The sequence below is a fragment of the Schistocerca gregaria genome, chromosome 7 (assembly GCF_023897955.1).
Source record: "Schistocerca gregaria isolate iqSchGreg1 chromosome 7, iqSchGreg1.2, whole genome shotgun sequence".
Taxonomy (NCBI): domain Eukaryota; kingdom Metazoa; phylum Arthropoda; class Insecta; order Orthoptera; family Acrididae; genus Schistocerca; species Schistocerca gregaria.
Window position 1 is genome coordinate 515,882,001 of NC_064926.1, and position 72,089 is coordinate 515,954,089.

The 72,089-nt window shown below is 41.6% G+C and overlaps 1 protein-coding gene across 1 annotated transcript; it reads right to left on the reverse strand.

Moving 5' to 3' along the window:
• Positions 1 to 19,621: 19,621 nt before the first annotated feature.
• LOC126281467 (uncharacterized) lies at positions 19,622 to 41,180 on the reverse strand. Its single transcript, XM_049980460.1, has 6 exons — positions 41,095 to 41,180; positions 32,524 to 32,659; positions 27,668 to 27,804; positions 25,630 to 25,694; positions 25,345 to 25,428; positions 19,622 to 19,835 (listed from the first exon to the last, which is right to left on the reverse strand). The coding sequence occupies exons 2-6, from the start codon at positions 32,629 to 32,631 to the stop codon at positions 19,714 to 19,716; spliced, it is 516 nt and encodes a 171-aa protein (XP_049836417.1). The 5' UTR covers positions 32,632 to 32,659; positions 41,095 to 41,180; the 3' UTR covers positions 19,622 to 19,713.
• Positions 41,181 to 72,089: the final 30,909 nt, after the last annotated feature.

Consider the following 72,089-nt stretch of genomic DNA (forward strand, 5'->3'; position numbering starts at 1 on the left):
TTATAACATCTTCGTTATCGTTTCTTAGAATATGAAGCCCAATGCATTTCATCCTGAATTGTCTTCGCGAGGTATGTCGAACTTTGATTAATTTCTTCAGTAAATTTGTATTTGTTTGTCTTCAAGTATTGTGGGTCCAGTCTCACAATTTTTTCTGTGTTGTCTTTCTGTTTCTTGGAATTGGCCGAACTTTTACTTGTAGAAGGGCTCGAAGACTCTTTTGGGTTTCCTCAGAATAACAAATTTTCTTGTATTTTTTTTTGTTATCGCTACGTGACGTGTTTGACATGCTCCCCATATGATTTTGGGAATTTTCCATGTTGTGAGTTTTCGTTTTGGCTTTTTAAATCGTGTTGACATAATTTTCAAGTTAAAATTTATATGGTAAAGTATCAGATGTTCCCCATTCTTGTTGGTGCGTTTGTGTGCAGTGTATGGGTGTGTGATTTTCTTGTACTTTTTCTCCTTGTCTAGTTGTGTAGCGAGGCTTCCTAATACAATTGTAATATAACTTTCTTGTATTTTATTTGTATTTCTTTCCAAAAGGTTTGAACTTCTATTCGTTTTTTTCTGTTGTGATCGTTTGTCGGTTGATGTGCATTAATGACTGTCTACCTTTCGTTTTCTGATTTGAAATTTATTGTAGACATTCTTTTTGACACTGAACAGAAATCTAGGAAGTTAGCTCATCTGTGAACCGCAAATCCTGTGTCAAACATTGTCGATGTTCCTCTTTTGACAGTAGATATTGCTATATATATCCTCAGTTTCTGTGTTGAAGAGGTTGTGAAACATGTCTCTTCTAATGCGAGGACATTTATGTGCAATTTTTCCAGTACATCCGTAAACGGTTTGCATTTCCCTATCTTGATCAGTGTATTTGTGTTGAGCGCGCTATTATAGCGTTTGCAGCGAGTTTTCGAGAAGCCCCGCCTCTCTTTCTCATCACGTTGCTGGTCCACCAGAACCCCATGACCAGGAAACTCCAGTATATTTATTGGGATCTGCGGTAGTTAACATTTTTCCTGTGGTTTCATCGTTATTTTTTTAAGCTGAAGGTAATTGTGGTTATCTCTGTTGGAGAACATGAATTTTACAAATTTGAGAGATCAAAACACGTTTGTAACAGTTGCGCCAACTTGACGAACAGCCGCTGACCACTAGCTGCTGGAAGCTAAAACATTCACTAATGGGTATAGGCCTGTCTTATTATTTGTTCCACCTTGGGTATTTAGTTTTCCCAGTACCACGCTTGTCAGAGAGAGTTTCCCCTAGCCACCATCTGGGGAGGCGCGAGATGTGGGATCTAACAAATCTGCACAATTATGTCTGTTTCCATTAAACATTAGTTTTGTCTTGCAACAATACATAGATTGGTAGCGATATATGGTGGATTTTAGACTGAATATTCATTCTTCTTTCACTGATACTTGACGGAATACACGTGTTATTTTCTTGAAAATTTATGTTCTAAGACAGAGATTTTGCTCTTATTTTCCTGCGTTTTTACTGAGCCTTGTGCTTTTTCTGAGGTTAGCTTAACGATTTCTCGGGTATATTTTCATTTTCTGTCTTCATTTGTATCTACTTGTATTTCTTTTCTTGCCAATATAGGTAAGACGGATGAGCTACAGACTGAAAGCATTCAGCCTGTACATAGTGTTTCGAAATGTACCGGAAGAATATATTAGACGAAGAGCCAAGATAGTTGTATAACTTTAACTGCAACTGAAATATTGTTAATATGAGAGGGAAGATGTGGGATCAGAAGAAGAGTTAAGGAAAGACACTGCCAGCTTGAGGCGGATGCTTAGTCTACTCTATAAGGATATCATTAAAGTAGGTCTATCAGGCAAGTCAGATGAACTGAATAGGATGTTTAGTGCAATACATGCGAGGGTAGTTATTTATAAAAGGTGGGTTAAGAAGAATAATCGAAATCAGGATTCGGAACTCAAAAAATAAGAAGAAAATAATATTAGTTAGCAGGAAGAAAAAATGTAAAAATTGTAATAGTTTGTAATGAGAAGCTTGGGAATAGAAAAATGTCTTTAAATTAGTGAAACAAAGCCTACTGACGAATCAGTTTCTGAGAACCCCGAGTATAGTCATGTCAGATAGTAAATATAGAGAAAATAGAAAGGAATTCAGTTGAGACAGATATTATTGATGCTCTGGCAGGTCAAGATGTAGCATGTAATGAAGACATTGAGAATAATTATCAACTGTTGAACAGAAATATGTCGGAAACTTCTCCCATAGAAAATAAATAGGTTTACTTAGTAATAGGTCAGGAGATAGTGTAATGGCAAACAAGTTAATAACTACTCGAGCAGTAAGCGAAGGTGTTAATCTAGTAGTGGAACCAAATGTAGGGTACAGTGAAATATCTAATGAGGAAACAAACCCAATGCAAAACGAAGTCTTATCCAAAACAGAAATAACAGTAGTTCACAACTGTCAAGATCTGCTATTGTTCCTCTGCATGTAATCGATCTTCCATCTAACGTACAGCCTGCAGACTTAATTACTCTTGCAGATGACATCAGTTTTGTAATCAGTACAGACCTACATACAGTACGTGACATCGTAAACAACGTTCTTAGTATCATTTACAGTTTGAGCGCCCTTAAGTCCCCCCCCTTCATTTACAGATTTTCTGAGAATTGCCACAGTCAGAATCAAAATGACTAAACATATTCAGTTTTGTATCTATAGAGGTATTACATCTACGATAAGTGTATCTCATGGTGAGAAAATAATAAGGTGGAAATGTTAAACATCTTATGGATCCATAATGATGAGATTTTAAAGTGGAAAAATTAGGTTTTTGGGATTCGTGAAATAACTTAGTCAGCCTCATTTGCACTTCATTTTAATTCATGGGGAGAGACAAGTCAAAACGTTTTTGGCATATATTCATTCAATGATCTCATATGGAAGATATCCTGAGGTAACTAATCTCTGAGAAAGTAAGTATTCACTGATCAAAAACGTGTTCTAAGAATGATGTGTTCACCTACGATCATCCTGCAGACACTTTTTGAAAGAGTTTAGGACTCTTACTACTTCTTTACAGTATACATGCATTGACGATCATCTTTGGAACGCAGTACGTCAGCGATCTTGCGTTTGATGGATTCTACAGTTTGTTGGTAGGTTTGTGGAGGTATGTCGCACCAGATGTTCACAACAAGTCACGTGATTTCCTTACACAGTGGGCTGCTCATTTGTGTACACGGTGATGGTGCCCGATAGTGACACAATTTTTTTTCCATTGGATTCACATCAAGCGAGTTTCAAAGCCCAGACATCAACTTGAGTTCACTACCATGCTTCTCAAACCACTCAGCACGGTACTGGCTTTGAGACGTGGACAGTTACCCTGCTGGAACATGACATCCCCGGCGGGGAAGGCATCAAGCAAGAAGGGGAGCAGGTGGTCCACAGCTGTCACCATGTCTTCAGTTACCACCACAGGTCCCACGCGAGAGCAGCAGAGTGTCTCCCACGGCATAAGACATACTGCTCTCACGAGCCTGCGTCCTCGGCGCGGTGCACATTTCCGACCACCGTTCACATGGATGCCCATTGGCGTGGTGTAGCCAAAAATTGATTCACCCGACGAGGTGACATGTTTCCATTAAGCCACGGTCCAGTCTCGACATCCCGTCGGTCTTGAAATCGTGACTAAGCATGTCGTTCGGCCTACATGCGAACACGTAGGGGTCGTGTGTGGAGCCCCTTGTTCAACAATCTACGATGTACAGTGTGCTTTGAAACATTTATGCGTGCACCAGCGTAGTGCTCTTTCGACAGGAAAGCCGCAGATCACCGCACATCCTGATTTACGCAAAGGTCCAACTTCCACGTTCTGTGAAGAGTAGTAGCTGTCCTACGACATATCACTCACTGGTAGTTTCACTGCAGTTCTATCACTTTCCATAGATGCTCACTACAATAGCACGTAAAAATTCAATCAGCTGCGCCGTTTTCGAGATCCTTGTTTACAGTCTCTGGATAATAATAATATCACCTTTGCCGAAGTCGCTTATGTCAGTAGATTTCCCCAACTGCGGCCCGTGTCACCGCTAGAATGATTCCCAATCCGTCTGCGATCTAGTTACATACTTTTCCTACCGTGATACATTCCCGCAATGTCACCAGCCAACATCACACATCATGGTGGGCAGTAGTCATAATGTTTTGGATTACCGTTGTATTCATTCTATTGTGAATCTTGCTGTTAGCCCAAAGAGGGCTGCACAATGCTGCAGCCAATATTATCCACTGACATAAAATGTCTGACAGGCGCCAAACCAATATTTCAAGACACGCTGAAAAAGTTTTGTGGTTGGCAGAAGTTACTAACTCGTGATGAAACTTTTATTTATTAAGATAAATAGCAATTTTCTTTGGAATGTTTGCCATTATGAGCGTCTTAGGATGACTGAGCACATGATTGATACGTTACTCTTTGGCTACCAGAGGTTGTATTAGGAGTAAGGAAAAGCGTGAGAGAGTCCGCTGGGAGAGCAGCATGTGGTCGGTGACTGACGAGCTTCGATGGCGTAATAGAGACTGAATTTTATTTGAAGTGCTCCACATTGTCATTGGTGAAAGAGGATGATTTGCATTTGATTTCATAGAATGAGCACGCATGTGGAAAAAAGTAACATAAAAAGTTCTTATTTGCTGCAAGCGCTGACTGTGTAACTGTCTTAATGTTGTTGTTGTAGTGGTCTTCAGCCCTGAGACTGGTTTGATGCAGGTCTCCATGCTACTCTATCCTGTGCAAGCCTCTTCATCTCCCAGTACCCACTGCAACCTACATCCTTCTGAATCTGCGTAGTGTAGTCATCTCTTGGTCGCCTTCTACGATTTTACCCTCCACGCTGCCCACCAATACTAAATTGGTGATCCCTTGATGCCTCAGAACATGTCCTACCAACCGATCCCTTCTTCTGGTCAAGCTGTGCCACAAACGTCTCTTCTCCCCTATCCTATTCAATACTTCCTCATTAGTTATGTGATCTACCCATCTAGTCTTCAGCATTCTTCTGTAACACCACATGTCGAAAGCTTCTATTCTCTTCTTGTCCAAACTATTTATTGTCCATGTTTCACTTCCATACATGGCTACACTGCATAGAAATACTTTCAGAAATGTATTCCTGACACTTAAATCTATACTCGATGTTAACAAATTTCTCTTCTTCAGAAACGCTTTCCATGCCATTGGCAGTCTACATTTTATATTCTCTCTACGTCGACCATCATCAGTTATTTTGCTCCCCAAATAGCAAAACTCCTTCACTACTTTAAGTGTCTCATTTCCTAATCTAATACCCTCAACATCACCCGTATGTAATGTTTCATTTTGTTCAACAGTACTAACGATTTGGTATGCAGGGGAAGTTATTAATCATGTGTTCAGAATTCAAATTATTTTTCACCCTCCTCTTTTCGTTATAAGTATTTAATAATGAAAACAGAGAGTAACTTTTTTATGTCAAACACCGTCTGAAGAAACTGACTTCACACATTCCTATAATTGATTCGCCTCGATGGGCAATTAATCCACCACTTTCCGTAGGAATTCACAATTTCTTTCGACCTGCAGGAATCTCAAGGTAGTGAGACAGCGACTGCAGATAGACGACGCTAGGTGGGAATGTGGATCGGTCGAGAGGCGTGCTGAGACAATCCACGAAATTGCGATGAACGCTGCATCAAGGTGGCGCAATGGTTAACACAACTACCTGGTAAGCCGAAGATCTCGGGTCGAATCCCTGTCTGGCACATATTATCGATGGTCACCGCTGATTCTACACAAAATCCCAATGTAGCTGACATAAATACACTCCTGGAAATGGAAAAAAGAACACATTGACACCGGTGTGTCAGAGCCACCATACTTGCTCCGGACACTGCGAGAAGGCTGTACAAGCAATGATCACACGCACGGCACAGCGGACACACCAGGAACCGCGGTGTTGGCCGTCGAATGGCGCTAGCTGCGCAGCATTTGTGCACCGCCGCCGTCAGTGTCAGCCAGTTTGCCGTGGCATACGGATCTCCATCGCCGTCTTTAACACTGGTAGCATGCCGCGACAGCGTGGACGTGAACCGTATGTGCAGTTGATGGACTTTGAGCGAGGGTGTATAGTGGGTATGCGGGAGGCCGGGTTGACGTACCGCCGAATTGCTCAACACGTGGGGCGTGAGGTCTCCACAGTACATCGATGTTGTCGCCAGTGGTCGGCGGAAGGTGCACGTGCCCGTCGACCTGGGACCGGACCGCAGCGACGCACGGAGGCACGCCAAGACCGTAGGATCCTACGCAGAGCCGTAGGGGTCCGCACCGCCACTTCCCAGCAAATTAGGGACACTGTTGCTCCTGGGGTATCGGCGAGGACCATTCGCAACCGTCTTCATGAAGCTGGGCTACGGTCCCGCACACCGTTAGGCCGTCTTCCGCTCACGCCCCAACATCATGCAGCCCGCCTCCAGTGGTGTCGCGACAGGCGTGAATGGAGGGACGAATGGAGACGTGTCGTCTTCAGCGATGAGAGTCGCTTCTGCCTTGGTGCCAATGATGGTCGTATGCGTGTTTGGCGCCGTGCAGGTGAGCGCCACAATCAGGACTGCATATGACCGAGGCACACAGGGCCAACTCCCGGCATCATGGTGTGGGGAGCGATCTCCTACACTGGCCGTACACCTCTGGTGATCGTCGAGGGGACACTGAATAGTGCACGGTACATCCAAACCGTCATCGAACCCATCGTTCTACCATTCCTAGACCGACAAGGGAACTTGCTGTTCCAACAGGACAATGCACGTCCGCATGTATCCCGTGCCACCCAACGTGCTCTATAAGGTGTAAGTCAACTACCCTGGCCAGTAAGATCTCCGGATCTGTCCCCCATTGAGCATGTTTGGGACTGGATGAAGCGTCGTCTCACGCGGTCTGCACGTCCAGCACGAACGCTGGTCCAACTGAGGCGCCAGCTGGAAATGGCATGGCAAGGCGTTCCACAGGACTACATCCAGCATCTCTACGATCGTCTCCATGGGAGAATAGCAGCCTGCATTGCTGCGAAAGGTGGATATACACTGTACTAGTGCCGACATTGTGCATGCTCTGTTGCCTGTGTCTATGTGCCTGTGGTTCTGTCAGTGTGATCATGTGATGTATCTGATCCCAGGAATGTGTCAATAAAGTTTCCCCTTCCTTGGACAATGAATTCACGGTGTTCTTATTTCAATTTCCAAGAGTGTATTTCGTTTCCTTTTCTCCCCTACACCTTCAATTTACACAACATGTCTCACAGCCGCAGTTTCTGCGTGGTACTGTTCTTAGAGACATGACCAAAAGAACAGGCACCACTCATTAATGTAACTAAAGAACAAAGATGTAGAATGTAAATAATGTTTATTCAATGTAACAAGCCTTAAGGGGCTCCGGAAAGCCCTATCTTTCCAATGTCAAAATATTCCTTATTAATTACGTGTTTTCTAAGAAAGCTTTTCAGCTAGAAAATTGGAATTTTTACAGGTTATATATTGGAGTATTGGCTATAACTTAACTCAGGGACTTTGAAAATTTTGAATTCTTTTTTTAAAGATTAATTTTTTTCTGTTGTAATGAAAATTCACTACTTCCTTGTGCCATATTTGTTGATAAATGCAACAGTATACAGGTTTTCGGAAAACAGCTGTGTTAAGTTACGCAGATGGGACTGTGTAACATTTCCTGTAAATTTGAAGCAAATTGGTTTCGTTGATCCTGGGAAAACATGTGAACTGCATGAAAAAATAAAACTTTATGGAATAGTCGACAAAGTTTTGATTACCTTGTTAGTGAATTCCAGGTCCATAAGTTGGATTATCTTCATCTGCTGGAAACTCCACATCTAGTTTCCTCTTTGACCTCCTCCTCTTTACTCTGGATTGAATATCTAGGTTATTTACAACTCTGTCTGCAACCCGATGATGTTCCTTGTCTAAAGCAAGCATCGTTGGTACCATCTTGAAACGTATTTTCATTCCCTTATTTCGAAATACTTACCACCTTACAAAGTTGCCGACAGTTGTGGCCGAGAGGTTCTAGGCGCTTAAGTCCGGAACCGCGCCACTGCTACGGTCGCACGTTCGATTCCTGCCTCGGGCATGGATGTATGTGACGTCCTTAGGTTAGTTAGGTTTAAGTAGTTCTACGTCTAGGGGACTGATGACCTCTGATGTTAACTCACATAGTGCTCAGAGCCATGTGAACAAAGTTGTCATCACTGAAAGTAACAAGAGCCTCATACACGGCAAACTGAAGTGTTTCCATTAGAGCAAACACAATTTTTGGGATTCTGGACCATACAACAGTATTTACACTCTCATTGTGGTTTTGATTTTTTCCATGAACACACTTTTCAACAGTTCAGGTGCTGCTAAGTCTGTGACAATATGTCATTATCGTGTGAGGCAGACTATGTTTGTGTCTGTACACTTCAGCAATTAGCAATCCCTCACTGTACCCACACCATCTGTTTTCTCCTTTGGAACACAAGTAATGATGGGCCCTTTCAGCAGTTGAAAAAGTATGAAAAAAAAGAGCCCAACAACCCACTGCATTTAATCGGCACTGTGTGCGTTTTGCCTAATAGCCATTCCATAATAGTTCTGTATTTTGCCACTTACACTGTCAGTTAACCTTCACTTGCCATCCAACCCTTTAGCATCACTGACTTTTTTGTGTGAAGCTTGCAGTCCCTGAAATCTTGATCCCATTAGTTTCTATATGTCTCTAAAACACTCAGATACCTGCCCTACAGTATCCTCACCATGGGGCTTCAGTTCCTGAATATGTTGTAAACAGCACTGTCCACTTCCATTCCTCAACTTCTGCCACTATAGTTAGCTGTGCAGTTGTTTTCGTGTGTACCTTTATGTTTTGTGGACACATACAATATTCAGATATTACTGCTACATCTACAACTTTCCCTGTGTACATACTGAAGAGAGCTATGTTCCCTTTTATACCTGGTACCATCGAAAGCGGCAGTCAAGTCTCTATTACCACTGTTTCCTATAACTACGATTTAAACAACTTTCTTCACAGATTCTATACAAAGATCTTCTACTTTAGACGCTATAAATCTATTGAAGTTCGTAACTTGGATGGGATATCTGGAAGATTCATCATGCCACAGAAAACTCAACCTGCAGTAGCATTCTTACCAACTGTATGTAAGGCATAAGCAAATCGAATGTTGTGTTCATAGACTCAGCAATCAATTTCTTCATTCTGAGTATGAACATTTACCGTACTCCATTTCCAGTTCACTGGCTAGTCCTACGTGATTTTTTCAGAGTGTTCGAGTCCGACTTCACTACACTACATACAGCTTACAAATTACATTGAAAACTGATATATCAAATACTTCACTCACATACGATTCGCCAGTAAAACATTCATACTTTTCACTAACTGAACAAAGTTTCCCCCTGAGGTACTTTCTTTCTCACTTTCATTGCAATGGGCACGTATGCCAACAAAGTTAGGTTCACACACCTCGTTATCGTCTTTATTATTTACAGTGGCAACACCTACCTTTGACCTTCCAACGTTTTTCCTTTCCTTAAATGCCTTCAGAGGATTTCTAGTCACTTTACGTTTAACCGAAATTATTCTTCAATGAAACAGAGACGTCAATAAACAGAATTATATACGAATATTTTCAGGATTACAAAAGAATAAATTAACATCAAACACACGACAATCGAGCAAGAGAAATGTATCAAACTATCACAGGTAAATATAACACTTCTTTTCTCTCACATTACAAAAATGCGCATGATGAGCATGTAGATTCATGAGTGCAACATTTGACAGTACATTAACAGCACCATAGTGGGTCAAACCCATGCAGAACGTATTTCAAAAATATTTTAAAAGTAATGAAGTCTTCAGAACTAAATACCAGTTGAACACTATATTAGTTGAATTGAATATCAGTTTAACTGTACAGGGTATCCCATTTATCCTGACCACCTTAAATAACTGTTTGTCCAGATGCAAACTGCCAAATTTTTCTAGGGACATCAATCAGTATGATCGCCTTCGTTATAGCTTTGTTTCTGACAAAGATATGAACAGCGATATGACTTTTTTAAATAGCACCCTGTATTTTTTTCGGTAATTCATATCCTCTGTTAAAGAGCTATTCAAAAATGTATCACAGTGTACCATTCACAGAAACACAACATTACTAATTACATAACACAACATTGGCGTTGACGCTCCCAGCGCTTAGTGCAGATCCTCGGGGTAATGGAACCATCCACGTGCTGACGTTGACAGAGGACAAATGTAAACATAAGTAGAATGCACACCAGTCATTCAGGCAACCATCGTCAGTTGAAGAGTTGTGTGAGCAGTATGTACACCAACGAAGAGAAGTTAGGAATGCTATTCATCTATGGGGAATATAAGTTAGCAGAACAGTAATTGCAATATTGTTTTCTGATACGAGTACATTTAGTACAGTAGTTTAGTCATTTTAAATACTGTTGTGTAGAGTAGGCATACAGTAAAGGCAGTCCTTCCTACAAACTGCTTCGATACAACGTTTCTTTCATTGTTGTTGTTATCGTTGTTGTTGAAGGTAGGCGAAATGCTACACAGTCAGCGAAACTGTACAGAGAGCGGATTCCTGACAAGAACCCACCTTCGCGACGCATGTTTTCCCGTCTTGTTCCGACGGCTCAGGAAAAGGGAAGTTTCAACCCACGACTTGGCAATCGTCGTATCACTCGGAGAGACGGAAGTGCCCAAGTCACTGTACTCGCTTCCGTTGCTATGAATCCACATGTGAGCACACGACAGCTTGAACACGAGAATGGCATTCATAAAATCAGTGTACACCGTATTCTTACACATCACCGGTTCTGTCCATGCCTTGTACACCTACATCAAGAAATGCATGGGAATGATTTCCAGAATCGTGTACAGTTCTGTCAGTGGGCACAGCAGCAAATCCTCGACAAGCCGAACTTCTTCTCCAATGTTCTATTTACCAATGAATGTTCCTTCTCAAACAAAGGACAGGTGCAATATTGGTCCAGCGACAACTCAAGATGGCTTAGACAGGTGGAACATCAGCGTCAATGGAGATTTAACGTCTGGTGTGGGATGCTTGGTACCTCAATTACTGGTGCTTATTTCATCAATGGTAGTCTAAACGGCACAGGGTATGTCAACCTCCTCAGACGAATTCTTCCTTCTCTTCTGGATGAAGTGCCGCTAAGAACCAGAATGCTTATGTGGTATCAACCCGAAGGTTATCCAGCACACAATGCCTTAGCTGCAAGTCGTGTTCTGAACCGAAGGTATCGTGGCAGATGGATTGGTCGAGTTACTCGGCCTGCTGGGCCTTCTTATTTAAATCCTCTACATTTTTTTCTTTGGGGATGCATGCAAGACGTTGTCTATCGCGATATTACAACAACACCAGAGGAGATGCAGGAATGTATCGTGCTTGCTTGTAACTCTTTTCCAGCAGGCAACACTGGAAGCAGTAAATAATTCTTTCATTCAACGAATGCACCAGTGTATCGGTGTCCAGGATCACCACTTTGAGCACCTTTGAATGTGCTACTCCTCGGCAATGGTACATGAGAGTGAAAGCCAAAATATGTGTTATGTTTGTACTTGGTTTTCATTTGTTTTCAGACCACTCCAAGAAGTGGACGAGTTTGTGATCCCAAGCTCAAAGTTATTGTTGTGTTATGTAATTAATAACTTTGCCTTTCAGTGAATGGTACTGTGATACATTTTTGAATAGGTCTTTAGGAGAGGATATGTATTACCGACTAAAAAGGTCACAGCGCTGTTCGTATCTTTGTAAGAAAAAAAAAACAACAACAACAAAGCTACAACGAAGGCAATCATGCTGATTGATGTGCCCTTACGGCTAAAGAACATTTGATTGAAAAATTTTGTAATTTGCATCTGGACGAACAGTTAATTAGGATGGTCAAGATAAATGGGACACCTTGTGTATAAATTGAACTATGTATCAATTGAAAGTGAACGTCTGTAGATTTTAAAATGCAAAAAAGTAAAATGTGAGCATTTCATGATTTTGAACTTTTCCGGAGCCCCTCAACAATTTTCGCATTATAAATTTATTTCGATCATTACTTTTCAGCACATCCTCATATTACATACAGCGATATGTGCGTGTGCAAAAGCGATGTATTTGTTTGTTGGTTCAAAATGGCTCTGACCACTATGGGACTCAACTTCTGAGGTCATCAGTCCCCTACAACTTAGAACTATTTAAACCTAACTAACCTAAGGACATCACACACATCCATGCCCGAGGCAGCATTCGAACCTGCTACCGTAGCGGTCACGCGGATCCGTACTGTAGCGCCTAGAACCGCTCGGCCATTCTGGCCGGCATTTGTTTGTTGACTTTGGAATTATTTTAATATAATGCCAGAGATGTATATGTACATAAATGACGTGTAACTTTGACAAAGTGATTAGTTGGATAGAAAAGTGGGTAGGGAGTATAAAGCACACAATTTGTCTCTTTGTATCATCTTGTGTTTTTAGATTGGTTTTAGATGACGACGGGAAGTGAGTGAAGGGGTATGACTTAATGTGTATAACGGAAATAATGTGATTCAACAACGCTTTTACACGTCATTTTAATAGTACACTCCGACTGGTTGCATAAAAGGGCTGTTAAAAATTTTCAGATGCTGAGTGATCAGCGCGATGGGATGCCATGCAAAAGGGGGCCGGGTTCAGTTCCCGATTGGGTTCTCCGCTCAGGAACTGGGTGTTGTGTTTTTCTTATCATCACCTCATCCCCATCGACACCCAAGTCGCCGAAGTGCCATCGTTTAAAAATACCTGCACCAGGCGACCGGTCTACCTGACAGGAGGCCCTAGCTACACATTTCATTTCACTGACTCAAGTGAACTATTTCCCTGGTCTTGGAATTTTAATACTGCATTTTTATTGTCTGGAGACAACAAGGGTGCGTCGACTGATAGAAATAATGGTATGATTGATAAGCATGATGACATCATGAATTCGAGGTCACTAACGACGACAAGCATCACATCACTGGTAAGAATGATGATATCAGTTCTCAAGTTCGGGAAGGTGGCATAAGGGCAAAGAGTGCCAGAGTCGGCATAACACTGTTACCGTTAAAGCCTATATTCATCGTGCTACATGTTATAAACTTATGAAGCCAGCAATTGAGATGTGATACTTTTCTTTTCCATCTTCGGTAAGTCATATAAAATACAGTATGTATCTGCTGTTTCTTCAGTGCAGTTCTGGCTGCCCACAGAATCAGCTCCGAATTCATGAATATTTTTGTTCAGTAATTTGCAAACCTACACTACTGTTACTGAATGGTTAAGTGTCGCCAATACAATGTACAACGTAACAGCCGCAATCATTCGGTAGTGGGCCGGAGGGATCCAAACATAAGTTCATAGACTGTCACATTGACATCTACTTTTTCCATACATGATTTTCTTCATATACTACTTCACTAAAGCGCACATAATGTCACTGATGTTATAAAAGAACTTGGAGTTAGATGACGATTATCTTGACATTACGCACCTAGTTGGCTAAGGAAGATATTGACAGCGGTTTAATAAATCTGGACTCTTATAGAATTTTTGGACGCGTGTAATTTGTATAAGTTTCTGGCTCCTGGACACTAGCCATCAACATTCTCAACACAAAACCACTAACTATTTACAAAACTATAAATTACGTTGAATGAATCTGTAAAATATCTCAGTTGCTTCCATTTTATTTTTGTATCTTATTTGAGCAGTTAATAATTTACGTTTCTGAGAATTGTATAGTCGCTCAGGGGAGGCCGCCTTTTAGAATATTTATTTCGCAGATCTTTCTTGTTAGAAACTTCACCAACCCTCCAAAAATTGTGTTGTGTTCTTTTAGTGTTTTATACTTTCATCATGTGATAGTGAATCTGTAGAGAATCATGTGTGGAACTATGCGATGCATGACCATAATCATAAATACTCTGAGAGCGAAATTTACGAGTGGGCTCATGAATTTTTCAAAAATAATATGTTAGTATCAGTAATGCATGTTACATGTTAACTAAAATGTACGATGCAAATTTTGTACTTAAAGTATACCAGTCCGTCTTCAGGTTGCTGAGAATCGATAAATTTCTTTTAATGTCACATAAAAATACATATAACCTGAGACAGCATTTTACCTATTCAACAAAGCAGACGATTTTGTTGAGATGGTTCACAATCCGCCTTCTAATTATTTCACACCTTCCTCAGACATTCGCGACACGGACTAAGTTCTATGTATTCAATTTATGTAAACGATGGGGGACGAACACACCGGTGAGCAAAGATGTTGCTGACCTTGGATTAGTAACTGCCTGGATTAAGGAGTTTAAAATGTAGGGATACGTCCTTGCTCCGAAAAGGTGAAGCCATATCGATGATTCTTCGTGTAGTGCTTGTATTGCAGTTCTTTGATTTCACTTAAAACAGGAATAAAGCGTTCGGCTGTCTTACCGTGAAGAACGCCCTGCGATACGAGCGATAATTAGAACTAAAAATTTATGTTTTAAACGGTTTGGTGATGAGTATTAATTCACGAAAGTATGTTACTTCAATGTACATACTCAAAACTGACCGCCAATTCAGTGCATTAATTCGAAGAGGATAGATTTAACAAGAGCTTTAACCAAGTAACAGACTTCTAAGGCTAACCACTACAGAGATCAGGCTTCGACTGACGTGTATGCTCGGCATAAAGGACGCCATACTCCCTTTCATTCAAACTTCGTTGTCCTGGATATTGCTTCTTTCCTTTGGTTAAATGTGCAGGGTAGCTTTTTCATAAGAGCTGTTACACTCCTGGAAATTGAAATAAGAACACCGAGAATTCATTGTCCCAGGAAGGGGAAACTTTATTGAGACATTCCTGGGTCAGATACATCACATGATCACACTGACAGAACCACAGGCACATAGACACAGGCAACAGAACATGCACAATGTCGGCAGTAGTACAGTGTATATCCACCTTTCGCAGCAATGCAGGCTGCTATTCTCCCATGGAGACGATCGTAGAGATGCTGGATGTAGTCCTGTGCAACAGCTTGCCATGCCATTTCCACCTGGCGCCTCAGTTGGACCAGCGTTCGTACTGGACGTGCAGACCGCGTGAGACGACGCTTCATCCAGTCCCAAACATGCTCAATGGGGGACAGATCCGGAGATCTTGCTGGCCAGGGTAGTTGACTTACACCTTCTAGAGCACGTTGGGTGGCACGGGATACATGCGGACGTGCATTGTCCTGTTGGAACAGCAAGTTCCCTTGCCGGTCTAGGAATGGTAGAACGATGGGTTCGATGACGGTTTGGATGTACCGTGCACTATTCAGTGTCCCCTCGACGATCACCAGAGGTGTACGGCCAGTGTAGGAGATCGCTCCCCACACCATGATGCCGGGTGTTGGTCCTGTGTGCCTCGATCGTATGCAGTCCTGATTGTGGCGCTCACCTGCACGGCGCCAAACACGCATACGACCATCATTGGCACCAAGGCAGAAGCGACTCTCATCGCTGAAGACGACACGTCTCCATTTGTCCCTCCATTCACGCCTGTCGCGACACCACTGGAGGCGGGCTGCACGATGTTGGGGCGTGAGCGGAAGACGGCCTAACGGTGTGCGGGACCGTAGCCCAGCTTCATGGAGACGGTTGCGAATGGTCCTCGCCGATACCCCAGGAGCAACAGTGTTCCTAATTTGCTGGGAAGTGGCGGTGCGGTCCCCTAAGGCACTGCGTGGGATCCTACGGTCTTGGCGTGTATCCGTGTGTCGCTGCGGTCCGGTCCCAGGTCGACGGGCACGTGCACCTTCCGCCGACCACTGGCGACAACATCGATGTACTGTGGAGACCTCACGCCCCACGTGTTGAGCAATTCGGCGGTACGTCCACCCGGTCTCCAGCATGCCCACTATATGCCCTCGCTCAAAGTCCGTCAACTGCACATACGGTTCACGTCCACGCTGTCGCGGCATGCTACCAGTGTTAAAGACTGCGATGGAGCTCCGTATGCCACGGCAAACTGGCTGACACTGACGGCGGCGGTGCACAAATGCTGCGCAGCTAGCGCCATTCGACGGCCAACACAGCGGTTCCTGGTGTGTCCGCTGTGCCGTGCGTGTGATCATTGCTTGTACAGCCCTCTCGCAGTGTCCGGAGCAAGTATGGTGGGTCTGACACACTGGTGTCATTGTGTTCTTTTTTCCATTTCCAGGAGTGTAAATCTCATGTATTCCTTGGTAATAAGCCTAAAAATAAAAGGTGAGAGCACTATGTCTATGTTTCTAGAACTCCTACTAAATCGGAAAATATATCGGTGACAACACAGCAAAAATACACCAGCAATTAGAGGAGAAGGCAACTGAAACCGTGACCGAAACGTTCGTCCATCCAGTATAGTATTGTTTTACGTTATGCTGCAGTAGTATACTCAGAAAACCTTTAAGTAAACTGAATCTGGCCACGGAAGCCAGCGCATTTATATTATTTAATACTATACATTATGATAGTTAACCAATCATTGGGCGTGAATTGAATATACGTATTGATACAGAAAACTGTAACCCCTCACTTTTCTGAAATATTCGTTTTCTCCATTAAGTAGTTTTGGAACGCCTTCATGCTAATCTTCAAAAGATACACGTGGAAATTAGACGTTGCTTGCCTATACAGTACATGAGGCATGCTAGCAGAATCCTCTTAATGATTGGTAAGTATTTATACGCATTATGAAATGTAAGAGAACTGTGGTCAACTAGTGTTCATAATAGATGCGGGCAGGTGGAAACAAATTACCAAACCGTTGATAACGTCTCTAGCCAGCATCATGCTACGAAAGTAAACACGTTAGTTCCATGTGGACTACCTGAAGGTGAGCCTGAAAACGCTCGAAAATTACTTAATTAAATAAACAAATTTTTAAGAAAGGTGACTGATTGCAGATTTTTAATTTGAACTCCCTTTACTTAACACAAGGAAACATTGTCGGAAATAATGTAACTTCAAACAGTTTTACATTAGGAAGTTAGAATATCTCCTTCCATAGAAAATCTTCTGATAACTTACGGAAATGCTACAGGTTAACTTCTTCGACAGCAGCCGATACTTCGACAGGTACACAACCTATCATTTTTGAGGCGTAAATGAATCTAAGGACATCACACAACACCCAGTCATCACGAGGCAGTGAAAATCCCTGACCCCGCCTGGAATCAACCCGGGAACTAAGGCGCGGGAAGCGAGAACGCTACCGCACGACCACGAGCTGCAGACTCCAAATAATAATATGATATTTTTGATGTCCTGTGAAATTGTGTAATGTCAAAAACGTAAGGTGTAATAAAGTCAACCGGCAGTAGTGTCCGTGGGGTTCTAGGCGCTTCAGTCTGGAACCGCGCGAGTGCTACGGTCACAGGTTCGAATCCTGCCTAGGGCATGGATGTGTGTGATGTCCTTAGGTTAGTTAGGTTTAAGGAGTTCTACGTTCTAGAGGACTGATGACCTCAGATGTTGAGTCCCATAGTGCTCAGAGCCATTTTTTTTATAAAGTCAATAAAATTCTGCGGTCCAGACACACAGTGCCATTATGACTCGCAGATGTGTTAGTCACCTCGCAGTCACGTTTCGTCAGAATGGTTATAGTGAAAAACGTATCAGACTACAATTGTGTTATCGACTAACCGTGAATCGGCTGGGTGATGATAATAACGAGATGCCACCAAAGTTTACAGCTCATATTCCCTACGTGGGTAGCATTTTCAAGAGGACAGGTCGTATTCTGCGGAAAAATGATGTGAAATGTGGTTTTCCACCCCTAAGATTAGGTCCCTTGATTTGAGTGTCTGATGTCCCTCATGCTCCTTGTAATGTGGCAAATCGGCCAGGCGATCACGACATCGAGGAATGGTGTACTGAGCACAAACGTCTCACACGCTTATAACAGCTGAGCAAGTCTGCTTTTAGTGACCAAGACCTTTTCTTACGCTATGCTTGGAATTCAACTTTTTCTCTGTTCAAAAACTGAGGTACAGAATGAATGCCATACCGCCCTTTATTATCAAGTACCTCACTACATTGGGTTCCCGTAAGTTATTAGGAATATTTTGTTACATATAATTATGGGTGAGTGTGTTCTTGGATGTCCGTAATCATCCTGTGAAACCAGAGTTTAGACATTTGCGCACCCGAAAGCACCCTGTATTAACCTAAGTCACATTTCCCCTTTACCTCCAATTTACTCTTCAATATCGACCTACGTTTCAACTTTAAATATCTGTCTCTGTTCCTTTAACAAGCAAATAAAAGAAGTTTGGAAGTCTATTATACATTCAGAAAACTGACGACCATTTACGAAAGCAAAACCGAAAGATGTTTTAGAATGACTACTTCTAATGTTCCAGTTCCACGTATGACGAAAACAAAAGATCATCAAACAGTAATTTTCCGCTGTTTCAACGTTTTCGTGGAGGTAATTACTGAACTTTTTACGTATTTGATGTATTTTAGAAGATAACACGCGTTTGAAGTAAGAAAAGAAGAATAGCAGAGCGAAATGTCCTTTGTTAGGGGTGATTAACAGATTTACAAAGTATTTGTGGAAGTGTGAGGCTCTGACACGTCCTCTGAGACAATATGAGCAGAATTCAACACGTTTCTTATTATCCTGCTGTGTCTGATAGTGGTAACAGAAACACAGAAATCTGAAAACTTTTAAAAAATCAGATAAAGACAGTCTCAATCGCGTTTTCAGATTGTTTATTTGTTTGCAGCCGGTTTCGGCCGTTTCCTAAGATCATCTTCAGGATTTTGACTACGATTGCCGTTGCTGGTAGTGGCAGACGGAGCACGATACTTAAGGATAAGATCTTCACTTTGAAGGATCTTGCTCCGTCTACCGCAACCGGCAGGCAGAATGGCGGTCAAAAGTCTGGGAATGATCTGAGGAATGGCCCGGACGGGTTGCTAAGAAATAAATCATGTGAAAACGCTGTTGAATCTGCTTTTATATCATTTTTATCATTTATATGGATCGCTTTGCACCAGAAATCCTTGTAAAACGATAATTTTATATTACGAAACAAATTTGATGTATTACAAGCGTGTATGTTGGAAAGTTCGATGGGATATCACATAAGTATCTGGGATATGTGCAGGAGGAGTTAATATGAGAATCACGCCCCCTTCGGACTTTAAACCACAATTATATTTTTATTTGCTATTCGCCGTTAACTAATTAACTTTTTCCGGATGTTTGGAGTAAAAAATTAGTATAAAATAAATAAGGTAGCAAAATACACACAAAGGATTTCATTAATATGTCACTTAGTCATAAAACAGGGAGCATTATAATGCATTCTTACAGTACAAGAATGGATAGAAACTAAGAAATATAACACTGCTGCGACATAAATAAAATTCCCGCAATACATTCTTTACAGAAGCGGCAAAGGGAAATCAAACACGTAAACGAAACAATCTACAAGAAGATATTTATTTCAAGAAATATTCATCTCATTTTAGTGAAATGAGAGAGCAGCACAGCTTTTAACATTTTTTTGTTTCATTAATTAGCAGAAGATCCTCAAGTATCGTGACTTGTCGACTTCAGTATGGTTGGCCACAACTTCCCATACCTGTTTCATTACTTCGTCGCTTGGAGACTTGTCTGCAGTGAAAATTGTTGACACCTCTGCAACAGATATATTTACTTTCAGAACAATGAATGTCTGTTAAGATGTATCACATTTACGTGAAAGAATTTTTGAAAGCACGAAATTTAGAATTCAACGTAATATACAAGGCTATGATAGACAATTGAGCATTTTCCTGGTGCGTTATTATTATGCGAGCTTAATATTAAGTAACAGCATCAGGTCTACAGTACATCATCAATACTGCGTTCAGAGAGACGGCGAGTTATGTGTTGAATTTATTCTCAGTTTTCTGAAAATTTATCTCATTATATTCTTTAGAAAAACATGTCCTACAACAAGGGTACGTTTTCGCTCATGCACAGTAAAAGAACTGTGGTAAATATTTGAGCTACGTTGAAATTTTTTGGGAAATTATTATCAAATGCATTTGAAAACTTTAGACAAGCTTGAAAATTACGAAAGTATAGTATGTCAGTTAAACATTAGCTTGATTAACCAACATATGAAAATAAAACAGTAGAATTAATCAAAGGGCTGACTTTTTCACAAGCCTAATCATTTTCGAATATTCCGTCTTATGGGAAAACTTAAGCTTGACAAGATTTGTCGTAGCTGAGTCGTGTTCTACCAGCTAACGAACATGGAATAGAGATTAGGAAAGTACGATAAAAATTATGATATATATGGAAGCAGTAGTTAGTGCGAAGCTGTAATTATACGAGCTGATTCTTGATGGACAGGAAAGATTATTTGGACTGATTATTCGTGATGAACCATGATCTTCCACCAATAGTTAAAGTCGGGGCAAGTTTAGAAAGAGAATTTCATATGGAATGCAATGGTCTGCTGTCGGCAATCGCAGCTCGTCACAACAGAAATATGACTTTTGAATTATTTCTACTCGAAAGACAAGTCCAGCCTCAGCTGTTCGTCTACAGATTACGCAAGACGCTGAGTGGCCGCGTGGCTAGAGGCGCCATGTCACGGATTGCACGTCCCCTCCTGCGGAGGTTCGAGTTCTCCCTCGGGCATGAGTGTGTGTAGTGGTCTTAGCATAAGTTAGTTTGAGTTAGCTTACGTAGTGTGTGAGTCTTGGGATTTGCAGCGCTCAGCAGTTTGGTCCCTTAGGAATTCACAAACATTTGAACATCTTTATGCAAGACGTAGATGTTACGACTCCTAATGTATTCTACATTCAGACGTATGTCGATTGCTGTGATGGTCTGTACTAACACTGTTTGATAGGTTGCAGGCAGCGACGAATCAGCATGAGTCATCACAGCTTCCCATGGTTTGTGGAACTCTCGCACTGAGAATGGGGGAAAGGATCCCTACGCCCACTATGCTGCCACCACCATTTTAGCCACTGTGTACAATGCTGTACATACGACAGTAAACATGTTCTCTCTGAAGTGTGGATTTCAATGATAAGTATCGTTAACTTCCCCTTGCAAACTCCAAAGGAGATATTAACAGTGTTTTCTAGTTTTCGACATCCTCGAATACCGTAGTTCGTGACAGTATCGTATTTGTTTCCTTAGATCCACAACATTTTAACTTCGAGTGGAAACCGGAGTCCAACTCACTTTAATGTACCAAGCTTGATACCAAGTGGAATGTGATATACTACGCGTACGACGATTTACTAGACTGGAAAACCATAGCACAAAAAAGGCGAATATGTCCTGGGCAGAGTTACAGGTGTAACAGAAGGGAAACAGTTTTTCGACTTACCTATCAGGTTCAAAGACATTTAAACTGTAACATATTGATATATTGCCTGTTTATATTACTAACCATTTCATTTAATATAATGCTTCAGGTCAAGTAAAGTAAAATGATACACGACATCATGTCGTACAACATTACGCATGTCATCCAACACGGCATTTGTCATGTCGCGCAATATGAGAAAACGTGTTTAGGATGTATGCATCCCCATTTTCTGTTATAGATGCACCCCCACCCTTTCATATTTCCTATAGCTGATGTATCACACTCTCTAGAAACACATAAATATTCTCTCAGACGTTTTGTACCCAGGAACAAATATACTCTCAGAAATTTGTTTCTTAAAAATCGCAAATATGTCAAGATATATTTGTTTAAGTGTCTTTGAAATTGCCAGCTAGTTCCCATCTTCTACATCTTTAATGCAGCCCAGGTAGATCCGTAGTCAATAAGTATCTTCTTTGACTCGTAATCAAAACATCCTCGGTTCTGGGTTCGAGCCTCACCACTTTCTGAATGTAATGTAAAAATTATCAGCAATAGCGTCCGAAGGCTTGCGACATAACGAGTCACCATCATTCTCCCAACGGCCAGTTCAAAAACAAGGTCGGAGGAGCGGCCAGAAATTTAGGGCACTCCCTTGATCTGGGGTAGCAGACTGCCCCTGAATGGCGGAAGAATCAGCAATGATCGACGACATTAGGATGCTGAAGACAATCGAGACCAGCGCATTAAAGACACAATATGAATTCACAGAACAAATGACCTGTAACTAAAAAAAAGTGTCATGATCTTCTCTCCATTGTCAAATCATTCTGGGCTAGACCGCCATTCATATCTCCAGAGGATGCTGTGAAGGGGGAATGACCATGAGGAAAACATAAACAGACAACGGAAGAATAGTAGGCTACAAGTAGGTGAGCGAATGGCAGAAGTTTAGTTTGAATGTAGAAGGGAAACCAGAAAACCTCACAAGGAAAATTCAGTGTCTCAATGTTGTATACATAGTTCCGCGTAGTCAGCGCGTACACAACTTTCCCACTAGAGGGTGCCCCGCTAAGCGCAACAGCAGGAGCAGCGCTCGTCCGTCTCCACACTACGAGATGGCGCTGCCTTAGAGCGGACCAAATTCTGCTTCAGCCGATCCGCGTATTAATATGTAATGCAGCCACTGAGATTGCTGCTAACATAGAACCTTTTCTCCTCGCGGATCACACTCGAGGAGTGATACATGAATGCGCAAGGTATTATAACGAGTGTACAGACCTCTGATTAGTCAGTCTGCAATTGTCTGCACCAGTCTGTACCAGTCTGTATTAGTCTGTACCAGTTTATAGTCAAGTTTCAGTCTGCACCTAATAAGATTACCATATTCCCGTACATAGCCATGAAGATAAATGAATAGACACTTTGCCAACTATCAGAGATATGTGAGAATAAGATTAACGTACCAAGACAAATGGAACTTCAGACTGTCAGTTGTAAACAGCATCCAGAATCAAGTTACGTAATGTCTGTGCTTTTTATTACTTTAATAAATGTGTGTGAAAATTAATCAAGTTCTGTTTAAAGTTTGTCACTGTCAATCTGCTACTCTAAGCGTGCAAGTGGCATTTCTATCGTCTGACCTAATGGCAGAAGATAAACACGCCACCATAAAACCACGAGACACATATGCTGACACGCGCCTACTTCGTTAGAGCGACAAGTCAAATAATCTGTAGGTGTGTGTACCGAAGGTCTTACAGTACGCACACCACACTCAACATAGATATAGTGAAGTGAAATGGAAATAAGAGGAGTATAGGGTAATATCAATAACACAAGAAAATGTTATAATGGGAATATGAAAGGGAAGGTAGGACAGAGATTGAGTTACTGTGAACGGTTCAGTTATAGGGTTCTGTTTATCAGAATCTACAGCAAACCAACACCGACCATAATAGCTCAAGTATACATGACGAAGTCACAAGCAGATGAAAAAAAATAGAGAAAGTATGTAAGGATATTCAATAGGTAAATGCAGTACATAAAGGGAGATGAAAAGCTAATAGTCATGGGTGAGTGCAATACAGAATAAATACACGTGTGGAGCACAGCACTGTATGATAGTTGATCATGAACAGTTAAAAAAAAGAACTGAAGAAAATCGAAGCGTTCGAGATGTCGTGCTGCAAACGAATATTTATAATTGTGTGGACTGATGAGGTAAGCAATAAGGAGGTTCACCCCAGAGTCCGTGAGGAAAGGAATGTGTAGAAAACACTGTCAATAACAAGGGACAAGATGATAGGACACCTGTTAAGATTACAAGGAATACCTCCCATGGTACTAGAGCGAGTTGTAGGGGGTAAGAACACGTGAAGGAAGACAGACAATGAAATGCATGCAGCAAATAATTGATGACGTAAGATGCAATTGCTACTCTCTGATGAAGAAGATGGCACAGAAAAGAAATTTGTGGTGGGGGCAGGGATATTTTTCATTGTGGTCCCCTACTTTCACTCTACCACAATTTTGAAAATAGACCGCCATATCATGGCAAACGACGTAGATTTTTGTTGACTTGTGCGAAGACTACTACAGTATAGGATTCTGTATTGCCTTTGGAACGATGTTGCTTACATTGTAGCAACCGGTACAGCTCTAATAAAACAACAAGGTGCCCATTAAAAACGTGTATTTGTCTACATTCTTAAAATATTTGAACCGATGGGCACTGGTCTGGAACATAGAAGAAGTGCGCGTAAAGTAATCACAAAAACCATACTTGCCGCAGATGAAATTCGAATGAAGTTTGATTTTTGTAAGCTAGTTTTCAACTTTATTTTAAGAATGCATTTCTTATTTATGCGAATCACTTTAATCCGTCTCCGTGCTTCCAGTTCATTAAGAACAAATTTGACGTGCTATATTTGGCTCTAATTTAAACCATCGTATATCAGCAACTCAAAAAAATAACTGGTTAAAAAATTTCGTTCTGAGTTTATCCATTTATTGACCTTTATGCAAAGTTTGAAGCGATTCGTACAAGTACATTAAATGTCCTATCTCTTTTTTTCTTTTCCACTAAAATCAGAAAAAATGGTGCCATTAGCAACACATTAATTTCAGCCTAATTAAAATCCACTGGAAAGGAAATTAATCGATTCACAGAACTTGCCTGGAAGCCAACTGCGCTTCGTCGGTGACATCATGTTTTATATACAGTAACACAGGGACAGTAAGACAGATATTCGAATGGCTGTAAAAATGGCCAATGGTCCCGGATAAACCAAAAACTTTTTACCCCGTGTTGTTAGCTTAAATAGCAATCAAATACAGGGACCCCCCCCCCATTCCCACCAAAAAAAAAGATGTGATTTTGCTCTCGGCCTTATCAAACATACTTGTTACAACTCCTCCACGCAATAACCACTGCTCAGTGTAGGTTAAGACTTAATCATTAAAAAGAGACGCGACGTAAAAGTAACACAGCAAAATTTCCCGTGATTCAGAATAAATCATACACGATCAAATTAAATCTAGCGAATCAACTTTGGAGTACCACAAACAGTATCAAATGTAATGAGGTTATCGATAATCTTCTCCCATCAATATTCAAAAATATATAATCAGGTGGCACATAGCTGCAGTCACGGAAGATAGATGAATAACTCACGTTGCTAATGATGGTACATTTCTAAAGTACAATCAGTACGTAATGTTTCCTGAACAATCCATAGTTATCACAATTTAATACTTAACAGCGATAAAGCATCAGTTACTTTTCAGTATATTACATCGTAACAATTTCGCTTCGCAGCTTCTTACCTGTACCCAACATACAGTAGTGGTCAATGTAGAAGTCGTCGTTAATGTACACGATGTTTCTGGGTCCGCTGATCATCCAGCCAACTGAAAATTGTGCAAACAGAGACGAGTTCAGGAAAGAGAAATTTATTGTTTTCCTCCCTACAGTCAACAGGTTACAAAAAATTGGAAGAGCAGATAATATCATACTGGCATCTTAGTGCTTTCATTGGCAACTGATACATAACTCTCATTTATGCTCCATTTTTTGATATAATTCAGGATGAGAAAGGAAAATTTACTCACATATGCCATCGTATTTAGTTTGCAACTGGTTTCCTTTGAGTGTCGCACTAGCCGTTACTGGAAACCTGTAAGGACATATATAGTATGGAGATATTAGTTGTCTATATTTGGTATATACAGCACTGTGCAGTAGAATTAATGGCCATTCCCTAGACCTACCCTAAATCTAAGATCTGTATGTACTCTAAGATTCAGGAATAGCACTCATCTTCCGTGTATAAAGCTGGAACTTTTGATATATATATATATATATATATATATATATATATATATATATATATATATATATATATATATATAATTTGCATCACCCCGTTTCCCAGAACTCCTGAAGATAGACGTTGACTGTGGACGTTGTATCACGGACTCAGTCCCTTTGACTGTTCGAAGATGTCACTAAACCCGCCGAAAGATCTAAACAACCATTCATAAGTAGCGCCTATTAGACGGAGGGGTCCAACAGCCGATCAGTTCCCATCATTCCACCAGGAAGGAGGTACACGGCACGTATTGTCTGTAGTTCAAACATACGTAGACGGTCAATACCGAGGTTGGATCACGTCCGCTTTTTACTTTGTGCCAGGAAGGGCTCTCAACAAGGGAAATGTCCAGGCGTCTCAAAATGAACCGAAGCGATGTTCTTTGGACATGGAGGAGCTATAGAGAGACAGGAACTATCGATGACATGCCTCGCTCAAGCCGCCCAAGGGCTACTACCGTATTGGATGACCGCTACCTACGGATCCCTGACAGCAACGTCACTATGTTGAATAATGCTTTTCGTGCACCCATAGGACGTCATGTTACGACTCAAACTGTGCGCATTAGGCTGCTTGATGCGCAACTTCACTCCAGATGCCCATCGCGAGGTCCATCTTTGCAACCAAGACACTATTCAGCGCAGTACGGATGGGCCCAACAACATGCCGAATGGACCACTCAGGATTGGCATCACGTTCTCTTCACCGATGCTTGTCGCATATGCTTAACAACCAGACAATCGTCGGAGGGTGTTTGTATGCACCTGGTCAGGCTGACCGCCTTAGACACGCTGCCCAGCGAGTGCAGCACGGTGGAGGTTACCTGATGTTTTGGGGTGGCATTATGTGGGGCCGACGAATGCCGCTGTTGGTCATGGAAGGCGCCGTAACAGCTGTACGATGCGTGAATGCCATCCTCTGACCGATACTGCAATCATGCCGGCAGCATATTAGAGAGACATTCGTCTTCATGGATGACAATTCGAGCCCCCATAGCGCACATTCTATGAGTGACATAATTCAGGATAACGACATCGCCCGACGAGAGTGGCCAGTATGTTCTCCAGACATGAATCCTATCGAAGATTCCTGCGATAGTTTGAAAACGGCTATTTACGGACAACGTGATCCACCAACCACTCTGAGGTATATACGCCGAATCACCGTTGAGGTGTGAGGCAATCTGGACTAACAGTGCCTTGATGAGCTTTAGGATAGTATGCCACGACGAATACAAGCATGCATCAACGCAGGAGGACGTGCTACTGTGTATTATACCTATTTGTACAGCAATCTGGACTACTACCTCTGTAGGTCTTGCTGTATGGTGGTAAAACATGCAATGTGTGGCTTTCATGAGCAATAAAAAAGGTGGAAATGATGTTTATGTTTATCTCTGTTCGAATTTTCTGTACAGGTTCCGGAACTCTCGGAACCGAGGTGATGCAAAACTTTTTTTGATGTGTATAAAAAGCTTCCAGCACAAACCAATCAAGCCCAAATTAAAAAAGAATACTCTTCACTTAAAACATTTAAATGAAGGAGTACAATCAGTCTATAACTAAACTTTCTGGGAGGAAATTTCGTACAACTGAGAGTGGCCAACGGAGGATTCGATTGGACACCACTTGGCCGTATCAGTCTGTGACTATTCCAATATGCTGTCAGTTGGAGGCTTCAGATTGGAACCTTCGGCTTAGTAGTGATAAATACTAGAACAGACTGGACTGTTTGATTCAAGGAAATGTCAGGCTGTAGGTAAGTGTCAAGTGACTTACAAAGAATTGTGGCTGAAGTAGCCCCTAAGGCTCATCGTGTCGTTACTTTTTCCTGGATCCTGCGTGATGGTCAGACATCCCTGGAGGTCCATAGCCAGCATCGGGTAGCGGTACTGCTCGTACCAGGTCTTGTGCGCCTGCGGAAAGACAATCGTGACAAAAGAGATAACACTGTAAATTAATTTGCTGTAATTCTGCAGAAGAATGAGGATTGAGATTAGATAGAGAGGAGAAAGTGGTTATGAGGGTTTCAGAATTTCTTAACAAAATATGATAACGCGTCAATACGGACACCGATGGCGAAAGTTTGTTCTAGAAATTCGTGTTACGCTATCTGCATACCTTATTCCACTCTATTTATCGTCCCAGTCCTGGTAATACTACCGACAAGGATTTTAAGAATTCCAACACTGTTTTGTCTGTGAGTTCGCGTGCTTCAATAAATACAGCTTTGTTCCAAAAAGAATGGCGCATTACATGAGGAACCTCTCCATCCTGTACAGACTGTAATAGACAGTTGCTGTAGTGACATTTAAAACAGTAGGCCAATAGATCCGCCGATGCACTTCCGTCCCTTTCTTAAGGCTTTAGTTTGTGCTCATCTGTGTGAGCAGATACGTTACCAGCCTTTACTGAGGCGCAATGACTTTCTTTGAATTCTTTGAAAAGTCACCTCTCCCTCATCTAGTCGTATTCGCGTTACAACTGGTTCATCAATTCGTGAGATATTACTAAGAACCAATGTAAAATTAAAAAAGAAAAGTTATAATGTGTGTGAAATCTTATGGGACTTAAATGCTAAGGTCATCAGTCCCTAAGCTTACACACTACTTAACCTAAATTATCCTAAGGACAAACACACACACCCATGCCCGAGGGAGGACTCGAACCTCCGCCGGGACCAGCCGCACAGTCCATGACTGCAGAGCCTTAGACCGTTCGGCTAATCCCTCGCAGCGCAAAATTAAAGATAATTTAAATGTAAATGGGACAACAGTGGGTATTTATGAAAAGCTTTATGTAATCAATGCTGTTTTCGAGGAAGAAAAGGACAATACACTATCTCATTCGGATCATTATAATGCTATCGAAGTAAGCTACATTTCACAGACATTAAAGTTCATGGAAATCATTAAAGCTGGTGAAATATATGTCATATTAAAACAGTTTGTTGACATATGTTAGGAATGAATAACATTTTAGACTATTTCGACGTTTTAATGATATTTGGACCCAAGGAAAAATACTTAATTATTGAGAAGTGCAATAATGAATCCTTTGCACAGAAAATGTTATTCAACCAATATATTGAGGAAGCAATAAAGGAAAAAAATAGAAATTTGGAGTAGGAAATAAAATCCATGGAGAAGAAGTAAAAACTTTGAAGTGTCTCAGATTCAGAGTTTGTGTACACAAAATGCAAAATCAATAAGCAATTGCAAAAAAAAAAAAAAGGAAAGACGCGTAATATATCAAATGTCTAAAAAGGAGGGGGCATGTATAGAAATTGTAGATAAGGTACTAGGTTGAAAAACGGAATAGTAATGGACGCAGTCTTTCTCCCTTCTGCTTAACCTATACAGGGTGTAACAAAACGTGTACCAACCTCTAGAATATTTATGTGTGATGATTAGAAAGCATTTTTATGTGAGAGAATGTCCCTGGTGCCCGGTTTCGTCGCTAGGTTTTGACGCTAGTGATGTTCAGAGCAGGTGTTCAATCTGCAGTGTGACCAATAATGTTATACATTTGTTGCTAATAATATCTTCACCTTACTTAATGTACATATGAATATGCGTTTTAAGAATTAGTTTGGAATCGTGTGCTGGTGCTGGGGTGCCTCAGCTTCGTGTAAACCTGGTTCCACAAATTAAACAGTTAACACAGAGTCTCGTCCTAGGGATCCTGTTTCACGAACACGGCCATCATGTTCCCAAATGTTACATGATTATAGTATTATCTCTGGAAACCGTACGGCATACAGGAAACTTGCGCTACGGCGGTTCATCTTGCCTCTCCATAAATACGAAGTATGTCAGGTAATTCTGCTAGAGTGGAGTTAGTCAACAAGAACCTATAACCACCAGTAGAAACTTTCATGTAAAGCATAGCACAAAGAACAATGATGCTATTAAAATGAAACTATATGGTTCCAGAGAGCTTCTCAAGTCTCTAACATCTATGACGTATGTATGTAGACTCGAGAGACGAATGAAAATTTGTCCAAGGCCACGATTCGAATCCAGGTCTCTTGATCACTATGTAGACTCACTAACCACTATGTCACCCTGGCACGGTGGCTCTGGACAAATGCACTGACTTCCACAGCATGCTTCCCTCCTCAGCCCAAAGTACCATTCATGCCTCAACCGACTTAGTCTTCCCCCTGAACTTCCAAAACATCAGCTTGTAGAAGGTCTCAGTCTGTAATGGAATATCGCCTCAGCGTATAACGTATTAGGGGATCCTGCCTGGAACCTACTCAGAAGTGCTTTAAACAAAATTAGGTACAGACATTCGTTTCTTGCTTCAGTCACCGTGTAGACGTAATAGAAGTTTGAAACTTGCAAAAGTCTCTGGTAAAACATAATTTTACTTGTTTAAAACATCTATGCCTGGGTTTCAGGCAGGGTTAACCGCCTCTTCCGGTGCTGAGGAGCTATTCCAGTACAGCTGAAGGGCGTCTACATTGATATTCAAGTTTATATGGAATACTAACAGGGCCGAGACGCGAAACGCATTTTGGAATGAGGAGTACAAGGTTAAACTGTGCAGAGGTGAAACGCCAGGCTGGCGGAGCTGTTAGCTCATCTGCCTAGTGAGCCGAAAATCCTCACAGTGGCCCAAATTTCCATTCATCGCTTCAGTCTGCATTTATATATCTATAATGTATTTCCAGATGCGTGAACACTGTTACCAGTAATCAAAATTTCTTATTTCTCTTTAGAATATGTAATTGTGTTGAAATTGTGATGAAAGTCAGATATCAATGCCAACATTCTCATTACGAGACAGTGAAAATAACGATGAACATTTCCCTTAATGAAGATGGGAGAAGGTACTTCCGGGCACTTTTTTTCTGGAGTTGTGTCACGAAACCAAATAATAGATTTATTCAGAAGTGAAGTAAAATTTCTGGGTGAAAAATCTGCAATGATATGATTCGCAACTGATATTGTTATCCTATGTGAAAATGAGGAAGTATTACAGGAATTACTATTGGAATGAACAGACTGCTGAGTACAAAATCTGGGTTCAAAGTATTTCCTAGAAGGTCGTAGGTACTGAGCAGTAGCACCAGTGAGATTGGCGGCAAACGTAACATCACACTGGTGACAACTGAGCAGACGGAATGAAGAAAATCTGCTACCTAGGAATGAAAGCAATACACGAAAAATTAAGTACAGAGGAGGTAAGATTCTGACTAGCACAGACAAAGAGAAGATTCTTCACGAAAGGAAACCTAGTAGTATCGTATGTTAGCCTTAAATTGAGGAAGAAATTGTTGATGCTGTACGTAAGGATAACAGCGTTACGTTTAAGTCAGTCTTGGAACAGTCGGGACAAATGAGAATCCAAGCGTTTCAGAACTGGAGTTATAAAAGACGCTGAAAAGTGAGTCTAGTCCTAAGATATAACCGATGGGGCTTCTTCGCAAAATCGGTGTAGAAATGAATATAAAGAAAACAGTTACTGCAAGAAGAAACAGCATGGTAGGATAAGTGCTAAAACTTCTGGCAGTAACTTGAAAGAAATGATCACACACATTTACAAGGCTCTTAACGAAACCAGAGCTGCGATGTAAGAGCCAGAGGCTTATAATGAGTTATGATTTACACACTAGACGCTTAAGTCCTTAAAATTAACCAAATCCAACACATCTGACTCGAAACTGATCATGAGCGTACTAACCGACTGCCCGAAATCTGATAAAATGTGCTCTTTGTGTTCTCCAGTCGGTCTCTGACTGTGCCGCTATGATCTGCGCCGGTTTCTGTTACAGAACAGGAAGTATTTGTAAGTTACCACTTCCCTGTGAAATCAGTAAGTAAGAGAGTGATAAATTACGACAGAACGTTGCTCATCTCATATATACAAATCCTGAGCTACATCTTGAAGAACAGAAGTAAGAGAACACTACTTGGACAGAGTGCCCCAGAAAGCATGGTCAGTTTTCAGGGATGTGGCAGCAACGAATGTTCGAAACAAAAAAGCCTAGTAAGCATGGGCTCTAAGATGAATACCTTAAGAGCTATGAGTACTAGTTCATCTTTGCTACTGTGTAACACATCTACTCATCAAATGGTCATTGCATTCTACAGTCAGTGTTTATTAGATATTTCTGGTCCATACTACCTTCCTCCATAGATATAGTAAGCAAAGAGCTTGCAGTAGGAGAGATTTACTTCATAGTATCGATGATGAAGATGTGGTCACAGCTCGTAGCTCTTGATACATCCATTTTAAGGCCATTTTTAACAGACGTTTTTGCTTCGAGAGATCGTTCCTGTCGTTTACCGGAAAACTGACCAAATCTCTTAAGACCCCCTGTCTGCTACGAATTTACTGCGAGTGGAGGACAGTACTTACTCCGTCTGCACAGTTCTACATAACTACCGAGTTATATTAGTCAATGTGTATAGTTGTGGGAAACGAACAGTTGAATGCGAATCTTGTCTTATACTGCTGTGTATTTAAGAGATAATACAGTGAAAGTGGAACACGTAGGAACGGTGAAATATTACAAGACGAGTAATACGTACATCAGATGACAAAGCGTTTAGTGACCACTAGATCTCTCCAAAGTCGTACAACAAGAACCCTCCGCAACAGAAGTGTAACAGAACGTGACTCACTGTGGAGATGTTGAAGTTCTCGGTGGATGGTTCAGGCAGCGTACAGGCCAGAGCGCCCTCTGCCATAAGTAACGACAGCAGCAGAAGGGTTAACGTCATTGTCATCATCTCCGGGAATGTGAGATCGCGCAGTGGTCTGAAACAGAAAGCGTGACTCTGCTCACTCCTATGAAGAAGAAGGTAACATCTTCAGGCGTGCGGCATGTCTGTGTGAACAAATAAATCTTCACACAACATTTTCTTTCTGAATTATTTCTGTATATTGTCTGTTGAAGAAATTGGGGATTACAAGTACTCAATAAAAGTACATCTGCTAATTAGATACGTACGTGAAAAATAATCTTCTTAATTACTATACATACAGTTGTCCATTACAGTTGAACAAGATCTGAAGTTGCTTTTAAGGGGGGTAGGACGTCTAACGGGCCGAATTGGAGCAGGAGAGGCATCACAGGACATTTTAATTTCCAGTGTCTATACCTTTACAAATAAATTCCTAAAACTTTGTCAGCATCACCAGGAAGGATACAGGATTCACACCCATTGCAGTGGAAGTTCGAAAACAAAACAAAATAAATTTTTTTAAAACGAAATTTCACGATTTTTCACTTACTACTGGCTGCATTTGTTATTATAGGTACACTTTTCTTCATAAGTTAGAGAATTTATTTAATTTACGAAAAAACGAATGAACTGTTATATTTTAAACTTCATGTTTAGAAAAAACACAAATTTTTTAGTTAATTACCTCAGTTTTCACCATAGATTTTAACAGATTTGGAAAAATCTAGATTTTCATACACATTAAAGTATGGTTTGTATGCTGTGCAAAATTCATCGAAGAATCTCTATTACTTAAGAAGAAATGTGTACCTACAGCAACAACTGCTGCCATTAGTAAGTGAAAAAATGAAGAAATTTCACATGTAAGAAAAAGAAAAAAAATTATTTCGTATGTTTTCGAACTTCCACTGCTGAGAGTGTGAATTTTGAATCCTTCCTGGTCATGCTGACAAAGTTTTATGAATTTATTTGTAAAAGTATAGACAGTGGAAATTAAAATGTTCGGTGGTGCCTCTCCTGCTCCAAGTCGGCCCGTTTGACGTCCTACCCTCCTTAACATGAGATAATTAACATAAATTAAAAACAAAATATTTTGTCACCGATAAAAGTTGTACTAAAATTATTTGAACGAACTTATTTAAACACTACCTGTTAAATATTGCAGTCTCTGTAGTGAAGGGTTACATTGAGAGCACGGTATAGGGATTTGGTAAATTATTTCACTCTTTGGTATTGTACTTTCTGCTTCTGCGAAACTTTACTTTACAGCAGTGGAATTGATAACACTAGCGTCTTACTTTCTATTGAGTTCAATATCTCTCTCTTTACGGAGGGATGCTGACTCAAATTTTTATGTGAAGAAAAACGGATTGTTTCAGTACCAGTGACTGCTCGTACCTAAAATTTGTGGGATGCTGTACCAGAAATTTTTTTGCCATCGTTTTAAAACTGTGTAGAAATCTCTTCAAGACCTTGTTAAATCCTAAAATAAGAAAATCATACTTTTTTACTTGCTTAAACCTAAACTGTTACAATTCAAGTTTGATCTATTCATTTAAAATTAAATTCACTCTTCTTTCTTCAATTTACTCGAGAAATCCAATACTTATCTCTTTCATCTCTTGGTTTCAACAAAGGAAACATTTTTCTATTGAAAGCCCTTTAAGCGCATTTAGTCTTTCCGAATTCATAGTGCTTCTTAGATAAGTTTCGATTCATTACAGCGTTGAAAAGTAACGTTCTGTGTCTGATGTTTTCGTGGGAACTGTAAGAGGATTCTTATCAATTTCGTAGTTTTACTAACAACTCCGCCACACACTGTCAGGTGGCTTGCGGAGTATGGATGTAGATGCAGATGTAGAACATAATCTAGACTATTTTTCAAGATAAATTTCAACAGCTCAACTAATTTGGATTATCGTGAATATCAAACATTCAATAGAATATATTTACTGCAGTTTCAAAGTTTTCTTTGTCAATAGTTATGCTTCACTGGTCAGTACGATCTGTAAGATGTTCTTTCTTGCAATAGTGAATTAGTTCTTGTTGAGCGAAGTAGAAGCTATGTTGTGTTTTTTGGCTGAATATTTGTCCATTATATCAATAAACATACAGACACACGTTTCGTTAGCTTCTGCCATGGGTGTCTCTGAAAGTCATAGAGTACTTTGAGTTCCTTAATGTTAAAAGAGCAATTTATAAATTAAAATTATTTCAATTGTGGTACTAGTCCATTTTTGTCCATTCTGAGATACATAGTCCTAAAGTTACATGAGGGCTGAAAAATCTGCAGTTGAGATACCAGTCAAGTATATATACCTGAATATTGAAATAAGCCCTTCAACTACAAACACACAAATATGTCGAGATTGGGTTTGATTGAAAATTATTTCATGATGAGGTATAATCTCATGGAAAAGCTCTAATTATACAGGTATATTAAAATTTCTATTACTTCTGCAACGATTTGATGTGTGTTTGATATTGACTGAATTTCATGAGATCTTTATGTTGAAGTTCCACCTTATAAGGGATGAAAATGACATTCCGACGTCCATATGATTTCTGAGGATGGAGACAAGTTGCTGTGATGTTGCGAAAAATTATGGGATACCCAGAATGTTAGGGAAAAATATTCTTGAGTTTCGTGGTGTAATACATACTGCATGTGTCAATATTAAATAATATTAATTTGCATAAGAGTTTTGTGAAATGTGCATTACTATAAACAGTTTTTATTTTGGTTTGAAGTCCTGCTTTTCAAAACTTTCGTGAGATGTGAAGAGCTGTAAACGAATGACCTAACAGATTTTGTCCATTTCCTTGAAGGATTATGTCCAATTGTTCAAAAGATACGTTATGATGTGACATTTGCAGTTATTTGGAATAAAGAGTCTCCAAAATTGCTCAAATATTTCTCTGTTCAGTGCATACCGTAGAACAAGGAGAATTTGACTGGGTTCCGAATCATTTCTTGTGTTATTAGCTACGACAGCTGAAAATGAAGCTTTTCCAATGTCCGTCCTTATCTTCTCGTGATACATTTGTAACAGGCTGTCTAGTCTCTCATTCTGAATGGTGTTAGAAAGACCGCTGAAGCTAGTACTGAGTTCCAAATGATTCCCCAAATCTGAACGAAGTTTAAAGAAAAATTTATTAATTTCTGTATTAACTGAATAATCATTTTCGTCATGTCGAAACAAGGGAATTTAAAAGTTTCTGCAAAAGAAAATGCAGTCCATTTCACACCACTTTTTAAGCTTTACAATACTCTCGTCATTTGAAAGTCTGCATGCCTTACTAACTTTCTGCTTAACAGTTATGGTTCCTAAGAATAGCAATGAAACTCCAGCATTAATGTGATATGTTGAATTATCATGCGTTACGGATTTTTAATTAATTTTTATATATTTCTAAAACCGTCTTTGGCCCAATGTTCATCACCTAATTTCAAACAAGGAAAGCAAAATAGTGTAGCCTATCTTCACAGGCACAAGTCCATTTTCCCGTTAGTACCCTTCAGAACTAAAGCTCCGAATATGCAACTACAGAAAAAATCGCAAGACCACGAAGGAATTGTGCTACATAACCGAAAGATGGTACGCGTGTTTCTACTTCTCAAATATGATGTCTAATCACATTTCGCTATAGTTGCATAAGAGTGGCGATACTAGCGCCACTATGAGGACATTAATCAGGTTTGCTTTAAATACACGCAGTAACGGTCGTGAACGTTAGATACATTTAAGACTGGACGTCGCGAGTTGATGTTAACCAAGAATGCCTTTAAGAAGACAAAGACCCCATTATCAACACCTCACTGAGTTTGAACATGGTCGTATAAAATGGCCATAAGGAGCTGGCTGTTCCTTCAGCCATACTGCAGAAAGTCTTGGCAGAAATGTAGCCGCTGAACGTGATTGCTTTCAGCGGGGGTCCCGAGAATGCCCGGTCGCAAGAAGACCATGCTCCGGACGGACACGTGGTAATGCCAGGAGGGAAGACCGTGTTCGACGTAAGGTTTCATTGCATCGTACTGCATCTGCTGCAGAAATTTGAGGAGCAGTTGGCACAACAGCGACGCAACGAACTGTGACAAATTGGTTATTTCAAGAAGGGCACCCAACCGGAAGTCCTGTATCATGCATTCCACTAACCCCCAAATCACCACCGTTTGCGACTTCAGTCGTGCCAAGTCAGAGCTCATTTATTAGGAGGCTGAAGGTTTGTTGCATTTTATGATGAAAGCTGGTTCTGTCTCCGTGCCAGTGATGGCCGTTTGATGGTTGGAAGAAGGCCAGCGGAGGACCTACAACGAACCTGTCTGTGTTCTTGATGCACTGGATCTACACCTGGAGATATTGTCTGGGGTGCGATTTCATATGACAGCAGGAGCATTCTCGTGGTTATCCACAGCATCTTGACTGTAAATTTGCACTTCATTCTGATGATTCGACCTGTTGCGCTGTCATTCATGAACAGGACAACAAAGGGCGTTTTCTAACAGGATAACGGTCGCCCACATGTCTCCAATCGAGCACATGTGGGATGTCATGGGACCACAACTCTAGCATAATCCAGAAACAGCATTAACCATCCCTGTATCGATCGACCAAGTCCAACAGGCCTGGAGCTCCAGCCCACAAACGCGATATCCGGCATCTGTACAACACAATGCATGCACGTTTGCACACTTGCATCAGTCTTCTGGCAGCTACACCGCTTACTAATGCCGATGATACAAGTATAGCTATCACACCCAACAGACAAGAATTAACTGGTGAAATTGTAAGCCATGTTTTTCAGAAAATCATTAATTGGTTCTCTGCAGTTGGGCTCTCATTGAACTTTGGCAAAACACAGTGTATACAGTTCCACACAGTAAATGGAATGACACCATTAATAAATATAGACTTCGATCAAAAATCGGGAGCTAACGTAGAATATTCAAAATTTCTAGGTGTATGCGCTGATAAGGTGTTGAACTGGAAAAAAGACACTGAGGATTTGCTGAAACGTTTGAGTTCAGCTACTTATGCTATTAGGGTCATTGCAAATTTTGGAGATATACATCTGAGTAAATTAGCTTACCACGCCTATTTTCATTCTCTTCTTTTGTATGGCATCATATTCTGCGTAAAAGTGCATTAATTGCACAAAAGCGTGTAATCTGAATAATTGCTGTACCTCATCCAAGATCACCCTGCAGAGACTTATTTAAAGAGCTAGAGATCTTCACTGTAGCCTCACATTATATATATTCACTTATGAAATTTGTTATTAACAATATGAACGCATTCAAAAGTAATAGCAGTGTACACGGCTACAACACTAGGAGAAAGGATGATCCTCACTACTCAAGGTTAAATCTAACTTTGGCTCAGAAGGGGGTAAATTAAGCTCCCACAAAAAAGTCCTTGGCCACTTACCTAATAGCATAAAAATTCTGACAGATATCCATACAACATTTAAAAGGAAATTAAAAGAATTGTTAATGGCAACGCCTTCTACTCATTAGATGAATTTTTGGGTGTAGTAAGTGGGTAATTTCCCCACCCTTCAACCAAAAAAGAAAAATTCTCATGTAATATTTTGCGTAGTGTAATATCTTGTATAGACACCTTTCATTAGCCTGACACGTTCCACATCATTACGAAGTGTCTTGTTCTTGATCTATGGAACGAGTACTAATCTAATCTAATCTAACCAGCATTTCACATACGCAAGAGCTTATCTCCCGCTTACATTAACCTGTTATCTTGCAATTTTAATCACTTAAACATGTTACCTAGAAAAATGTATTCTCTAAATTTCAATACACTAATTATTTCTAGGTGTTGCAGTTTTTCCGTCGGTGTATTTGTTGTTGTTGCCTATGCTCAACTGAGGCATGAGAATATCAAGTGTTGGACAACCTCTTCTCTCAACTGCAACTTTCTCTGGGAGAGACAGCTGCCAAAATCTAAGTTGTTGAAGTACAATTAAAGGTCATAGAACTTACTTCCTGTGGATGCAAGGTCACGGTTAAAGATTTCTAAAAGAAACGAATAAATATGAGTATAAGAGCTGGGAGCATTATAATAACTTTACTCTACCATTTATCACATTCAGCTGTACCATACACGGTTTATAAACATAACAAACGCAGAGTAAACAAAACGGAACCACCTTTCACCAGCAGTGAGCATGCCAGACTCCGATTCATACGAAGGACGGTGCTCTCACGTTGCAGCCTCGAGTGCTGCTTCCTATTACTTATGTGAACAATAGCCAAACACCACGCCGCTGGAGCTGTGAAACGCGCAGTTCAGTGCAACGATCTTTGTACCTTTATCATGAACCGGGAAGTGGCTACTGACATTAAACTTAAGTATTATACATTGAGGCAATACAAGTCATTGTCATACCTCCTAATAACGTGGCGGATCTCCTTTTGCAGGGGGTAGTGCAGCAACTTGACGTGGAATGATCTCAACAAGTAAAGTTCCCCTGCAGAAATATTGACCAATGCTGCCCCTACAGCCATCCATAACCACGGAAGTTGCGGGCAAAGAAATTTGTGCAGGAAATAACCACTCGATCATATTCTATAAATGTTCAACAAGATTCATGTCAGGGTTCTGTGGTGACCACATAATTCTACATCTACATGTACGTAAATACTCCGTAAGCCACCGTACGGTGCATGGCGGTGGGTACCCTGTATCACTGCTAGTCACTTCGCTTCTTGTTCCATTCTCAAATAGAGCGACGGACGAACGACTGTCTGTATGCCTCCGTGTGAGGCCTTATTTCTCGTATCTTATCTTTGTGGCCTTACGAGCAATGTATTTTGGCCGCAGTAGAATCGTTTGACAGTCACCTTCATATGCCGGAGCTCGAATTCTCCAGAATGTTCTTCAAACAAGTCGCAGAAAACAGTCGCTCGGTGACATGTTTGGGAACATGAAACACATGAATGGCTGCCAATTGTCTGCAACTAGCCGAACATAACCATTTCCAGTCAATGATAGGTTCAGTTGGACCAGAGAACCAGTCTAGTCTACGTAAATGCACTATGGAGCGAACACTACCACCATCTTTATAGCTGAATATCGCTACCCAATAACTCAGTGTATACTGCACAGTTATAACAAAAGATTCAGAGAGATAAAAAAAAGGAAGTCAGCCGCGGTGGCCGAGCGGTTGTAGGGGCTTCAGTCCGGAACGGCGCGACTACTACGGTCACAAGTTCGAATCTTGTCTCGGGCATGGAGGTGTGTGATGTCCTTAGGTTAGTTAGGTTTAAGTAGTTCTAAGTGCTAGGGGACTGATGGCCTCAGATGTTAAGTCTCATACTGCTCAGAGCCATTTGAACCTTTTGAAAAAAAAGCATTCAGTATATCATTGTTAATTACTTCAGCCGGGATGGTTCCTACCATAATGCCATGGCCAATTGTCTGTGCCATTCTTGTCAAACTAGACAGTAAGTATGTGAATTCACGTATATATGAAATTTTTTTGCTGAATTACGAAGTCATGTACAATAATCTCGCAAAAAATCTCCATGGATCAATAAAATTGTTGCTTCTACTACTGTTTCTGTGTGTTTCCAAAACATCGAACAGAGAAGGTAGCCTTACGAGGAACAATGAAAACGGATTAGTTATGTCTTTGTTCTTAGGTTAATGGTAGCGACTGGATTTTAGTGGTCGACATTCACCAAAGATAATTAATTCAAGATGTTATATACTCGCCCAACAATTTTATACAATACAATGTGTCATTTTCATTTACATCTATTTCACAGTTTTACTTTCTCTTCATTTCTGTTATGTTTCATTGTAAATAAATTTAAATCATGAACTTACGCATGGTCTTCATAACGGTACAAATAACAAATTTAATATAAAAATAGATAGTGATGACAACACATATTTTCCATCAGCGTCTGCTATGTACAACGCAATGGGAAAAAAATGAAATACTTGCGAAAACATTTATTTCTTGTTTGTCAGCTGAGAACATTTACTGACGAAGAACTTACTGAATGCGAAAAGAACTACGTGAGAAACGGTCTCTGATCTGTTTGATTAAAACAAAGAAAGAAGAGAAGATTAGGATTTAACGTCCGGTCCACATTGAGGACATTAGAGCCAGAATCCCAGCTAAGCTTGATGCAATAATGGTGAAGGTAATAGGTGGTCCCCTTTCGTAGGAATCTTTCCGGAATTTACCATGAGCGACCTAGGAAAATCACGGATATCCTAAATTTTGATGGCCGAATGCGGATTCGAACCATTGTCCTCTTAATTGTGAGTCCAGAGTGCTAACCACTGCGCCACCGCAAGCGATTGTTTCATTATCATCCATTCAGTCAATTTAAGCGACGGCGATACATAATGCCTTGACGGCGATTCGAACTCTACACAACTTCAACACTAATCACACGTCTCACTCTAGTTCTAGTACTGTTGTCATACGAAACACGATATAAGGTGGCATTTAAATGTAATGTGGAATACTCACACCTTCTCTGAAGATTGAAATGACGGTAAGTAGCCTGAACCGTGCTCTGCTCTCTACAAAGCTACCGGAAGAATGGTCAAAGCTAGTGGTTAAGCCTATTTTATGGTACCGTATCCAAGGCTGCGAGGCTATTTACGAAGTTCATGCAGCTGAATACATAAACCGGCGTGTGACGTTAAACAAACAGGTGTTATTCCGGTGTAGGATAATGGTGGGTGGCAGATGTTCTGGAAGAACGTAACAACAAGACAGCTGCTTCATTGACGAATGCGTTCGTCTCGTAAGCACAAAGGAAACCCTCACAGAATTACAGTTTGTGTAACGCAATTTATCAAAGACTTCCAGGAACTCTAGGTACTGATCCGTAGCAAAGCAACACGTGTTCGTGATATCGTGTGTACACATCTAACAGTGGTACATATGGCAATCACATCAAGGTTACACCCCTGTGAGTTTGACGTTTTCGATAGAGAAGTTCGTCAAAGTGTAATTGATCTTATTCACGACGTATTTTTGCTGCAGGACAAGAAATTATCTATGATTAGAAAGGTGAGTGTACCTCTAACCTCAAACTGTAAACAAAATTTTTCGCAACGCGTAATTAACTTATCGAACTTGGTTCTGTCTCTGAATGAACAAAAAGTGCTTGAGAAAGTTTTAAATATGCCCCTCCCCAACATTCATCTGAAAAACTACAGGATGTTATGAAAGTAGATATTGAATATGCTCTAACGAAAGACACCACTGCAAAATATACAGTTGCCAATGCAGTAAAGAATGAAACCAAATTCCTAACATCCCACGGTCTATTAACTTTCACACCCTCAAGTCCTTAAAACTGAAATTACGACACTAAGGTATCATTGGTTCAAATGGTTCAAATGGCTCTGAGCACTATGGGACTTAACAGCTGTGGTCATCAGTCCCCTAGAACTTAGAACTACTTAAACCTAACTAACCTAAAGACATTACACACATCCATGCCCAAGGCAGGATTCGAACCTGCGACCGTAGCAGCCGCACGGTTCCGGACTGGGCGCCTAGAACCGCGAGACCACCACGGCCGGCCCAAGGTATCATTGCAACAAAATCTGATAAAGGCAACAGTATTGTGCTTTTGAACAAATGTAAATATGTGGATAAAGTTAATGACTTTCTGAGTACCACGGGCTTCCAGGTCCTTCCTAAAGACCCTAGTAAACTGTTCAAATAAGATGTTAAACATGCAATCAATTCATGCAAAAGCATTTTCTCTGAGTTTGAAGCAAAACTGGTAACTAATATGAACCCAGTGACTCCTAGAATGTATGGCCTCCATAAAGTGCATAAACAAGATGTTCCTATTCGTCCGGTAGTATCATCATTCACTGCTCCTTCTTACAAACTAGCTATTAAACTGGATGTCCTAATTAACAGCAAGAATAAATTCAAATCGAAACATGTTTCCAAACTTGTGACATTATGTGATTGCATTATCATTTTAAATCATTCACTAATCGAGCAGTCGCTCGGCAACAGCTACAGTTAGCAAATAATATTGAGAGAATGTAAAAGGTGAATGACCTGTGACGTAACTTGTTTATTGTCGAAGCGCCGTCAGAGATGCAGTGAGTTATTGACTGAAAACCACGGCGCGAAAAATGGACAGAAGAAGAACACTTTTACACATTTTTTTTATGCACGAGATATTCTCGATGAACAGCTACTCATTCTTGTCTTGTCTCCTGTAACTTATGTCGGACGCGCATGTCTTGCTGCCGTATTATTATTGTTAAAAATAATATTATTTTAGTGTAAAGTAAAAGTGTAATACTAAAAGTGCAATACTACATAGCAGTAAATTTATTGTGCGACGTGTATGTGAAACTGTCAAAGGAATTATTTTCATTACGAGAAGAGAAGTGCCAGTCAAAACGGCATCCATGTCAAATCCTTCATTGGAGTGTAAGTTCATCTAATAATTGCCATAAATTCAGAGTTAAATGGAACTGGTGTATGGACTATTTATTTAATATAGAATCTATGTCTCACTCCTTCATGAAGTTATTTAATATTATTTATGTTTCTGCCAAATAGAGAACCGGTCCGAGTGACCTTCCGGTTCTAGGCGCTTCAGTCTGGAACCGCCTGACCGCTACGGTCTCAGGTTCGAATCCTTCCTCAGGTATCTATATGTGTGATGTCCTTAGGTTAGTTAGGTTTAAGTAGTTCTAAGTTCTAGGGGACTGACGACCACAGCAGTTAAGTCCCATAGGGCTCAGAGCCATTTGAACCCTTTTTTTGCCAAATAGAGAGTTCACAGTCACGAATCCTTTCGTCGAATTCGGACGGAAGTTGTATGCGGCGAAATATTTTCTCCAAGCCATATTCTACTGGTAAATGCATGATAAACTACGGTCCGTTAGGAAATTCATGTTGAGCTATCCAAAAATAATTGTATTTTGAATTGGCATTTACTCTCCTCTGCAGTGCAACTTCCGACTGATCAGACGATCCAACAAGAAACAGCCGCACACGGTCGGCGTTCGCAAATATATTTCCACCGTTGAGTATAGCTATATGTTACAGCACCAAAGTAAACATGTTGTTATAATTAGCGACTACGAAAGGGGACATTTATAACTGTATGTTTATGTATACACATTACGTAAACATATCGTTATAAACTCCATAGACCAAGTAAATAAGTTAAAAGGTATATCTGTCTCACACCGTGATAAATTAGTATCCTTTGATGTCAGCATTTTGTTTTCTAACATACCAGTTGTAGAATGAATTGATGTTCTGACAGAGCTGATGCACGAGTCTAATGTCAATCCTGTGGAACTGAATGACTTGAAACTGGCCACGCAGACGTGCCTCGTACATAACTATTTCCAGTTCCAGGGGATTCTTTATAAACAATTAGATGGCTTAGCTATGGGTTTCCCTCTTAGTCCACTCTTGACTGAAATATTTATGGACCATTTTGAACAAAATTTTCTAAAAACAGAATCTTTGAGTGGAAATATCAAATACTGGTTTAGATATGTAGATGATATCCTGTGTATGTGGACGGATACTACAAGACAACTCCACACAGTCAACATAAAAATATCCAGTTCATAATGGAGGTTAGCAACAAATCCATAAACATTTTAGATCTCACCATTGACATCAGTACACACACACATTGTTTCAAAATTTACAGAGAAACTACAACTACAGACACTGTAATACCTTCTTGCTCACAGCACCCCACAGCTCACAACCATGCAGCTTTCCACTCAAAGGTACACCGTCTCATATCTATCCCCATATCCTAAAATGATTTTAAAGCAGAGTTAGATACAATAAAATTTATTTCCACAGCCAACGGCTACAATCCAATTCTTATTGACCACATCTTGCACAGGAAACAAAGACGGAAAACTATACTCCTCCTCCATGCCCCAGCTGCTTCACCATCCACAGTCTGCAAGAAATGGTGTGCACTACAACTTCCAGGTGAGGTATCACAGATTGTAGCCAAAGCACTGAAATCCTACTTTCCCGCTATGTCAGGAACACGGCAGCCCAGTGTGGTATTAATAGCAAAAATAAGATCCACTTATTTGCTGAGCATGTACTGAGTGAAGGTCACAACTAATAGCTTGTGTCCAGTGTATTTCACCTAGCAAACAAAGGCCATAAACTCAACCCGCTGGAAGCCCTGGATATTAACAAACATCTTGCTCACAGTCCAGAATTAATGCTAAATGACCAGACACAACTCAACACTTCCCCTCTCCTGAACTTCATATAATCACCTCTGTTGCTCAGTACTTCCCACACTATCTCTTCCTACATATTCCCAATTTACTGTATTCATTAAGTTCTTTTGTTTCGTTGAACTTGTCTTTATATCCCATATAGACTGTAGTTTCAGTAGTTAAGGCTTTCTTTTAACTAGTATTGGTATTACTGTCCATATTTAACACCCCTTGTAGTTGTCTCATCAAATATTGTTCATATTTTACTTTGTTCATTTATGCAAACTGTTACACAGACACTGTTTTGATTGTAATGTTAATGTCAAAATGCAGTACCATCACACCCTCAAAGATTGCTGTTACTGTAGGTTCCCTCAAACACCTCCATTTTCCTGCATTTATTTATTTTTATTTATCTTATTGATATTGCTTAAGTTGCTTCTGTATTCTGTAGTTACATTGATAATTGTCTCTTCTTTTGATTGGTTTCTTTATCACTCTCCATGTTTCATAGCTCCTGATGTGGCTTTGTCTAGTAATAATTTTATTTTATTTTATTGGTTTTGTTTATTAATAGAAACTGTTATGTGAACATGGTATTCCTATTTTGTGTTAAGGGTTTTCCTATTTGCTCTATTGTTATTTATGTACTGTTTAATTTTTACTTTTTCATTGCATTACCACCACACTGTCAAAGATGTTACTTACTGTATGTTTCTACTTCAGTCTAGATGTGTTACTTCTCTTCCAATGTTGTTTGCAAACATTGTAACTTCTTTGGTGATAATACTCAGTAAATGTCTGAAGATGGCTTTGTAAGCCGAAGACCGGTTAACAATAACAGTAATACTGTAGAACAACAGCACACTGGCGCTTTTCATTTATTAAGAATTAAGAGATTTACTACATGGTTATTTGAAGAAAACGGGTCATATTTCTCGTAACTTGTAAATTAGAAGGTGAACCCTTTGATATCGAATCCAAGGTATGCTTTTTCTGTACATAATTGTGAATAAATATCTTCCTCTAGTGAAAGAACATTATCAAAACGATTTCAATGTCTGCATAGCATGTTTTCTGGATAGTATCTTGTCATCGATTCCACCCTTCTTTCATCGCTATCTTAGTGATCCATGACAATTACACCCAAGATACAAGATGAAATAACACATTGCATTTATTTCTCGTAGGCTTTCTGAAAACACTATGTTACAAACTGAGAAGAGAACGTTCTAATCCGACATGTAGAAACCTGTTCTGGAATTTTTTACACCTGAGGAATGTACCGGAAGGAACACAATGTCACAATTTTGGCTGCTGGGGCACATTGCTAGTATTTGTATAAAAAATGTTGAAAATTTCTGAAATCGTACCTCGCTAGGCGGCTGGAGAAATGCACACCCTCACCCGTACCTCCAGCAAAAAGCATATTTGACACACGACAGGTACATGTTCTTCACAGACAGCACCTTCGTAAACAGACAAGACTAATCAACGCGATCGTATTTTGTACTGATATTTTCGCTGACATTGTTGTTCAAAGTTACCATTCGCTCGAAACTGGGACTCATTTCGTATCCATAATAAATAGTAGTTGCCTTAGCGGTATCGCTAAGTGTCAACAATAGACGTAAAACTGAATTAATTTTGGTTGGATGTAGACGGACTGGCTGTCCGTTGTAGTACGAATTTTCGGCGGCGCAACGTGCCGTCATCGGCAGCTTACTCCTGATATGAAACTGCAAGTTTCGCAGGAGAGCTTCTGTAAAGTTTGGAAGGTAGGAGACGGATACTGGCAGAAGTAAAGCTGTGAGCACTGGGCGTGAGTCGTGCTTCAGTAGCTCAGATGGTAGAGCACTTGCCCGCGAAAGGCAAAGGTCCCGAGTTCGAGTCTCGGTCGGGCACAGAGTTTTAATCTGCCAGGAAGTTTCATATCAGCGCACACTCCGCTGCAGAGTGAAAATCTCATTCTGGAAACATCCCCCAGGCTGTGGCTAAGCCATGTCTCCGCAATATCCTTTCTTTCAGGAGTGCTAGTTCTGCAAGTTTCGCAGGAGAGCTTCTGTAATGTTTGGAAGGTAGGAGACGGATACTGGCAGAAGTAAAGCTGTGAGTACCGGGCGTGAGTCGTGCTTCAGTAGCTCAGATGGTAGAGCACTTGCCCGCGAAAGGCAAAGGTCCTGAGTTCGAGTCTCGGTCGGGCACACAGTTTTAATCTGCCAGGAAGTTTCATATCAGCGCACACTCCGCTGCAGAGTGAAAATCTCATTCTAGCTTACTCCTGCTGACTGGTATCCTAGGCCAGCTGGTGCGATGTATATACCGGTCGACCTCCCCCGCCACTGACCCTGTGTGTGGACGGCGCGATGTGCTGGCTCGGCTGTTGGGGTAGATCGTTCTAGAAAATCGAGTGAAGGTCCTCCCAGTCTGCTCCGCCTTCACCGTGATCGGTGTTCCGTTTCCGCTGAGTTTGAAGAATGTTTAATGCCGGAGCTCACTCTTGACTAAGTTGAAATCCATTGTTCTTGTTAATGAGTCTCTTTATATACAGAGTCTCAGTAGTGGGGCGTCTTTTGCAGACTTTTTAAGTATCCGTATATCACTTCGTTTTTGGTTTCAAGGCAATGCTCAGCAATTGCTGAATTTGCGGATGTGAGGTGAGGCGTAGTAGGTAGCCCGTGATGACCACCAAGTTCAGATTGTGTAGTGGTCAGCCCATCTGCCTAGTAAGCATGGGACCCATCTTCGAATCCCAGTCTGGCACCAATTGTTGACTCACTTCATTGATTTAAATCAATGGCAGCTAATGTCTTTCATTCCTTTGAGTCTTTAGTCATAGTAGCTGCAGGACAAAAAAATTGTTTCAGTACATTCGGACACACCCAAGAGAGCTGTCAACATAATGCATAACGAACACTTGGGCAACCATTGATCCCTTCAGCGCGGATGCACACCAAGATCGAACTCTTAGACGACTCAGCAAAATACCAAGAGTAATGAGGAAATTGGATAAAGGGGCACCACATCAGCAGTGTCGGGATAACCTGAGAACTTGAGTCTGACAGGAGGCATACTAGGATAGTCCATAAACTTATGACGCCCACTGTGTATGAATGGCATAGTGGTCAGCATATCTTCCTAGTCATCAAGACAACTGGGTTCAAATCCTGGTCTGGCACAAATTTTCGCAACTGGCCGTTAGTTTAAATAAATGCCTACTGGCAGCTAATGTCTTCAATTGCCTTGTGCCTGGAAACATATATCAACTAGCTTCACTTATATTTAACGCTTCACATAGTCTTAGCCCATTAAACGTTAACAGCGTTAAGTGGTAGCAACAATACATCAATAGCACTCACATATATTCAACTACCTGATATAATAGCGCAGTGAATATTTAAAAGCAATCAAATGCTGGCATCGTTCTTAATTTACAGTTTCAATCAAACATGGCATTCATTTGCATTAGTTTAAAGGCCCACAGCTACAGTGTATGGAATCAGAGGGAAAATCCAAACTTAGTTTTAATTTTAAACTGGGGAGAAACAAGGGAGGCTCCTGGAATCCAAAGAAGCCTCTCACTTATATAGTGACAAATACACTATTATACACAGTTTAACAAAATACGAGCTGACGGGAGAGAGGCAACTAACAATGGCAACGTCGTAATGAATCACGATGACAGCTTAGAACAAAGTCGTTCGTACACGGATCATCAACAATATCTGCCAAACAGTATCACTCAAATATTGATCAACGATAATGTGGGCAAAACTGCTTCGTTCTAACAATGGTAAACCACACTTTACGTAAATGTCACGCCCACCATCCCACAGCACTAAAAAGGGAAACCGACTATACAGCCTCTACCAGAAAAGGTACCACGGAGAAGCACGACCAACAGACAATTCCAGCGATCACTGCCATGGAACAGTTTATCCTCCTGGAGGCGCAGCTGAGAACCACACTAGGGTAATCCCAACACTTCCTTATGCATTGTCATATGATAGTGACATGCATACCACTAACCAGGGCATCGTATACCGCACAATTCAGCGAGAAAGGGAAACAGACAGACAGCCTACAGTCGATGCCTGGAGCTTGACATTGCCATCGCTATCGCCACCCAATGGTCGCAGCTCGCATGATACAGTATGCAGTCTGGCTGCTCACCATCCCTGTCCAGCAGCCAGTCTGCTCAGTTCATCCTCTACAGGCGGACTCTTATCGAGACTCGGCGTATTCCTAAACGGCTTTGACCTCCGTTTTGGCCACACATAAAAATGCAAGCCTTCTCTGAGATCGATAGGCTGAGACATTCCTGCAACTGCTGACCATTGAGCATTGCTTAGGCTCCGGATCGTATTGGTAACACCAGATTTTACCTCATGTAATGCTACGAATATTCAGTAACATGTGACGATCGTTCTTCTAGCGATTCCACGGGAACCGATTTCAAATACACTCCTGGAAATGGAAAAAAGAACACATTGACACTGGTGTGTCAGACCCACCATACTTGCTCCGGACACTGCGAGAGGGCTGTACAAGCAATGATCACACACACGGCACAGCGGACACACCAGGAACCGCGGTGTTGGCCGTCGAATGGCGCTAGCTGCGCAGCATTTGTGCACCGCCGCCGTCAGTGTCAGCCAGTTTGCCGTGGCATACGGAGCTCCATCGCAGTCTTTAACACTGGTAGCATGCCGCGACAGCGTGGACGTGAACCGTATGTGCAGTTGACGGACTTTGAGCGAGGGCATATAGTGGGCATGCGGGAGGCCGGGTGGACGTATCGCCGAATTGCTCAACACGTGGGGCGTGAGGTCTCCACAGTACATCGATGTTGTCGTCAGTGGTCGGCGGAAGGTGCACGTGCCCGTCGACCTGGGACCGGACCGCAGCGACGCACGGATGCACGCCAAGACCGTAGGATCCTACGCAGTGCCGTAGGGGACCACACCGCCACTTCCCAGCAAATTAGGGACACTGTTGCTCCTGGGGTATCGGCGAGGACCATTCGCAACCGTCTCCATGAAGCTGGGCTACGGTCCCGCACACCGTTAGGCCGTCTTCCGCTCACGCCCCAACATCGTGCAGCCCGCCTCCAGTGGTGTCGCGACAGGCGTGAATGGAGGGACGAATGGAGACGTGTCGTCTTCAGCGATGAGAGTCGCTTCTGCCTTGGTGCCAATGATGGTCGTATGCGTGTTTGGCGCCGTGCAGCTGAGCGCCACAATCAGGACTGCATACGACTGAGGCACACAGGGCCAACACCCGGCATCATGGTTTGGGGAGCGATCTCCTACACTGGCCGTACACCTCTGGTGATCGTCGAGGGGACACTGAATAGTGCACGGTACATCCAAACCGTCATCGAACCCATCGTTCTACCATTCCTAGACCGGCAAGGGAAGCTGCTGTTCCAACAGGACAATGCACGTCCGCATGTATCCCGTGCCACCCAACGTGCTCTAGAAGGTGCAAGTCAACTACCCTGGCCAGCAAGATCTCAGGATCTGTCCCCCATTGAGCATGTTTGGGACTGGATGAAGCGTCGTCTCACGCGATCTGCACGTCCAGCACGAACGCTGGTCCAACTGAGGCGCCAGGTGGATATGGCATGGCAAGCCGTTCCACAGGACTACATCCAGCATCTCTACGATCGTCTCCATGGGAGAATAGCAGCCTGCATTGCTGCGAAAGGTGGATATACACTGTACTAGTGCCGACATTGTGCATGCTCTGTTGCCTATGTCTATGTGCCTGTGGTTCTGTCAGTGTGATCATGTGATGTATCTGACCCCAGGAATGTGTCAATAAAGTTTCCCCTTCCTGGGACAATGAATTCACGGTGTTCTTATTTCAATTTCCAGGAGTGCGTTTTCCAGCAGCTTTACAATCGGGGTGAGAAGTGTGTCGTACGTAATGGTAATTGCTTTGAAGGCAAGTAAAGGTATTTTGTTTGAAATTCTTGTTTCCCTTATTTTCTGATACCATGCATCGAAGTTTTCAGACGCATCTTGTAAGTCCGAACTTTCATTGGAGCAACTATGTCACTGAGCAAGGTAACTGATAAGGTGGACTTCCTCCTATATTTTGCGATCAGTTTCATGCTTTCAGTTTCCGACCATGTGCATTCTCATTTAGCCACGCCTTCTGGCTAAGGATGCTGCCCTAATACGTAAAGCAAGTTTTCCTCTTGATGCCACCATTACCTGAAAAATTACTTCCCTTTTTTCTCAGTAAATGTTTGTATACGTCAAAAACGATTGCACTTCTGCTTTCTCCTGTTCTTGTTGTCTTTGTTGTTGATGTGCTCTTCAGTCAGAGGTGGTCTCATGAAGCTTTCAATATTTCTATATCCTGTGCAAGTCTCTTCGTTTACGAATAAGTGATTTATGCACATATCACATCTGTTGTTTCAGTGTATTGTACAGAACGTCATTTCCTTTATCACCTGCGTGATCGGCCCAGGTATTTTCTGCAGGCTGCAACGAGTTTATAGTATTACTGTGCGCAATTGACACTCATCGCCCCATTCGATCTCACTGTAAACGAACAAAACAATACAAAACTTGGAGGAAAATATAAAATGCGGCAACAACGGTGCGCAAATGCTCCGATAATGTATTAGCGGTTTATCATGTAGCACATTCTGAAAAAAAAAAACTTCCATGTGATACACCAATCAAATTTAACAGGCCAAAATTCCGTGTACTCTGTTTATTTTATTATTAAACTTTCCATCTTTAGAACCATAGTAATTGATTGTATTCACGTGTTTACACGAAGCTGCATATTTGCATTTAAGAAAACATAAGTCATTAGAAAATACCTATCAGTATCTTTCGAATTTCTCATATCGATTTTGAAGTCAAGTGAAATGGTATTTGCGCCCATAATGTCACTTACCAGCTGCTGTATCTGCATTTGGAATGACGTCAAGCGATCGCAGCACTATTATCTCGGGGTGTCGTACTTTATCAATGAAAATAATATTATACGGTTGCTTACTGTTTCACATTTTATGTTTCGTTTTCACTCAGAGATTTAGGTTTGACTCGTGTAATTTTATGATGCCAGTCATTTTACAACTTATACTATTGTAACTGTATTTTGTATTAATTTGTTATAGTAAACGTCTTTAAATGGTCAAGAAACAAGCGACAGACTTATTACGCTGTCCCCTTATACCAAAAGTCATACTGGTTTGCGAAACTGGAGCGGGCGTGCTGTGTCGGCTTCTCTAATTCTTACCTAAGGATTTCTGAGACGTCGTGTGTTGTAAGGGAGCGCACCTCCTAAAGTTTCAGCTTTTCAATGGCGAGAAATTTCCACTGTTAAGCACTCGGTCGTGCGACCTCAAAGGCGACCTCTCTCAGTGGCACGGAAAGCCGATGGCGTCACGTAGCAGCAGAAGTGGCGATATCCTGGCTCACTGATAAAGGTGCCGACCGTACGAGGAGTCGTGGCTGGATAGCCTCAGATACTGACATGGAGTGTGTTCGTGACCTAGGGTTTCAAGACTCCCGAAATAATTATATCGACTGCCCAGTCGTTGAGCTGTGAAACCAGACGCCTTAACAAAATTATGTGTATTATCTACAACTAATGTTGAGTTGCAAGAGATGTATCTGGCAGCAAGGGGCTGGTTGTTATATCGTATGTAGTGACTCGCTTATGCACGAATTCGCAAATTGAGGCGGCATTAAACCTCACCGTGATAACACTTGTTTTACTTTCAAAGATTATGGAGCTAACTTAGAATGAAGTACTTCATGACGGAAATTAATTATATATTCTGAAATAGAATGAAGTGAATGACGGTAATGAAGTCAGTGTAGGCGCAGTGACAGGAATGTATATTAGTACAGAACTCTTAGATGTAGAGAATCTGTGCCTAATCGGGATTCAAACACGGAATTCCCCCTTAAAGTAAGCAGTCTTGCTAACCACTCGGCAATATGAGCGTATATCCAGACCAGATACAGATTCTCAATGACGTTTCACCTGTGATTTCCGACCACTGTAAACGTAGGTGTTTGCACCGTATATGTGACAATAACAGAGCGTGGGATGTGTATGAGATCATTTACATACTCAAGAGAGGCCATATTAACTCAGCAGTTCCTGACACAATGCTTCCCAATTATTCACACGCTAACTGGACGAGATGTTGATGTGATTGGTGGCTACATTTAGGTCGGGCACTATCTTAAAAAGCTGACCACGTTTAATGTGAACCTCTTCAGTAAACCCTCAGCTCTCATTTTGCTTTTCGTAGTTCCGCAGCTATGTAAGTGTATTTTGTATGATATTCCGCTGAACTAGCTTACGGACTCCATCTGAAAATGTAAAACCTAGGTACGATTTTCGAGAAGGCTATGTGTGATCTACCATGAGCGATCAATGAGTACTTTATAAATTGTAGGGATCAAGAACCTAGTTACTACGATAAAATTAAGATTTTATCGAATTTAGTGGCCTTTCATGTTAGATATCGGAGTGTTTGAGTCTGAAATCGTACCCTGGCTTGGTACGTTGTTGGAATACGTTATGTATTGACCAACAGATACATCCAACTTAATTAACAATTTCATTGTTACTTCCAAAATCAAAACCATTTGTAATTCTTATCAAATAAAACCCAGTATAATAAAGGAGTTTGTGAACTTTCAATTCCAATAGTTGGAACTCGACTGCACCAAGTTGTTCCTCATTTCGATTCTCATAATCCCGCCAAGTGAGGGTTGATTCTAATACCATAAAAAAAAACAATAATTCCCTTGGCGCAAGCAACTATTTGAATGCATGAAATCTGTAGGCTTAATATACATTGAACATATGCTTAGTGCGAAAGCAGAAACTATTTTTGCATACAGAGTAAATGATCGTTTTCGTGAGATGGCTTTATCGACAATTTCAGCAGCAGACGGTGATTTCAGAGCCCATAAAAACGTCGCATTGTGTGCGTAATGCCAGAATATATATGGCAGAAAGTGCTGTGAAAGGAGTTAAAACGAGGAACCTATTTCAGTAAATCCTACTTTCAACGTCAGAAATATGATTCAAAGGGAATGAATATCTTTGCCGACGATGTGGGCATGCATCTGGCAAGGAGGGACTAACTTGTAGCAATAAATGATTACACGTTCCACGGATCGTAGTCTCAATGAGCTCAGTGATGTAGAACTTCTCTATTGAGCAAACGTTGTGTACATTACTTAAAAAAAGAGAGTAAGTAAATGAGGACATGCTGATTGTCAGCAGGTTACTTCCTTCCGTGAAGTTTTCTGTGTCATAAATTCAAATATCCACTATAAGCAACTTCAGTCAGAATCTACAAACACTGAGCTACACTTACGACTCCCAACTGTTCCAAATTCAGGTTTATTTCTTTCGAAGTATTTTGTCTGTGACCATCACCACGAGTGTCATTAACTTCATGAGGAAGAAATTTGATGTAAGGTGGTGGTTGTACTCACAACTGCTTCTACAAATACTTTCAACGTGCACGTGTATGAACCTCATAATTAATTATGGTTGTTTCCTTTTGCTCCACTAAGAATACAGTTGCTGAAGTCCTAAGCCCATAATAGGTTAAGAGGCTCAATATTCGCTTACTATTAAAGCTTTCATGCAAGACACTTTCGACGAACACTATTGACTCTGAGTTTTACTAGTTCTAAGAGGCAAACGAACACTAGGATGATGATAAAAATTGTTATGAATTAATAAGGAAATAGAATAGTAAGCACTCCATGTGTTTCACACTTCAAGGATGTAAAGCAGTTACTGAGCCGCTCTCACAACACTTGAACAACGATCTCAATATATCCCACGTTGTAACCCTTATAGTTGATCTCTTAGTAATAACACCAGGTTGTTCGAGAACTGACATAGGGCTAAGATAGAATGATCAACCTGCACGCAACGAACGAAGTACAATGAGTTACGTTCCACATTGACCGTCGTGCGACTTGCGCAATATGGATGGAAACGTACACGTGTGAATGACATAAATCCAGTTGTCACTGTGAACTTCTTACCTCCTTAAGGCACACACATAATCGAACCAAGGCACAAATGATGACTTTCCCAGTTTCGGGTGGGAGGTTGCAACGAGAGGTCTTCACGTGCTGTAATGTTCAATATACCTTTGCAATGAACGTTGTTGAATTCGGAGGATGTTCAGAAAGTAATGTACAGAGCCCCTGATATTCAAAGGGTTTTATTTTTCGGGAAAGTTGGCACCACTGTGTTCAAGTTCGCGTTGTTAGCAATAAAGCGCACGCTCTTTTGCCTCAGTCGGCTAAAAACTGTACTATACTGCAGTGTTGAAACCAGAGTGTGTATCTCGAATCTCACCAGCGCGGGATGAGGAGGGTTATCTGGTTTCCCATCGCAAAGAGGAAAGAATTAAAGTAAGATTCTTAACGAAACCCAATCCGTTTATGGGGGTGTGGTAACTCCAAAAACATGAAGTCGCGAGTTTCAAACTGGCAGTACGAATGTTCGCGGCGAACAAAGGAGTGGACGACCCTCAGTCAAGACTGATTATGTGATGACTAAGACCCTCCCCCCCCCCCCCCCCATGAACCATGGAACTTGCTGTTGGTGGGGAGGCTTACGTGCCTCAGCGATACAGATGGCCGTACCGTAAGTGCCACCACAACGGAGGGATATCTGTTGAGAGGCCAGACAAACGTGTCGTTCCTGAAGAGGGGCAGCAGCCTTTTCAGTAGTTGCAGGGGTAACAGTCGGGATGACTGACTGATCTGGCCTTGTAACACTAACCAAACCGGTCTTGCTGTGCTGGTTCTGCGAACGGCTGAAAGCGAGGGGAAACTACAGCCATAATTTTCCCCGAGGGCATGCAGCTTTACTGTATGGTTAAATGATGATGGTGTCCTCTTAGGTAAAATATTCCGGAGGTAAAATAGTTCCCCATTCGGATGTCCGGGCGGGGACTACTCAGGAGCATGTTGTTATCAGGAGAAAGAAAACTGGCGTTCTACGGATCGCAGCGTGGAATGTCAGATCCCTTAATCGGGAGGGAGGTTAGAAAATTTAAAAAGGGAAATGCATAGGTTAAAGTTAATATAGTGGGAATTAGTGAAGTTCGATGGCAGGAGGAACAAGGCTTCTGGTCAGGTGACTACAGGGTTTTAAACACAAAATCAAATAGGGGTAATGCAGGAGTAGGTTTAATAATGAATAGGGAAATAGGATTGCGGGTTAGCTACTACAAAAAGACCTAGTGAACGGATTATTGTAGCCATGATACATACGAAGCCCACACCTACCACAGTAGTACAAGTTTGTATACCAACTAGCTCCGAGATGACGAAGAAATTGATGAAAAATATGATGAGATAAAAGAAATTATTCAGATAGTGAAGGGAGACGAAATTTTAATTGTCATGGGTGATTGGAATTCGGTAGTAGGAAAAGGGAGAGAAGGAAACATAGTAGGTGAATATGGATTGGGGGTAATAAATGAAAAAATATTGCACAGAGCGTAACTTAATCATAGCTAACACTTGGTTCAAGAATCATAAAAGTAGGTTGTATACATGGAAAAAGCCTGTAGATACTGATCGGTTTCAGATAAATTATATAAGGGTAACACAGAGATTTAGGAAGCAGGTTTTAGATTGTAGGACATTTCCAGGGGCAGATGTGGACTCTGACCACAATCTATTCTTTATGAACTGTACATGAAAATTGAAGAAAGTGCTTGAAGGTGGGTTTAGGTTAGTGTTGTTTAACGTCCCGTTGACAACGAGGTCATTAGAGACGGAGCACAAGCTCGGGTTAGGGAAGGATGGGGAAGGAAATCGGCCGTGCCCTTTCAAAGGAACCATCCCGGCATTTGCCTGAAATGATTTAGGGAAATCACGGAAAACCTAAATCAGGATGGCCGGAGACGGGATTGAACCGACGTCCTCCCGAATGCGAGTCCAGTGTGCTAACCACTGCGCCACCTCGCTCGGTTTGAAGGTGGGAATTTGTGGAGAAGGGATCTGGATGAACTGAAAGAACCAGAGGTTGTAGAGAGCTTACGGAAAGCATTAGGGAACGATTGACAAGAATGGGGGAAAGAAATACAGTAGAAGAAAAATGGGTAGCTTTGAGAGATGAAATAGTGAAGGTAGCAGAGAATCGTGTAGGTAAAAAGATGAAGGCTAATAGAAATCGTTGGGTAACGGAAGAGATATTAAATTTAATTGATGAAAGCAGAAAATATAAAAATGCAGTAAATGAAGCAGACAAAAAGGAATAGAAACGTCTCAAAAATGAGATCGACAGAAAGGTGGAAGGAGTATATAGAGTGTCTATACAACGGCGATGTTCTTGAGAACCATATTATAGAAATGTAAGAGAATGTGGATTAAGATGAAAAAGGGGATATGATAGTGCGCGAAGAGTTTAACAGAGCACTGAGAGACCTAAGTCGAAAGAAGGCCCAGTGAGTATACAACATTCCATTAGAGCTACTGATAGCCTTGGGAGAGCCAGACCTTACAGAACTCTACCATCTAGCAAGCAAGATGTATGAGACAGGCGAAATACCCTCAGACTTCAAGAAGAATATAATAATTCCAATCCCAAAGAAAGCTGGTGTTGACAGATTTGAAAAGTACCGAACAATCAGTTTAATAAGCCACAGCTGCAAAATACTAACTCGAATTCTGCTAGATGCCGACTGCCAGGAAGTTCAGCTTGGATTCCACAGAAAGGTTGGAGCACGTGAGGCAATACTGACCCTATGACGTATCTTAGAAAATAGATCAAAGAAAGGCAAACCTATGTTTCTAGCATTTGTAGACTTAGAGAAAGCTTTTGACAACGTTGACTGGAATAATCTCTTTCAAATTCTGAGGGTGGCTGGGGTAAAATACAGGAAACGAAAGGCTATTTACAATTTGTACAGAATCCTGATGTCAGTTATAGGAGTCGAGGGGCATGAAAGGGAAGCAATGGTTGGGAAGGGAGTAAGACAGGGTTGTAGCCAATTCCCGATCTTTTTCAATCTGTATATTGAGCAAGCAGTAAAGGAAAGGAAAGAAAAATTCGGAGAAGGAATTAAAATCCATGGAGAAGAAATAAAAATTTTGAGGTTCGCCGAAGGCATCGTAGTTCTTTCAGAGACAGCAAAGGACCTGGAAGAGCAGCTGAACGGAATGGACAGTGTCTTGAAAGAAGGATATCAGAAGAACATCAACAAAAGCGAAACGAGGATAATGGAATGTAGTCAAATTAAATCGGGAGATGCTGCGGGAATGAGATTAGGAAATGAGACGCTTAAAAGTAGTAAACGAGTGTTGCTATTTGGGAAGCAAAATAACTGATGATGGTCGAAGTGGAGAGGATATAAAATGTAGACTGGCAATGGCAAGGAAAGTACTTCTGAAGAAGAGTAATGTGTTAACATCGAGTATAGATTTAAGTGTCAGGAAGTCGTTTCTGAAAGTACTTGTATGGAGTGTAGCCATGTATGGAAGCGAAACGTGGACGGTAATAGTTTGGACAAGAAGAGAATGGAAGCTTTTGAAATGTCGTGGTACACGAATGCTGAAGATTAAATGGGTAGATCACATAACTAATGAGGAAGTATTGAATAGAAATGGAGAGAAGAGGAGTTTGTGGCAGAACTTGACTAGAAGAAGGGATCGGTTGGTTGTGATGCATTAAGGGATCACCAATTTAGTATTGGAGGGAAGCGCGGGGGGTAAAAATCGTAGAGGGAGACCAAGATATGAATACACTATACAGATTCAGAAGAATGTAGACTGCAGTAGGTACTGGGAGATGAAGAAACTTGCACAGGAAAGAGTTGCATGGAGAACTGCATCAAACCAGTCTCAGGATTGAAGGCAACAACAACAACAAGTTTTTTCACTAATTCAGGGGTTTGCTAGTAGCTCAGGACGTTTGCTGCCTTAATAATTTCTAAATGTGTAAAGTTAAGATCTTAATTCCACTATTCTGAATTTTCTTGGACTAAGTTAAAGCAATTTATTTATTTTTTGAAATTTTAAAGCGGTAATTATTTGAAACATATCTGAGGTTGTTCAAACTAAGGGAGATCTGAAAAAAAAACCTTTTAAGATTTTATTGTCATAAATAGAAGCAATCACTTAAGGTTGGAAAATACAAGGAATCTCAGTCCCACTCTCAGAAAATGCGTTACAAACAAAGGCTACTTCGTTCAAAGAATGTGCTTGATTTAAACCTGTGAATCGGGTATTCTTTATTTCTGGACATGCGTCACACTACCGTGAATAACATGGTTCTGCATACAAGATGGTTCCTCCTAGTGGATGACACCGTTTGCTAATAAATTGCCATGAGATAGGTGACTATTGATAACTTTAGTTGAGATCTGAGTTATATTTGTCTAAAATCATGTAATAAAGTTTTCTTAACATTACAGATACTACCAAACCTTATGCAATATAGAGAGCAGCCATCAAAACGACGAATGGATTGTTTAAATACATTATTTGTTACTTGGTTACATGCTCCATACATCCTTCTAATGAATTTGTTTATGTAATTATTTGGAACGAGTCAGTTTACAGGTTATGTATACACAATTAGCTTGAACACTATTCTACATATTATTTATTAGTTCTAATTATGGAACAACAACTGAAACTAATTTTCTACAGTCTACCAGATTAAATAAAATCTTTGTTACCAGTGAGAAAGTGTGTGTTATTGGGAAACAAAGAAATATTTTTTGTTGATGCAGACTGAACACCATTCAGTGCCACTGACAGTTTCAATAATGGGTTTTGAAGATCAGTTTTTGTCATAGTGTAAATATAGACACAACTGTATCTCTCAAATTACGATGGATTATTTATGACTATTTTCATTTTTAAATGTATATTGTGCAGGTATATTTGAAATACCTACCCTCTTGAACAAGTACCCAGAACGAGACTGCAGATGAAACTAAATACCCTCTTTGCTTGTGCAAATCAGCACTTCCCCTGTAAGCGATGAACAACATCGGGGTTTGGTTAAGCGGTGCAAACAGTAATGTCGATGTGGCTGGATCAACGAACATTCCACACTGACAGTATCAATAAAATGGTCTCTCCTTAGAAGAAATGTGTTCATCGCTAGAGTGACTACGTTGTGAAATAACTATGTATACACGAAGGATAAGGATGTAGAATGAAGAAGTTATTTCTTTCATTTACAAGCTTTTAAGTGTTTCCACATAAAAGGTTTTCAGCACGCCCTCTGTGTTGAGAGATTGAGTCTGCAGAGGGGGTGGGCTGGGAGTGGGCCAGTGGTTCTCAGGTGGAGATGAAGAGTGGGTGTCGACCAATAATTTATTGACTCTAAGGTTGGACAGGCATCGTTACAGCATCCACAGATGGCCATCTGTGTCGCACATTGGGTTAGAATCACGAAAAAAGTGGGCATAAATCAAAAAAGAAAAAAAGAAGAAATGACGTTTAATAGGGTGACTTTACAGACGAATGGAAAAACTGGTAGAAGCCGACCTCGGGGAAGATCAGTTTGGATTCCGCAGAAAACTTGGAACACGTTAGGCAAAACTGACCCTACGACCTATCTCAGAAAATAGATTAAGGAAAGGCAAACCTATGTTTCTAGCATTTGTATACTTAGAGAAAGCTTTTGACAATGTTGACTGGAATACTCTGTTTCACGTTCTGAAGGTGGCAGGGTTAAAATACAGGGAGCCAAAGGCTACTTACAATTTGTACAGAAACCATATGGCAGTTATAAGAGTCGAGGAAGATGAAAGGGAGGCAGTGGTTGGGAAGGGAGTGAGACCCGGTTGTAGACTCTCCCCGATGTTATTCAATCTGTATATTGAGCAAGCAGTGAAGGAAACAAAAGAAAAGTTCGGACTAGGTATTAAAATCCCTGGAGAAGAAATAAAAATTTTGAGGTTCGCAGATGACATTGCAATTCTATCAGAGACAACGAAGGACGGGGAAGAACAGCTGAACGGAATGGACAGTGTCTCTAAAGGAGGATATAAGATGAACACCATCAAAAGCAAAGTGAGGATATTGGAATGTAGTCGAATAAAATCGGGTGATGCTGCGGGGATTAGACTAGGAAATGGGACGCTTAAAATAGTAAATGTGTTTTGATATTTGGGGAACAAAATAACTGCTGATGGTCGAAGAAGAGAGGATATAAAATGTAGACTGGTAATGACAATCAAAGCATTTCTGAAGAAGAGAAATTTGTTAACATCGATATAGATTTAAATGTCAGGAAGTCGTATCTGAAAGTATTTTTATGGAGTGTAGTCATGAATGGAAGTGAAACGTGGATGATAAATAGTTTAGACAAAAAGAGATATAAGCTTTCGAAACGTGATGCTACAGAAGAAAGCTGAAGATTAGATGGGTAGATCACATAACTAATGAGGAGGTATTGAACAGAATTGGAGAGAAGAGAAATTTGTTGCACAACTTGACCAGAAGAAGGGATAGGTTGGTAGGACATGTTCTGAGGCATCAAGGGATCACCAATTTAGTATTGGAGGGCAGCGCGGAGGTTAAAAATCGTAGAGGAAGACCAAGAGATGAATACACTGAACAGATTCAGAAGGATGTAGGTTGCAGTAGGTACTGGGAAATGAAAAAGCTTGTGCAGGATATAATAGCATGGAGATCTGCATCAAACCAGTCTCTGGACTGACGACCACAACAACAACAACATGTTGACTAGAGTGATGTTGGGACTACTGAATTCTGGTCTCAATACCAGCGGGCTGCTTATTCCCAAGGTTGAATTTCAGGTCCAACATGCCATTCATTTTTGAGTCGCGAGTCGAGCTGTAAAAGTACTGCGCCATTCGGAAGAGATATTTCTGTTCAGGGAAATCAGCAAGAATTTTTTATTATGGAAGCTACTCCAGGAGGTATGTACTTAATTATGAACACTTACATCATTATTTAACCTTTAACTAACAAGTGGATTTTGTTAATTGACTTCCTAACAGATTGCAAGCAATGCAAGCCATGAAAGGTTTACGTTTTATATTACACGACATTTCGCCTCCTTTTTCATTCTTTCCTTAAGAGTGTACTGTTATTTTCCTGAATCAGCCTTAAAATCTATCTACTAGCCGCAACTCCGGCTTTGGTCAATTTTATAAACGACAGTGGCAAAATGCCGTTGTTTACACCGAGAAAATAAAGAAATGACGTAGAAAATTTTCGAAGCTACACCACTTAACAGCCAGGAATTTCGGCAAAGAGTACAATATGTCAACAGGAGTTCATAGACTTGTTGATCCAAGGACCAAACGTAAATCAGTCTACACTTCTACACATAGATCACCTTTCGGGAAATGCACGCAATCAACAAACAAGTTAATAAGGCACTATCGCCTAAGTTTTGCCTGAAAGTGTTCTCGGGTAAAAAATATGGAGAATAGCGACAGAGATTTGTGGCATCAATCGATCCCCGTGTTTCTTCTTTGCTGAAACCATCTCCTAGAATAGCCAGAACTTTATTGTTGGAAGCTGTTGCCCACTTGGTACCTTCTGCAGAGGATTGCGAGGAGTCAGATACTGTGGATGATGTAGAAGTTACAAATGTCTGTAAGCAAAGATGGAGGAGGAAATTAAGGTAAAGAACAAAAAGCGCGAGAAGAAGAAGATTTAGAAAACTAATAAATAATATACACCATGTGATCAAAAGTATCCGGACACCTGGCTGAAAATGACTTACAAGTTCGTGGCGCCCTCCACCGATAATGCTGGAATTCAGTATCGTGTAGGCGTACCCTTAGCCATGATGACAGCTTCCACTCTCACAGGCATACGTTCAGTCAAGTGCCGGAAGGTTTCTGGTGGAATGGGAGCCCATTCTTCACGGAGTGGTGCACTGAGGAGAGGTATCGATGTCGGTCTGTGAGGCCTGGCACGAAGTGTGCGTTCCAAAACATCCTAGAGGTGTTATATAGGATTCAGGTGAGGACTCCGGGCAGGCCATCCCGCTCAGGCAGCGGGGGTGAGCGGATCGCTGAATGCCAAGTGCTCGCTTACTACCTTCGGTGTCACTCCCCAGCATGTTTGGACGACGGGGAAAGGGATGCAAGGCCGCCCTGCTGCAGTTGCTGGGCCTCATGCTCGGCGCATCAGAAGAAAATGGCTCTGAGCACTATGGGACTTAACTTCTGAGGTCATTAGTCCCCTAGAACTTTGAACTACTTAAACCTAACTAACCTATGGATATCACACACATCCATGCCCGAGGTAGGATTCCTACCTGCGACCGTAGTAGTTGCGAGCTTCCAGATTGTAGCGCCTAGAACAGCTCGGCCATCACGGCTGGCGCATCAGAAGATGGGGGACGCTAGAAGAAGAAGACGATGGAGCAGAAGGGGCCGTGCTACTGCTGCCAAAAACTTTTTCCACGTTGCCAAGTACTGCTGGAACCCAGTGGCGTGCCTTCGGTATGCGCAAGCACACGATTCGCGCCACTCTACGATGAAGGACGCCACACGCTGCTGCGCCAGTTGTGGTCGTGCTCACGCAGCAAATTACCGAGGTTGCAGTTATATTAAGAACCGGAGACTCGGCGAGAAGTCCAGAAGGAGACGCAAGACCACCAAGAAGGCGGACACAACCGCGGGCGTTGCATCTTCGCCTCCCCCCGTCCTGACAGATCCAGGATGGTCGATGACGCTGCTGTTCCACCGGGAGAAGTTAGCGAGGCGTGTGCCAGGGTCCGCGCAGCCGATGACGAAGAAATTGCTGCCCTCAAAACAGCAATGGTGGAAGAGAGGGCAACACTCCAAGCCGAACTGGCGGAGGCTCGGCAGCTGGTGCAGAGTCTCAGTGATGCACTGGCCAGCCAGCCCTGCCCAGTACAGGAGAGGAACGCCGACACGCAGACTGCTGCGTCCGTGGAGCCTCTAGCAATGCGGGAAGACACGGGTGTGGTAACACAAGACGCAGCCGCACAAACAGCCGTCGCGGCGAAGACAAAGGCAACCCAGATCATCACGGAGGAGGCTCCCTGCCCCCTCTCCAAGACGCAGCGGCAGAAAATAGTGCCCATCCATTTGGACACACTCAGGTCTTACAAAGCCCGCCCTCCTCTCAACTCTGTTGAGTGGGAAGTTCTCGTTTCCTCTACAGAACAAGCCGAGAACGAGGACAGAGGACCGCTGAAGACACCGAAGCCCCCAGCTGGGAGGAAGTGGTAGATCCCGAAGTGTCACAAGCAGACACATCCAAGAAGAAGAATAAGAACAAGAAGAAGCACCCAGAAGCCAGGAGGACTTAGAATGCTCTCCTCCTTATCGCGCCGGACACCCATCATCATCATCAACAACAACCACTCGCCCTGTAAGTCGTTGCTTGTCAGTCCTGCGCTGTACAGAACCAGTCAAGTAAAGGTCCCTACCTGACGCACCGTTATTATCCATTCAACCTACCACCTGTATCTGACTGGCAACATCAGTATACATAACCACGCACAACCTTCCCAGTTACTCCTAAACGTCGCAGCCTTGCTTTCAACCCATCCAAAGTGGCACAAATGTCTAACGACAACAGACTCCTCCTTACCTTCCTAAAGAAGAGGATTTCAAGTGCGAAGAGAGAGACTGGGCAGGTCAGTCGATTACAGGGACGTTATTGTCGTGTAACCACTCCGCCACAGTTCGTGCATCCGAGTTACTGTTACGACGTTAACCAGGCACTCGTCATACCCACACCCTGCCATCAATCGCCACTTTGTGTTCCGAGATTCGTCACTCCACACAACGTTTTCAAATGTTTGTGAGTTCTTAACGGACGAAATTGCAGACGTCATCGGTCCCTAGGCTTACACACTACTTAACCTTAAACTAACCTATGCTAATAACAACACACACACCAGTACCCGAGGGAGGAATCGAACATCCGGCGGGAGGAGGACATGACGCCTCTAACCTCGCGACCACTCCGCGCAGCACACAACGTTTTCCCACTGTTTACGATCCTTACACCAAGCGAAGCGTCGTTTGACATTTACCCGCTTGATGTGTGGCTTATGAGGAGTCGCTCGACCATGAAATCCAAGTTTTCTCACCTCCCGTCTAACTGTCATAGTACTTGCAGTGGACCCTGATGCAGTCTGGAATTCCAGTGTGATGGTCAGGATAGATGTCTGCCTATTACACATTACGACCCTCTGTCGTCAGCCTCTGTTAGTCGCTGGCCACTGTGGCCTAGCGGTTCTAGGTGCTTAAGTCCTGAACCGCGCTGCTACTACGGTCGCAAGTTCGAATTGTGCCTCGGGCATGGATGTGTGTGATGTCCTTATGTTAGTTAAGTTTAAGTAGTTCAAAGTCTAGGGGACTGATGACCTCAGATGTTAAATCTCATAGTGCTTAGAGCCATCTGAACCAATTTTCTCTGTCAGTCTACAGACGAGGTCGGCCTGTACCCTTTTGTTCTGTACGTGTCCCTTCACTTTTACACTTCACTATCACGTCCGAAACAGTGGATCTAGGAATTTTTTGGGACTTTGGAAATCTCACGTACAGACTTGTGACACTAGTCACAACCAATCACCTGACAACGTTCGAACTTCGTGAGTTCAGCGGAACGCCCCATTCTGCTCTCTTACGATGTCTAATGACTACTGAGGTCGCCGATATGGAGTACCTGGCAGTAGGTGGCAGCACAATGCACCTAAGATGAATAACATAGGTTTTTGGGGGTGTTCGGATACTTTTGATCACATAGTGTATATTTTCTGTAATACAGACAATAATAGAGGCAGTTTTACAATAAAATTTACCAATAATGTTACAACTATTTGCCGTAAGTCTGTATTATCCACTTTATTAATTTTTTACAGATTCGTTTCACCATACTGAAACCGTCATTTCAAATGTTTCAGTTTTGATATAAAAATCATTGTCACAAAGATAAGAAGATTCTTACACCGATTTTTGGCCATCTTGAAGCCATTTTAAAATTTTGATCTGGTTTCAGAATCGTGGGCAACTGTGTTGCAGTCGCAATCCCAGGCCGGGACGATGCACACTCTCAGCACTTCCTCATCGCAGCTCGGAAACGACCTTTGCTGGCAGCGCATCGTTCAGCCGCCTGAGGAGGCAGCGGTCCTGGTCGCGTAACTGCAGTAGCTACGAACGAACACCAGGCCCAGCGGTACACGGCTGCATTGCCTGCGGTCGACTCCTCGGATGTGAGGGCTGTGGCTGATGCTGGTGGGCCTCGGGGTCTGGGAGCTGGAGAGACGTTGGCTCGACCCCCGGCCCATCCAGGCTGTTGGTGGACCGCCGGCTGGCTGTTCGAGACAGATGGCGGATGAACGCTGGGAGCCTCACACCAGAATGTAACTCACAGTGGAGGTCAGTTTGAAGCCCGTGGCGAGATGCTCAGCAAGGTCGGACTATTACGTTTTATAGACGGCACTGCAGGTCTTGTAGCTGCCGAGGTACACGTACGCGACTTGCCAAGTACCACTGAAATGACTCGAAACAGCGAAGCTGCCCCAGTGCCCGAATTGCAGTTGCAGATCCAGTGGTTTGACGTAAGTTCAGAGCTGCGGGTGTTGGCATGCGCCCGGGTTTTGGAGTCAGGCCACGGCTTGAGTTCACGTCACAACAATTTCTTTCCAGTACTAGCAGTTATACGAGGAGCAGAAGCAGGAGAAGCCTATGGTTTGAGGACCTCACTAATGTGCTTCTTCCATTTGGAGTTTTTACCAATATGTGCAACCCAAGAACTGAAACAATTCTATCCTCTTTAATGATGCCTGCTCATGTGCTACTTTAACTGTTGGTATGACACTATTCATTTTAGAGAACTGAATAAAATGTGTTGTTTCAAAATTTAGGGAAAGTCAATTTTGCAGAGAATCATTTAACAAATGTTTCAAAAATATCATTAATAAAATCTCCTTTTGCTTCCTCTCTAGTGGGGTTTCTGGTAACACTAGTGTCGTCTGTTCTGAGCAATAATTCTTCAGAAAAACAGAATTTATACATTGCACCGTTTCGGAGGTAGTCAGCATTGACGTTATCCAGTCACACGACCGAGCTAGGTGGCGCAGTGGCTAGCACACTGGACTCGCGTTCGGGAGAACGACGGTTCAGTTCCGCGTCCGGCCATTCTGATTAAGGCTTTCCGTGATTTCCCTAAATCGCTCCAGGCAAAAGCCGGGGTGGTTCCTTTGAAAGGGCACAGCAGACTTCTTTTCCCGTCCTTCCCTAATCCAATGAGACATATGTTAGGTTTCGTAAAACCGAACAAGAGAGCGATATAAGTGCTAGACAAGGGGCGACTGTAAGGATGCAGCCTGAGCCAAAGGCTGAGTAGTCTCTTACGCTGTTATCTACCCTATCAACTGAAAGTAGTGGCAGCTGGCGGGTGACATGTTTCTTTGTAAATTATTCACGTTTTTTTAGTGATATTAAGGATAAAGCTTAGTTAGCTATAGTGCGTATGTGCCCCATTCCTTTTTTTAATTAAATATACACAAAACTCGCTTAAATCGTTATAGTGAAATGTAGATCTAGCTCACATCCATCTTGTCTTCCATCTTCTGCCCGGCAGAGCGGAGTTACTCTGTAAATGTTCGCTCCTATAATTACTCTTTCCGCTAGCTTCAAATAAGATTAAATTTGTATGTGGCCTATTCCACTGTTATCATTTATAGAACATTTTCCTCTTCTCCAGTTTTAACATTCCAATGTATTCGTTCACTGTTTTTTAGAATATCCAACTGCTGGAACAGTGAGCGCGGCTACGAATTGTGAGGAGACATGATGAGCAAAGATACATCGTATTAAGTCATTAATTTGTATTTGTACAAAGTAGAAAGTGGCCCTGAGGTGCCTTATCGGTCTTTTAAAGTACTATCAACTAAGTTTTGTGGACGCTATGTTGAGAATGATTCGTTCAATGGCCACCAGAGAATGACGTTGTCGATCTTCAATACCAGTCAGACACAGGCACCAATGTACTATTTTTAATCGTTGGTTGTAAAGGAAAGATCCAATATTCACATACGGAACCTTATATTGAACATTGATTTCTTTGCGAAGCACGAACGGTGTGCGATAGTAGGCTCACTTACCACCATCAAATCAAGTATTTTCGTATCGTGAATGTTGTTGTCTGCACCTGTTACATACCTGTTATTTAATTATACGTGTTTCAAATGACTTGCTACTCTCAAAACTTCAGCTACGTCAGAGAAAGCTGACGACAATAATACTTCACGTGCCACTTCAATTTGATAGCTCAATGTCCTCATTACTTAACTTCAAAACTGACTCGGAAACGGCGCAACGTATCGATTTTTTCTCTTAACAGTTATTTCTCAGCAAAACATTCCCTGCAACACCCTTACAAACTTGCCAGACATTCAGACATCCCCGCCCGGTACAAATCATCACTTTTCCCATTGACTTCAATCAATTCCCGCTCGCAGCTAATGTCTGTTGTCCCTGTGTGTCTTAATTCATAATAGCTGCTGGATCAAAATTGTGTCTATTCTTTGGGACACGTTCGAAAGATCAGACACAATATACCCACACACCCACACCCACACCCACACATATTTCTATATTGCCGATTCTCATAAGTGTTCGAGCATGATGGGCATTTGCGCTGAAGAGATTGTTGACTGTGTCACACACACTATATATATATATATATATATATATATATATATATATATATATATATATGGTGACTCTATTTATTGCCACCAAGAATAACTCAGAATGTGTGATAGGAGCTGCGAAGTTTGTGGGACAAATGTTGCGTGGGGCAATGGGGGGCGTAATAAGACTGGATTTTTGTTGTTCGGTGGGGTCGCTTCAGAGATATGAAGGTCAACTTTGATTTTTTTTTATATGGGGTGCTACAGGTTGTAACTTATTGCCTGATAGCGGCTATCGAGACGAATCCAATGATGTGTAACAGTAAGGTCTTTGAAAGTCAACGAATGTCAAAAAGGTGACATGAACTTCCATTTACAGAAAGTGTTTGAAGTGATGAACATTGGTATCAATGCAATCTTCTTATCATGGATTAAGTGGTATTCCTTATCACATCGACACTTATCGAAGCACATGCTCTGAAAATTCTCTCTCGCATATCTTCCGGTGTAGCTGGAACATCTTTATAAACAATGTATTTTAAGAATACGCACAAGAAAAAATCCAGAGGCGTCAAGTCTGGCGAACGAGCCGGCTACGACACATCTCCTCCTCGTACCATCCAACGATTTGTGAATTGTCTCTGCAACTCATTTCTAGCCATCATCAAAAAATTTGCCGAAAACCCATCGTGTTCTGTTCCTCATTCCTAAAGGTATTTTTTCCAATAACAAACCTAATGTTCCTTGTAGCAATGTGGTGTACTTCCTACCATTAAGATTTCCTTCTATGAAAGACGCGCCGTTTATTCTGTCCTGTAGAATCCCACACCATACATTCACCGACTACTGTTTTGGTGTGTAACTTGCCGCAGCCAACATCGATTTTCAGTTGCCCAATAATGCGTGTGATGCATATTAACATTTCCGTAGTTCGTGAATGTAGCGTCGTCAGTGAATAAAATCTAATAAATAAAAATGTCATTCCTCTGTATCTGAAAGTGAGCCTATCGGTAGAAATCGATGCGACGCATACAATCCGTACCACTGAATTACTGGTGGAGACTGACATGGTAAGGATGATATTTGTGGCAATGCAGAACACGAACAACACTAATGTGGCTCATGCCAGATTCCCTTGCGTTATGACGCGAACTAACACGACGTTCTCGAACCACAGTGGTAAGAGTACCAATTAACGTTTCCTCGGTAGTAACTTTCTTTTGCCGGATGTTAAAGATCCAGTTGTTCTCAATTTATCATACACACATTGAAATGTACGATGCGTGGGGTGAGTACGCTGAGGATATCTTTCAGCGTATAAGTCTCTAGCTCTCACTGAATTTCGTTTGTATTTCCTATAAACGTGAACACATGGACTTGTTCTTTGAAGGAATACATGATTCACATTCGCTTGATTCGACGATACTAGTTTTACCGTTCGTATTAGTGATGTACTGCGAAACCGGCGAATGGTGTTTACATGTTAATGCCACCTTAGATAGATACGCTGTATTCGGCGAATATTTACTATTTGTACGGTATACGAGAGAGAATTGTCAGAGCATGTGATTTGTTAAGTGCCGAAGTGATAAGAAATACCACTCAATCCTTAATAAGAAGATTGCAACGCTGCATTGATACCAATGCTCATCACTTCGAACACCGTCGGTAAATGAGCACTCATGCCACCTTTTTGACCTTCGTTGACCTTCAAAGACCTTATTGTTACACATCATTGGCTTCATCTTGGTAGCCGCTATAAGAAAATAAGTTACAAATTATAGCATCCCATTTAAAAATAACAAATTTGAAATTGATATCTCTGAAGCGACCCCATCTGGCAACAAGAATTGAAAGTCATATTATGGCCCCCATTGTACCATGCAACATCTGTCCCACAAACGTTTCAGCTACTCTCATACTTTCGGAGTTATTCTAGGTGGAAGTAGTTAATAGTAGTGTGTGTGTGTGTGTGTGTGTGTGTGTGTGTGTGTGTGTGTGTGTGTGTTGTGTGTGTGAGTGTGTTTATGAATGAGTGTATGAGACGGCCAACAATCTCTCCACTGTAGATGCACATCTTGGTCGAACACTTAAGGGAATCGGTGAAACTCCGCGAGTAATGAGGATAATGGGCCAGGAGAGCTACATTTGCAGTACATTAATAAGTCGAGAACGTTTGTCTGGTTGGAGGCAGTCTGTGCAGCCGCTATACCCACTGTGTACGGATAAAATGGCCCATTGAAACTATGAGTGTTAGCAGTACGACATTTTTTCATTTATAAAGTGCCTGACAAAAGATTCTAGTACCCAGGAGTGAAAGATCTTTCTATTTTCAAACAGTATGTACACTACCTGACCAAAGATTCAAGTACCCAGACTGAGCATAGGACTTCAAGTGAGTCTTAGTGGATAAACACAGTATATTATGTTATTTCAGTGAATACAATATCGAGTCAACTTTACAAAGGACTTGGTAGTATGAGTTCATTTATTAATAAGACGTTACACCTTTCTCTTGCCTGGACGCATGCAGTTACTCAATTGGGAACGGTGGGATAATGCTGCTCTACCATCTCCTGTGGCTAGCTCGCCCTCAGCTGTTGTAACCGATTATTGGTGTGATGACAGTAGTTACTGGGACAAAGTTGGCATCCGAGCTCGTTCTACACACCTGTCACGGACGTACATGAGGATCTTGCTGACCAGAGGAGCATCCTAACATCACGCATACAGAACATGGAGGCATTCCACGTGTGTAAGAGCATTATCCTGTTCAAAACTGCCACCAAGATTCTCTCATGTAAGAGGTAGCACATGGGGACGAAGATGTGTGTAACTTACCGTTGTGCCCTCAGAGATCGCTCAGTCACTACCAGACGTGGCCTGATGTCGTTCGCTGCAGGACAGTGCTGCATCACTGAACACAATATGAGATCATTCATTAGCAGCCTATGCCTTCTGGTCATGGCACCACTGCAAATGTAATGGACTGTGTTTTGGTGTCAATGACAGCCTAGGTACGCATGGGATAGTAATTCCACAGTATGATCCTAATCCCGACGAACGGTTCGAGATTACCTAGAATGTTGACGATAGTACTGGTTCTCAGATGATGTTAGGATGACAGGGTATACAATATGGGGATATTCTTTTGTGGTGGTCATACGCGTTTGACCACAACCACGACAATGAGTATGCCTGCCATCATTTTTGAAATCAGTTCAACATCAAGATACTGTAATATCTGAATGCCTTACAAATGTGCATATTTCACGACTCACAATCAGGTCACATTCAAACTCTGTTAGGTGATGTCTCACGTAACTATGCAGCATCTCCTTGATCATCACACTGATCACTCAACATCTAACGGTCCTCACCATAACGTTGCACCAATTTAGGCGAGCTATTTGGCGTACAGCGATATTATTGATGAGACATGAATTTGTTTGCTTGACTGGGTGCGTGTGTACGGGCCGAGGAAGTCACTCGATCGCTCCACGCGAGCTCAGATACAAACGCAATCAGCACGTCGCTGGATGTGTCCAATCCCAGAGCAGGAAAAACGTGGACAGCATTGCTCACAGGACCAGAATGCAGAAATGTACCATT

Bases quoted from the DNA above. Each gene is read 5' to 3' on its own strand.
- LOC126281467 (XM_049980460.1), bottom strand. From the start codon at position 32,631: ATGATGACAATGACGTTAACCCTTCTGCTGCTGTCGTTACTTATGGCA. The intron at 27,805-32,523 runs GTGAGTCACGTT...GTCTTTCCGCAG, and splicing joins AGAACTTCAACATCTCCACA to GCGCACAAGACCTGGTACGA. The intron at 19,836-25,344 runs GTAAGAAGCTGC...TATCTGTTGCAG, and splicing joins CTACTGTATGTTGGGTACAG to AGGTGTCAACAATTTTCACT.